This window comes from Capricornis sumatraensis, chromosome 19 (assembly GCF_032405125.1).
Source record: "Capricornis sumatraensis isolate serow.1 chromosome 19, serow.2, whole genome shotgun sequence".
Classification (NCBI taxonomy): Eukaryota; Metazoa; Chordata; class Mammalia; order Artiodactyla; family Bovidae; genus Capricornis; species Capricornis sumatraensis.
This window is the reverse complement of record NC_091087.1, coordinates 29278233-29349134: the sequence shown is the minus strand read 5'-3', so window position 1 is coordinate 29349134 and position 70902 is coordinate 29278233. Positions and strand designations below refer to the sequence as shown.

The 70902-nt window shown below is 49.4% G+C and overlaps 1 protein-coding gene across 1 annotated transcript; it reads left to right on the top strand.

Annotated features, from left to right (window-relative positions):
* The first annotated feature begins 32596 nt into the window (after window positions 1-32596).
* LOC138094939 (liprin-alpha-1-like) lies at window positions 32597-67353 on the top strand. Its single transcript, XM_068990948.1, has 17 exons — window positions 32597-32713; window positions 33794-33895; window positions 34367-34531; window positions 35096-35111; window positions 35434-35488; window positions 36195-36297; window positions 36519-36722; window positions 38657-38803; window positions 40199-40315; window positions 41524-41631; window positions 44507-44638; window positions 47769-47992; window positions 49789-50020; window positions 54720-54862; window positions 55715-55887; window positions 64531-64637; window positions 67156-67353. Exons 1-17 carry the CDS (start codon window positions 32597-32599, stop codon window positions 67351-67353), a joined length of 2343 nt encoding a protein of 780 aa, XP_068847049.1.
* The last annotated feature ends 3549 nt before the right edge of the window (window positions 67354-70902 follow it).

Here is a 70902-nt window from a genome sequence, read left to right as displayed (position 1 = left end):
AAACCCAGCTTGTACATCTGGAAGTTCTAGGTTCATGTACTGTTGAAGCCTAGTTTGACAGATTTTGAGCATTACCTTGCTAGTATGTGAAGTGAGTGCAATTGTACAATAGTTTGAACATTCTTTGGCAGTGCCCTTCTTTGGGATTGAAATGAAAACTGACCTTTTCCACTCCAGTGGCCACTGCTGAGTTTCCAGTTTGTGGTATATTGAGTGCAGCACTTTAACAGTGTCATCTTTTAGGGTTTGAAATAGCTCAGCTGGAATTCCAACACCTCCACTAGCTTTGTTCATAGTGATGCTTCCTAAGACCCACTTGACTTCACATTCCAGGATGTCTGCCCCTAGATGAATGACCACATCTTTGTGGTTATTGAAGTCATTAAGACCTTTTTTGTACAGTTCTGTGTATTCTTGCACCTCTTCTTAATATTTTCTGCTTTTGTTAGGTCCTTGACATTTCTCTCCTTTATCGAGCCCATCTTTGCATAAAATGTTCCCTTGTTATCTCCAATTTTCTTAAAGAAATCTCTAGTCTTTCCCATTCTATTGTTTTCCTCTATTTCTTTGCGTTGTTCACTAATGAAGACTTTCTTATCTCTCCTTGCTATTCTCTGGAACTCTGCATTAGGTATCTTTCCCTTTCTCCTTTGCCTTTTTGCTTCGCTTCTTTTCTCAGCTATTTGTAAGGCCTTCTCAGACAACCATGCTGATCTGTTGCGTTTCTTTTTCTTGGGGGTGGTTTTGATCACTGCCCCCTGTACAATGTTAAGAACATCCATGCATAGTTCTTCAGGCACTCTGTCTGTCAGGTTTAATCCCTTGAATCTATTTGTCGCTTCTACTATATAATCATAAGGGCTTTGATTTAGGTCATATCTGAATAACATAGTGGTTTTCCTTACTTTCTTCAATTTAAGTCTGAATTTTGCAATAAGGAGCTCATGGTCTTATTTTTGCTGGCTGTATAGAGCATCTCCATCTTTGGCTCCAAAGAATATAATCAATTTGATTTGGGTATTGACTATCTAGTGATGTCCATGTGTAGAGTCATCTCTTGTGTTATTGGAAGAGGATGTTTGCTATGACCAGTGTGTTCTCTTAAAAAACTCTGTTAGTCTTTGCCCTGCTTCATTTTGTACTCCAAGGTCAAACTTGCCTGTTACTCCAGGTATTTCTTGACTTCCTACTTTTTCATTCCTACTCCCTGTGATGAAAAAGATATCTTTTTTTGTGGTGTTAATTCTAGGAAGTCTTGTAGGTCTTTACACAACTGTTCAACTTCAGCTTCCTTGGCATCAGTGGTTGTGGCATAGACTTGGATTACTGTGATCTTGAATGGTTTGCCTTGAAGATGAAGCGAAATCATCCTGTCACTCCTAGGGGACTGGAATTCAGCCCCTTCTCCATTCACCTCCTCTCTGCTCTTCCCCTGGGAGAGGGGCTCCAGCCTGGCTGGGCTCCTGCACAGCCTCCCCGCTGTGGTGTCTCTGAGTCCTGTCTGGGCCTGCTGGGCTCCCTGGAAGTACAGACTGGCTCTGACAGAGCTGTTGGGAAGGGCTGGTGGGGCCCTGGTTGCTGGGGTTCTTCTGAGGCCCCTCACTTGTGAGCCTCCTGCCCCTCTGGGGCCACCTTCCCCTTCTGTCCCTGCTGTCCTTTCTGCATCCTCATCACAGTGGGTCTGGTGGCTCAGCCCTGCAACCTCATGGGAGACCCAACTCCCTTCCCCTGGACCTTAGGGCCTTAGGGTAGGATCCCCCACCCACCTAGATTTCCTGGGGGAGCCCGGTGGTCCCTGCCCGTCCCCTTCCCCAGAGCAAAGGTGCTAGTGCAGAGCTGCACACCCCCATGACTGCCCCCACTCCTGCCTGCGAACAATTACATATTACATCAGGAGTGGGAAGAAAAATATTTTAGATCACAGATCAAGAGGAAGAGGTGAATTTATAATTACTTTAAATTCTTGAAAAGCAGTGTTGCCTGTGTGAGACCCCTATTTCAAATCATCCAAGTTGTCCTTGAATGGAGAAGATTGACTGGGCCTCCATTTGTTTTTGCGTCTGTTAACATTTTATGAGAAGCTGAGGGGTTGGGGGTGGGGGGTGGTGAGGGTGTTAGGGGCAATATTATATAATCAATAGGCTTGAACTTCCCTGGTGGCTTACATGATAAAGGGTCTGCCTGCAATGCAGGAGCCACGGGTCCAATCCCGGGGTCTGGAAGATCTCCTGGAGAAGGAAATGGCAACCCACTCCAGTATTCTTGCCTGGAGAATCCTGTGGACAGAAGAACCTGGCAAGTCCCAGTCCAGGGGTCACAAGGAGTCGGACATGACTGAGCGACTAACCTTTCACATATGGGATGCATCTGGGCAGTTTTACAGGATAGGTAAGAGCACGTATTAGTGGAAATTACCCTAAAACTTAGTGTTTTAAAACTACAGCCTTATTCTTGTTGTTCAGTCACTCAGTCGTGTCTGACTCTTTGTAACCCCATGGACGGCAGCATGCCAGACCTCCCTGTCCTTCACCCTCTCTCAGAGTCTGCTCTAACTCACGTCCACTGAGTCGGTGATGTCATCCAACCATCTCATCCTGTCGACCACTTCTTTTCATGCCTTCAATCTTTCCCAGCATCAGAGTCTTTTCAAGTGAGTCGGCTCTTCCCATCAGGTGGCCAAAGTATTGGAGCTTCAGCTTCAGCATCAGTCCTTCCAATGAATACTCAGGGTTGATTTGCTTCAAGATTGACTGGTTTGATCTCCTTGCTATCCAAGGGACTCTCATGAGTCTTCTCCAGCACCACAGTTAAACAAAGCATCAGTTCCTCGGTGCTCAGCCTTCTTTATGGTCCTACTTTCACATCCGTACTTGACTACTGGAAATACTATAGCGTTGACCAGACGGATCTTTGTCAGCAACGTGATGTCTCTGTTTCTAATACGGCATCTAGGTTTGTCACAGCCTTTATTACATCACCATTTCTCATGATTCAGTGTAGTTTGGTTCTCTGATACTGAGTCTCACCAGATTGGGGCTGTGGTCCCTTCAAGGCCTGAATGGAAAGGACGTGCTTCCAAGCATACACATGAGATGGGGGCTGGATTCAGTTCTTGGGGGCAGTTGGCAGGAGGCTGTCCTTTGTCCTTGTGACGTGGGCCTCTCCGTTTATTGTTTATTGTGATGTGGGCCTCTCCATTTATTGTTTGTTAGTCACTCAGTCATGTCAGACTCTTTGCAACCCCATGGACTGTAGCCTACCAGGCCCCTATGTCCGTGGAGTTCTCCAGGCAAGAATACTGGAGTGGGTTGCTATTTCCTTCTCCAGATCTTCCCAACCCAGGGATCAAACCCAAGTCTCCTGCATTAGCAGGCGGATTCTTCACGGCTGAGCCACCAGGGAAGCCCAGTCCTCTCCATATGTGTGTATGTACATGCTAAGTCGCTTCAGCTGTGGCCGACCCTTTGCGACCCTGTACCAGGCTCCCTCTGTCCATGGGATTCTCCAGGCAAGAATACTGGAGTGGATTGCCATGCCTTCCTCCAGGGGATCTTTCCAATTCAGGGACTGAACTGGCATCTCTTGGGTCTCTAGCAATGGCAAGCAGGTTCTTTACCCCCAGTGCCACCAGGGAAGCCCGGGCCTCTCCATAGGGCTGCACAAAACGTGGCAGCTTGTTTCATCAGAGCAAGTGAGCGACTGGAGGTGGGGGAAGTCACCATCCTTTTACCCTGATCTTGAGACATCCCACTGCTTCTGTTGATCCATTTCTCGGTATTTTGTCTGAAATTCTGACAGGTCTGAGATCCTACTTGTGAGTTAACGAGTTACCTTACCGCAGTTATTTATATGAGTCTTTATGAGTGTGCATGTATACCTGGGTAGCATGTATTTATACCAGTATACAAGTGTATATGTATGCATACAAACATACATGCTAGCCAACTGTATACACACCAGCCCGTCGTGACACCTCTGGATCAAGCATCAGACTGTTTCGTTGCCGAGTAAACTTAGCCCTGGTCCCTATAGGGGAGAGGGGAGAGGCATGTGTACCTGTGTGTGCAGTGGGGTTTATGCATAAATTCCAGGTTATGAAACTCAGAGCTTAAATAGATGGCTGACACATCTGCTCCTGTTCTCCTCCTCAGTAGGAAAGATCCTGTATTTTCTTCTGGAATAGAAACAAAGCCTCTTTCGGAGGAAAGAAGCCTAGAATGTGAGTACATGGCCCTGATCGGCAGGGGACAACCTCTAGCCCCTACAAGGCAGTAGCCAACATCTCCCTTCTAAGGCGTGTCAACCATTTTTGCTTGTTGCATGCTAAGTCGCTTCAGTCATGTCTAACTCTTTGCAACCTATGGACCTTAGCCCACCAGGCTTTTTTGTTCATGGGATTCGCCAGGCAAGAATACTGGAGTGGGTTGCCATGCTCTCTTACAGAGGCTCTTCTTGGCCCAGAGATGGAACCAGCAACTCTTAGGTCTCCTGCATTGACAGGGAGGGTTCTTTACCACTAGCACCACCTGAAAAGTCCTGTTAACCCTTCAGACAGCCTTTAAGCAAAGTTGGCCACAATCTTTGCTCAAAGAACTTAAACTTTAAGCAAATCTGAAAAATGTCATGTCCATTTTATAAATTGAAAATAATAGGATTAAAGGCCAGAAATTTGTCCCCAGTAGAAAGATAAGCATGGTGCACACAGTCTCTCTGCCTGGATGATAAACATTCACTTTATAGAATTTCATTAAATACATATAAACTTTTAAAGATTTTTTGACATTCCCCAATAGTTTGAGTTGAACAAATAGAAAATACAAAACTCAGTTTTTGGAATAGATTTCCACCAAACCGTGAAGTGACTTTTCACCCATCCCTTTCCTGGGTCCTGAGTCATTCTGGCCTGTTTTTTCTTGACTCCTCAGACTCGGGTTTTACCGTTTCTCAGCACTTGACTGTCTTCCTCTGGATTCTTTTGTCTTTTCTGTCCTCTTGGGCACACCACATGCTCTCCCTGCTGAATCACAGCAAAAGGTCTCTGGCTTGACAGCTGTCTCTGTCCTCCCTTATGCTACCATCCCACAGGAGTCTGGAATCTTCCTGATGCAAACCACTTCCCAGGATTTCCACCCCTCCCTCCCTGGAGAGTGTCCAGACAATGTCTTATTAAGCACTTGGCTTTTGCTCCATTCTCTGAGTTGCTGAAACCATTTCCACACAAATGACCATTTTAGTCTACCTATTAGCCTTGTTAAATTATCGTGGATTTTAGAGACATTTGGGCTTCTTCGGTGGCTCAGATGATGAGGAATCTGCCTGCAATGCAGGAGACCTGGGTTCAACCCCTGGGTAGGGAAGATCCCGTGGAGAAGGGAATGGCAACCCATTCCAATGTTCTTGACTGGAGAATCCCCTGGACAGAGGAGCCTGGCAAGCTACAGTTCGTGGGTTGCAAAGAGTTGGACACAACTGAGTGACTAACACACATATAGACATTTATGTGACAAAATGTTTTTGTAGTATTATTCAAATGTCAAAAACTTCAAAATAATTAAAATGTTCCCAGTGGGATTCTGGTTAAGTTACTGGTGTTAGACCCATATAGTATGTTAGGGAGTTATCAAAAGTAACATTGTAGCAAAATAATTAGTGAAATGAAAAAATGTTTAAAAAAAGGTGTTTAAAAATGTTTAGAGGGAAAAACAAGATTATTAATAGTAGTTACCTGTGGTGGTTTTAAGGCAGGTGCACAAATTCTTTGATCTTTTTCTTTCAAGATACATAGCTGAACATGGGGTGCAATTAGTGACCCATCTGTAATCCTTAGGACATGGCAGAGGTGGCTATACATGACCAGCTGCTAAAACTGGGATCTCTCTTCCAGATCGAAGGGCCAGCAACAAGCCATCACAGCAAACAGTTCCTCAGGACAGTGCGGTAACCGTCTTTTAGGGCACACAGCCATGTCAAAGGGGTCCCTGTCCACATAGGGCATTTGGCCCAGAGTCAAAAGCTAGCTCCCACAGCCTCCCTCTGAAGGCCCGCAGGTCACTGGCACTGGAGAACTCATTATTAACCAGACTTTCAAGGGCCATCCACCAAACCCGCCTGTTCTCATTGTCTACCAGGCAATGACAGAGTCCATGGGGAACACGTCTCTGCAGACAGCATTGTCTGCGATCTTAACTTGAAGTGTGTCCTCAGCGACACGGTTCCTAACAGCCACATCTTGGTGGATGACTTCCCTGCTGGACAGATAGCTCATTCCTCAGGCAATCTGAACAGTCATGTGAACCAAGTCTTGTTGAGACACCGCCTGTGGATTATGGGCCTCTACTAACTGGCGCTGCCGTAAAAACAATCTAAGATTCCCCCAGTTCATGCAAGCCAATATCCCCAAGGGCTTCTCTCCTTCTATACACACCCTGGTGACAGGAAGAAGATTTCTGTGATGAAGACCGCACAGCTTACAGCTCTCAGTGAGCATCACTGTCACCCGAATTTCAGAAGCTTGATCTTTATCCGTTTTTACAAATACTTGCTTTTCTTTATTTGGATCTTTTTTCTTTTTTTCCTTTAGCCACAGACTTTATTGTTTGAATATTTGCAGCTATTTTTCTATACACTTTTAATTTCTTCCAAAACTCTATGCTCCGTATTTGCTAGGTCACTTCACTCTCCGTTTTATTCTACATTTCCATCAAGCAGTGTTTCCCCAAATCACAATCTGCCTGGTTGTGTATTGTTGTTATTCAGTTGCTAAGTTGTGTCTGTCTCTTTGTGATGCCATGGACTGTAGGCCACCAGGCTCCTCTGTCCCAGGCAAGAATTTCCCAGGCAAGAATACTGGAATGGGTGCCATCCCTTCTCCATATTTGGATCTTTTTCATCTACTAAGATCCCATGGAAAATATGCTCAAAAGTGCCTTATTGAAGTCCATCTTTTAGAATTATCCTCTCCCTGGCTATTGCAATATCCTTCACCTTAGTGCTGGCCTCCGAAAGAGTGACCCTTCTCAGGTCTTTCTTCTGTCTTTTACCCTGCTTGAGTGAAAATATAAACAAAAAACCAAACTCTGTCGCTATGTCAGATACAATATCATCAACATAGTTCAGAAGGGACAATGCAAAACAATTTTTTAAACAAAAGCATGTTTATTATGCAATCTGAGACAAAGTGCAATCAGGAGGGAACCTGATTATACTTTAAAAGAAAATGCACTCAGGAGTGAGTCTGGAATCAGAAGCAGCTTTGGTATTTGTTGACTGTGATCCTCAGCCACTTTTGCCTAAACACACAGAATGGATGGGTCTGGTGCCCTGTGTGCTGGGCTGCAGGCCCAATTTCTTAACACAGGTCAGATGAACTGGGCCCACCACCCCTGTGCTCAGTGGGCAAAGCTGAGTCGCTCTCTTGTCCTCATGGGGCTAGCGGGAGGGACTGACTGAAGACAAAGTGCCATGGGTTACACCGCAGAGGGGTGTGATGCAGGAGAAGGGTGCTGATTTTATTGATTGCAGCCCCATCCACTTCTTCTTCCATCTTCCTGGCTTCCTCCAATTCTCCTGGATTTAATACCAATTAACTTTAACTTCGGCCACTTACCTAGATTTCTCAAGAATTTCATCTGTGTGAAAATAGGAGGAGGAAAAAATAAAAATAAAAAAATAAACCTTTTTGCTGTGCTCAAAGACTCAGCACAACCATCCTGCTTTTGAAAAACAGAGTATAGCACCAGAACACTACACCTTATTCCCTTTCATCTCCTTTTATAATAGTTGAAAATAACATGAGGTGCTTTGACTAAAGTAAACCTTGTTCTAGACCCGTTCAGTTCACTTCAGTTCAGTTTAGTTGCTCAGTCGTGTCCGACTCTTTGTGACCCCATGAATCGCAGCACGCCAGGCCTCCCTGTCCATCCCCATCTCCCGAAGTTCACTCAGACTCACATCCATCGAGTCCGTGATGCCATCCAGCGATCTCATCCTCCGTCGTCCCCTTCTCCTCCTGCCCCCAATCCCTCCCAGCATCAGGGTCTTTTCCAATGAGTCAACTCTTTGCATGAGGTGGCCAAAATACTGGAGCTTCAGCTTTAGCATCATTCCTTCCAAAGAACATCCAGGGCTGATCTCCTTTAGAATGGACTGGTTGGATCTCCTTGCAGTCCAAGGGACTCTAAAGAGTCTTCTCCAACACCACAGTTCAAAAGCATCAGTTCTTCAGCGCTCAGCTTTCTTCACAGTCCAATTCTCACATCCATACATGACTACTTGAAAAACCATAGCCTTGACTAGATGGACCTTTGTTGGCAAAGTAATGTCTCTGCTTTTGAATATGATATCTAGGTTGCTCATAACTTTTCTTCCAAAGAGTAACCGTCTTTTAATTTCATGGCTGCAGTCACCACCTGCAGTGATTTTGGAATCCCAAAAAATAAAGTCTGACACTGTATCCACTGTTTCCCCATCTATGTGCCATGAAGCGATGGGACCAGATGCCATGATCTTCGTTTTCTGAATGTTACACTTTAAGCCAACTTTTTCACTCTCCTCTTTCACGTTCATCAAGAGACTTTTTTAGTTCCTCTTCACTTTCTTCCATAAGGGTGGTGTCATCTGCATATCTGAGGTTATTGATATTTCTCCCAGCAATCTTGATTCCAGCTTGTGCTTCTTCCAGCCCAGTGTTTCTCATGATGTACTCTGCATAGAAGTTAAATTGCAGGGTGACAATATACAGACTTGACGTTCTCCTTTTCCTATTTGGAACCAGTCTGTTCTCCATGTCCAGTTCTAACTGTTGCTTTCTGACCTGCATAGAGGTTTCTCAAGAGGCAGGTCAGGTGGTCTGGTATTCCCATCTCTTTCAGAATTTTCCCCATTTCTTGTGATCCACACAGTCAAAGGCTTTGGCATAGTCAATAAAGCAGAAATAGATGGTTTTCTGGAACTCTCTTGCTTTTTGGATGATCCAGAGGAAGTTGGCAATTTGATCTCTGGTTCCTCTGCCTTTTCTAAAGCCAGCTTGAACATCTGGAAGTTCATGGTTCATGTAGTGCTGAAGCCTGGCTTCGAGAATTTTGAGCACTACTTTACTAGCGTGTGAGATGAGTACAATTGTGCAGTAGTTTGACCATTCTTTTGCATTGCCTTTCTTTGGGATTGGAATGAAAACTAACCTTTTCCAGTCCTGTGGCCACTGCTGAGTTCTCCAAATTTGCAGGCAAATTGAGTGCAGCACTTTCACAGCATTGTCTTTCAGGATTTGAGATAGCTCCACTGGAATTCCATCACCTCCACTAGCTTTGTTCATAGTGATGCTTTCTAAGGCCCACTTGACTTCACATTCCAGGATGTCTGGCTCTAGGTGAGTGATCACACCATCGTTTTTATCTTGGTCGTGAAGCTCTTTTTTGTACAGCTCTTCTGTGTATTCTTGCCACCTCTTCTTAATATCTTCTGCTTCTGTTAGGTCCATACAATTTCTGTCCTTTTTCGAGCCCATCTTTGCATGAAATATTCCCTTGGTGTCTCTAATTTTCTTGATGAGACCTCTAGTCTTTCCCATTCTGTTGTTTTCCTCTATTTCTTTTCATGGATCGCTGAGGAAGGCTTTCTTATCTCTCTTTGCTATTCTTTGGAACTCTGCATTCAGATGCTTATATCTTTCTTTGAAGATGGTGATTGCAGATATGAAATTAAAAGATGCTTACTCCTTGGAAGCAAAGTTATGACCAACCTAGACAGCATATTAAAAGCAGAGACATTATTTTGTCAACAAAGGTCTGTCTAGTCAAGGCTATGATTTTTCTAGTAGTCATGTATGGATGTAAGAGTCAGACTATAAAAACAGCTGAACAGAGAATTGACGCTTTTGAACTGTGGTGTTGGAGAAGACTCTTGAAGTCCCCTAGACTGCAAGAGATCCAACCAGTCCATCCTAAAGGAAATCAGTCCTGGGTGTTCATTGGAAGGACTGATGTTGAAGCTGAAACTCCAACATTTTGGCCACATGATGTGAAGAGCAGACTGCTTTGAACAGACCCTGATGTTGGGAAAGATTGAAGGCAGGAGGAGAAGAGGATGACAGAGGATGAGAAGGGGATGACAGAGGATGAGATGGTTAAGTGGCACCACCGACTCAATGCACATGAGTTTGGGTAAACCCCGGGAGTTAGTGATGGACAGGGAGGCCTGGTGTGCTAGGGTTCATGGGGTCGTAAAGAGTCAGACACGACTGAGCCACTGAACTGAACTGAATAGATACACAGATGTAGAGGAAGGACCTGTGAACTCAGCTGGAGAAGAGGGGGGGGGACAAATTGAGAGAGTAGCATTGAAACATAGCCACTACCATATGCAAACTAGCTAGCTAGTGGGAAGTTGCTATATAACATAGGGAGCCCAGCAGGGAGCTCTGTGACGACCTAGAGGGTGGGATGGTGGGAAGTGGGAGGCAGGCTCACCAAAGAGTGGATAATATACTTATGGCTTACTTGTGTTGTTGTATGAGGAAAACCAACCAAGCACTGTAAAGCAGTTATTCTTCAATTAAAAATAAATAAATACAATCTGAAAACTATCATTCAACACAAATGCAATGTCATTAAACCTGTATGGGATCATCTTCTCTTCCTAGTTGTTTTTCCATTATAAGTACTTATAAATGTCATTAAAGGTTTTGAAAATATGATTTTAATATCCACACAGTATTGCTTAATACATCTTACATAAATAATGAAATTTCAGTCTCAACATAGAAACATAATACCAAAAAAGGTTTCCATTCTAAACTAGAGCTTGCATTTTAATTCAGCTTAATGAGAATTCCTCTGAAGATCTAAAATTCTTATGAAAAATAAATTACATGGAGTTCTTTTTGCTTTCATCTGTTATGCTTTATTGTCATTTATTTCTAAGGACTCTTGGACTTTTGACATTTTGCATTTGACTGTAATTTTTGACTGAGACAAAATCTTAAATTTAGATATTACAAATATCAAGAAGTAGTCTTGTAAGTGTGAATCATTCAGTCATGTCCAATTATTTGTGACCCATGGACTGTAGCCCACCAGGTCCTCTGTCCAGAGAATTTTCCAGGCAAGAATATTGGCATGGGTAGCCATTCCTTTCTCGAGGGGATCTTCCTGACCTAGGGGTCAAACCTAGGTCTCCTGGATTGCAGGCAGATTCTTTACCATATGAACCACCAGAGAAACCTGACTCTGCTGTACATGGATATAAAAATCCTTAAAAGAATATTAGCAATCCAAATTGATGAATACATTAAAAGAATCATACACTATGATCAAATGTAAGTTATTCTGTGCCTGCAAGCATGATTTATGATCTGCACATCAATCACTGTGATACACAATATCAGCAAAATTAAGAATAAAATCACATGATCTTCTCAATAATTGCAGAAAAAGCTTTTGACAAAGGGTAACATCAATTTGGATACAATCTCTCAGTCCAGTGGCTATACATGGAACATACTAAAGGGTATATAAGACAAGCCCACGGCTAACATCCAACTCAGTGGTAAAGAGGTGAAAAGTGACAGTGAAGTCTGTCGGTTGTGCCCGACTCTTGGTGACCCCAGGGACTGTAGCCTACCAGGCTCCTCCGTCTATGGGATTTTGCAGGCAAGCGTACTGGAGTAGTTTCCCATTTCCTTCTCCAGGGGATCTTCTCAGCCCAGGGATCCAACCTGGGTCTCCCACATTGTAGGCAGATGATTTACCATCTGAGCCACCAGAGGTTTTCCTAAAAGATCAGGAAAGAGCAAGGATGTCCACTCTCACCTGTCTTGCTCATCATAGTAGTGGAAGTGTCCTTCCCAGAGTAACTAGGCAAGAAAAGGAAATTAAAGGCATCCCCATCAGAACAGATGAAGTTACACTGTCACTATTTGATTACAACAGGATTTATATGTAACCTTAAAAACTCCACCAAGTAACAACTATTAAAACTAATAAACTCAGCAATATACCAAGATATGAACCATCAGAGAGAGAACAGAACAGTCCCATATACAAATGCATCTCCCCCCCAAAAAAAAAACCTAAAATGTATTTCACCGAGGGGCAGAAATACCTGTACAGTCACAAGCTCCAAGACCTAGAGTCTGGGTTCAAATCCCAGCTCACCCACTGACATGCAGAGTGACCCAGGGCAAATCACACAATGATCTGAGGCTCAACATATTCAACTGTAAAATGAACACAAAACCAGTATCTCCTCCCAGGGCTGTGAAACTCCAAGGAAATGCTTATTTAGGCCGAGGGGTTGGAGTGTCTCCAGGAGCCTCTCCTTGTATGAAACTCCTCTAGAACTGGGCTCTCCTGATCCTGTGGGCGAGGGTCAAGTGTAGAGCCTGGGAGCGGAATGGGACTGGACAAGGACAAGGACAAACAAATACTAGTTCTGTGTCAATGAGGGAAGCCACCTCCTTTCCAGATCTCAGAGTGGGGCCTACACCAGGGCCATGCACAATCAGAAGTGATAACTCCGAACCCCCTACAGCAGGGATGGAGCCTTCCCGGAAAGAACCTTCTCTCTGGTCCAGGCTCCAGTGTGATGTAGTGTTGCTCCCTGAGTTCTCCACGTCTCCACCAGGCAAAGAGCTCTTGGGAGCTGGAGGTCTATTAAACCACAGGGGCCTGAGGGTCAGAATGACACAAGGGCGAACAACATTGCATTGAAAATTAGCTATGTTTTTAAAAAATGACAGAAGTACAGACAAGGCAGGGGATGAGAAGCAGAAGGACTGACAACCTCTCAAGCCTTTAGCAGAAATATCTCCACACCAGCTCAGCAGAGCCTACAGGAGGAAAATATAATGGAAAAGCAGGCTATGGATATATCTCTACACTGCTGGACCCAGAGATCCAAGTCCCAATCCACCGACATCGTTCTGCATATCCAGACACCAAGAGGAAGGAACACAGACCTTGCCTTAGGAGGTCTCAGCCAGACTTAATATTGGGGTTGCTGAGCATGGTCACATGGTCACTATGGACTCAGACCCTCCTCCATGCTCACATCCTCTGTTCTCACAGAAACATACACAGTTCACTACAGAGAACCCTCTGAGGGTACTTGTGTATACTAGAAACTGGCAATGGTGAAATGCAAAGAAAAGACACAGAAATGGAAACATGCCTCTGGGGAGCTCGATAAATTAAAAAGATCTGAAGTGCTTGATACTTGGCATTTTAAAAAAAGCTTTTTAATAGGTAAATCCAGAAAGGACATTTCCAGGAGAAAGGACAAAAGAATCATCCCACTGGGGCAATTTGGTATCCATATGGGAAAGTAAGTTGGAACCCTACCTCACAAAACACCACCAAACCAATTAGACACATACTGAGAACCAAATAGATTTAAGGGACTAGATCTGATAGATAGAGTGCCTGATGAACTCTGGACTGAGGTTCATGACATTGTACAGGAGACAGGGATCAAGACCATCCCCATGAAAACAAATGCAAAAAAGCAAAATGGCTGTCTGCGGAGGACTTAGAAATAGCTGTGAAAAGAAGAGAAGCGAAAAGCAAAGGAGAAAAGGAAAGATATAAGCATCTGAATGCAGAGTTCCAAAGAATAGCAAAAAGAGATAAGAAAGTCTTCCTCAGTGATCAATGCAAAGAAATAGAGGAAAACAACAGAATGGGAAAGACTAGAGATCTCTTCAAGAAAATTAGAGACACCAAGGGAATATTTCATGCAAAGATGGGCTCGAAAAAGGACAGAAATTGTATGGACCTAACAGAAGCAGAAGATATTAAGAAGAGGTGGCAAGAATACACAGAAGAGCTGTCAAAAAAGAGCTTCACGACCAAGATAAAAACGATGGTGTGATCACTCACCTAGAGCCAGACATCCTGGAATGTGAAGTCAAGTGGGCCTTAGAAAGCATCACTATGAACAAAGCTAGCGGAGGTGATGGAATTCCAGTGGAGCTATCTCAAATCCTGAAAGACAATGCTGTGAAAGTGCTGCACTCAATTTGCCTGCAAATTTGGAGAACTCAGCAGTGGCCACAGGACTGGAAAAGGTTAGTTTTCATTCCAATCCCAAAGAAAGGCAATGCAAAAGAATGGTCAAACTACTGCACAATTGTACTCATCTCACATGCTAGTAAAGCAATGCTCAAAATTCTCCAAGCGAGGCTTCAGCACTACGTGAACCGTGAACTTCCAGATGTTCAAGGTGGCTTTAGAAAAGGCAGAGGAACCAGAGATCAAATTGCCAACATCCTCTGAATCATCCAAAAAGCAAGAGAGTTCCAAAAACACACATCTCTTTCTGCTTTATTGACTATGCCAAAGCCTTTGACTGTGTGGACCACAATAAACTGTGGAAAATTCTTCAAGAGATGAGAATACCAGACCACCTGACCTGCCTCTTGAGAAACCTCTATGCAGGTCAGGAAGCAACAGAACTGGACATGGAGAACAGACTGGTTCCAAATAGGAAAAGGAGAACGTCAAGGCTGTATATTGTCACCCTGCTTATTTAACTTCTATGCAGAATACATCATGAGAAACGCTGGGCTGGAAGAAGCACAAGCTGGAATCAAGATTGCTGGGAGAAATATCATAACCTCAGATATGCAGATGACACCATCCTTACGGCAGAAAGTGAAGAGGAACTAAAAAGCCTCTTGATGAACATGAAAGAAGAGAGTGAAAAAGTTGGCTTAAATCGCAACATTCAGAAAACAAAGATCATGGCATCTGATCCCATCACTTCATGGCACATAGATGGGGAAATAGTGTCAGACTTTATGTTTTTGGGTTCCAAATCACTGCAGATGGTGAGTGAAGCCATCAATTAAAAGACGCTTACTCCTTGGAAGAAAAGTTATGAGCAACCTAGATATCATATTCAAAAGCAGAGACATTACTTAGCCAACAAAAGGTCCGTCTAGTCAAGGCTATGGTTCTCCCAGTAGTCATGTACGGGTGAGAGAGTTGGACTGTGAAGAAAGCTGAGAGCTGAAAAATTGATGCTTTTGAACTGTGGTGTTGGAGAAGACTCTTTAGAGTCCCTTGGACTGCAAGGAGATCCAACCAGTCCATTCTAAAGAGATCAGCCCTGGATGTTCTTTGGAGGGAATGATGCTAAAGCTGAAGCTCCAGTATTTTGGCCACCTCATGCAAAGAGTTGACTCATTGGAAAAGACCCTGATGCTGGGAGGGATTGGGGGCAGGAGGAGAAGGGGACGAAGGAGGATGAGATCGCTGGATGGCATCACTGACTCGATGGATGTGAGTTTGAGTAAACTCCGGGAGATGGGGATGGACAGGGAGGCCTGGCGTGCTGCAGTTCATGGGGTCGCAGAGTTGGACACAGCTAAGCGACTGAACTGAACTGAACTGAAGAACCAACGATTGAAAGAAAAATTTTACAAAATTTTGAACAATTTTGGATGAAGTAATATCTTTTCTTTATGTTGAGGTATTGTTACAATAATTTGTTTGTTTAACGTGTACAGCAAAGTGATTCAGTGATTCAGCCTCTCAGGTGCGTCCTTGGACAAAATTCATTCCCTCTGGGAGGCCCGTGGGCCATGCCCTCAACTCAGAACACCTCCGAATCCTGAATACGCAAAGCAGCATGTGGTGGTGCTTGTAGGGGTTTTTAGACTGAATAAATTATTCTAACATGATACAAGAAATAAGCCCAGAGGTCAAGAGAGGATCTCCTCACCTATCTTCAACAGGAGGCCCTGCTCCCTGGAATGTGGGTGTCAAACAGCGCTTGGGAAGGAAAGAGGTGTGTCATGAATATTTTGCCTGCAGAGGACAAGTGGTGTGTAGAGAGGATGCGCAGGCACGTCCCAGGACACTGAGCACACGGACACAGTGACTGGACCCTCAGCCCTGCTCTTGGGCATCGCACTGTCTCCACCGCTGACACAGCGGGAGCAGCTCACCCGTGTCCTGGAGAGTATGGTCACATGACCTGAACCTGGCCAATCGGTGTGTTCTATCCCTCCTGGCCACCGTGATTGGCTCAGGACTGGTGCAGTGACCAATCTGGGCCCAGGGCCGGGCCTCACGCTGGAAGCAAGGGAAGAGGAGTTCGCCTTCTGCCAGAAGGGGTAGAGCTGGGTGAGGTCAGGCTCCAGCAATGGGAGGGGCGTGAGGTCAGCCTGGGGCAGTTGGTGACCTTCCTGAGCCCATCAGGGCAGAGCTGCTGGCCTGAGAATGAGGGCGTTCCTGAGCCCAGGGGTTGAGAGCGCCAGTTCCCGCTGTGGTCCCGGAGCTCCACCTGAAACCGGAGGGAAGCGGTCTGCCTGTGAGTCCTCTCCTGCTTGTCTGTCAGCTTGTTTGAACCACGCTGGATTTTCTGTCCAGCTGGCTAAGTGGAGACCCTGGAAATGCAGCTGTGTGGATTTTGGCTGGCTTCAGGGAAGAAATGCCAGATGACACTGGGAGACGCCAGTTTAATCTGGATTCAGGTCATATCTCTTGAAAATGAAGTGAAAGTCCCTCATTCGTGTATGATTCTTGCGACCCCATAGGCTATACAGTTCATGGAATTCTCCAGGCCAGAATACTGGAGTGGGTAGCTTTTCCCTTCACCAAGGATCTTCCCAACGCAGGGACCGAACCCAGGTCTCCTGCATTGCAGGCAGATTCTTTACCCGCTGAGCTCCAAGGGAGGCCCAAGGGAAGCCCAGGAGCAGGGGTGGGGGGATGCAAAAGGACAGTGAAGCAAGAGCAGTGGGGGCAGATAAGCAAGTCTGCCCTCCTGAAATGTCTGCTGGCCTGGTCGTCTACAGTTATGACTGGGCAGGGTGTGGAGGGCACAGGGGCTCAGAGGTGTGTGACCCGCTTTGCTCCCCCTGGGCCAGCAGATGTGTGAGGCTGAGCTGCTCGGAGGCAACATGCACTTTGAGCCCCACACAGATGGGGCCCCTGTGTGCAGCGTGAGCCTTTCGGCCCAGTCACGAGGTTTATTGTTGAGAAGACATCCCATGATGACCAGGGGAAGACTGGCCTGGCTGAGGTAGCGGTCGATTGGTGGATCTTAGGGACACAGAACATTGAATGTCCCAGGTGAGGCTTCTGATACCGACGACCACAAACTGGGGTGGCGGGGAGGCTTAAAACAATACTAATCGATTCTCTCCCAGTTCTGGGGGCCAGAAGTCTAAAGTCAAGGGTCAGCAGGACCAGGCCCCCCAACCTGGGCTCTGGAGGAGCGTCACTCCCAGCTCTTCCAGTTTCTGGGGCTCCAGGTGTTGCTGGGTTTGTGGCCACATTCCCCCAGCCTCCGCTTCCTCCTCACATGGCCTCTTCCTCTCTGTGTGTCTCTCCTCTTCTTATAAAGACACCCATCATTCTGCATAAGGCCCACCTAATCCACTGTAACCTTATCTAACTTGATTTCCTCTGCAATGACCCCATTTACGAATAAAGGCCCCCTGGCAAATATGGGGAGTTGGGATGTGGGTGTCTCTTTTGGAGGGCACCATTCACCCCGCCACAAAGCTGAGCTTTTACACATGAGCAGTTATCCCAGGAGTCGGGGGAGCTCACGCAGGACCCCTCGAGTACAGCCATGGGTGGGGGAGGCATGGTGTGTGGTTGGAGAGCTGAGCAGGGCAGGTGGTCTGGTGGGGACCAAGCCTTGGCCTGGCTGCCTCGGTGCAGGGTCCCGGGGTGTGCACGGAAGCCCCTGAGGTCGTCAAGATGCAGGTTCTGACTTTTAGCAGGTCTAGGAGTGCCCCACAGTGCGCTTCTCAGCTGGTCCCAGGGTGTATAAACCGCTGACCCTGGTCCATGCTTAGAGGTGCGAGGAGCGTGCAGGCCTGTTTCCCAGGAACTGTCAGAAACTTCCCCAAGGAAGGCTCCCCCCTCCAGTGTCTATGCAAGTCCCCAATCCCCTGTCCAGTGCCCCAGAGGTACCCCAGACAGAGACCCATACACAGCACTGGGTGCCTGGGTCAGGAACCCAGTGGAGGGGGAAGTGGTGGGTCTGGAAGAAACATGCTCATAACTTTGCGTATAGGATGGATGGAGGCTGAGCCTGGCCAACTGGCTGTGACCACAGGTGACCCACTTGCCCCCCCCCCGACACTCCGCCAGGCACCGTGGGCCCAGAGGACCTCGGCTTAAAAGTTGCTTCCCCAGCCACCCACGAGAGGGGCCCTCATTGTCAAATCAGGATCTGACCCCTTAATCCAGAGACGACCCCCGAAGTCAGTTTCACACATGAGGGTCCAGGAGGGATGTCATGTCAGAGACCCCTGGGACAGCAGACAGGATGGAAATGGGAGGAAAAGGTCCTGGAGGCAGGTGGCCCAGGCCTGCCTTCTGCAGGAGCGCCTCTTCCGCCCATCCCCCACTGCTCTGTCCCTCCGATGGCTGTGGGGTTAGCGGCCAGGTTTCCCAGGAAATGGACAAGAGCAGCTTGTGGGCCAACATGTTTCTTGTAACTGAAACCTATCAGCATTTTTGAAGCGCAAACTCAAAGCAAGGGCATTACTTATGTCCACTGGTAATTGCCAAAAAGGCCACACAGGAAAATCCCGGCTGTGTACTGGGGGTGACCGAGGCCTACATCTCCTTGATGTTGAACTTGACTCTGGATTTGGCAGAATTGTTAAGGCCTCAGACATGTGAACCCTACAAGGTCAGTTTGCTTTCAAGCTGGCGTTCAGGGCTCGCCACCGCACCCCAGGGCTGGGGGGTGTAGTTTCTCCTCATTCCTTCCCGGAGTTGGTGTGGGCCGTGGCGGTATCTGTTTCCCGTCTTCGTGGATATTGCTTTTTGAAAAGCAAGCGAGCAACTGCCTACTGGAGGACGGGAGCCACCTCCACACCAGACTCCAGGATGGCTGGTCAGGCGGTAAGGGTACCTGAGCTCCCAGAGAGGCTCAGACCCCACACAGCCCGTGTGGCCATGTGTGCAGGTCCGGACCCAGCCCGGCCACTTCCTGAAGGCTGAGCAGCCTCAGGCAAGTGGCTTCCCCACTCGGGACCTTGGTTTTTCCACCTTAGAATGGAGGGGCTTTCACCTGCTGGGGGGGTGGGCAGGGTTGCCATGGACACGGGACAGGGGAGAGGGGCATGTTTCTTGCAGTTTCCAGCTGAGGCTTTGTGGGCATGAGCTGGTGTCTGAGACAGTTCCCAGACTTGGCTAAGTGTGGTGATGAGCATGGAGTTGGGGGGTGGGGGTCCGTCCCCATAGCCTGGACATTGGAGTGGGGGTTCTCGACTTAGGGGCACCTCAGGTCTAATTTCAACAACTCCATATGTAAGGATAATGCAGCAACAGATGTTCTCAGGGACTTGTCAGCCTGGATGCAAAGCCCCATCCCCACCCCACCTTCTGTGGGCATCCTGACCTGGCTTGTGGTAAAAGGGTCAGATCCCTTTACCCAAGGAAGGAACTGAGGCTCTGAGAGGTGGGGCAAGGAGATCAAGGCCACTGGGCCCAACAGGGGCAGTTGAACGTGGGTGCTGTGTTCTCACATCAGACTCTTTGCCCTGAACCGTGAGAACTGGACTGTCGGAGGGCTGAGTGCCAAAGAATTGATGCTTTTGAACTGTGGAGTTGGAGAAGACTCTTAAGAATCCCTTGGACTGCAAGGACATCAAACCAGTCAATCCTAAAGGAAATCAACCCTGAATATTCACTGGAAGGACTGATGCTGAAGCTGAAGCTCCAATACTTTGGCCAACCCGTGTGAAGAGCTGACTCATTGGAAAAGACCCTGATGCTGGGAAAGATTGAGGGCAGGAGGAAAAGGGGGCATCAGAGGATGAGATGGTTTGATGGCATCACGGAGCCAATGGACATGAGTTTGAGTAAGCTCTGGGGTGTGGTGAAGGACAGGGAAGCCTGGTGTGTTGCAGTCCATGGGATCTCAAAGAGTCGGACGTGACTTAGTGACTGAACAACAACAAAATGTGGTCTTCAGCCTCCATCTCACTCCTACCCCCAGGCTTAGTGCCTATGCCATGAGCATCTCCTTCAGTAAGGTGTCAGGGGCCATTGTCTAGTCCCGAAGCTATTCATGTCTCTATTCATAATTCCACCATTACACATTCATTTCTTTGGTTGTAAAGTTTTTATGTCTTTAGAGTCTTAAGTGCTGAGGCTTTTCTACACCCCACCTGGCTCCCTTTGAGCCTCTCTTGGTTTTGTGGAAGCATACTTGTTCTAAACTGGAGAAGGAAATGGCAAAGTTATTAAGTGAATTCTGGACATGTTTTAAGAGTCTTGTCTTTAAAGTTCCCCAAGGATGGCTCTTCCCTGGTCCCAGGTAGTCGGGCTGAAATCTGTGCCCCTCTGGTTGCGGTTTTGATGTCCTCCCATGTCTATAGGCCGGTTGTGTGCTCTCTCTGGCTCATCGGGAAATCTGCCAGCCGGGTGTTAACCCTTTGGTACATGAAACAGGCCACGGCAGGAGTATTTACACCACAGAAATTGGCAAATGATGCAGCTACAGATCAGGGTTTCTTCCTGGAGAGCAGGGGGTTGGGCAGGGGCCTGCATACATTATCAGCATGCCCCTGCTGAGTGGCCACGTGTCTCCTTTTCCTGAAGAGGCCAAGTGTCTTCAAACGCGTCTATTGTATTTTCACTTCTCGTTATGACACTGTTTTATTTCTGCTCGTTCTGTTTGGTTCTTTTCCAAGTTGGCTATGTCATTTTCTTTAATTGTTTCCTGTCCTTTGCAGGACCTTTCTATCTTGAGGTTCATTTCTCTAAATGAGATGAGCTTAGCTGATTTATTAGATTTATTACCCATCAAATCCTTTCAGAATCCCAAAGCTGAGGGGGTCACTTCTGCTGGTTCTCCTCCAGCTGTCTTTCATCCTGGTGTGCCTGGCGCTCTTCCATAATGGCCACCACTCTTCCATAACCCGTGGGAGTTCCCAAGCAGGAATAAGGTGTCCTTATCCAGAAAGACTTGGCACTTGCATTCTCCACTCATCTGAGGGTGTGATGGATAGGGTTACCTTGAACCAAGGTCATGGGCTACATGCCTGGACCCACTGGGGTCCTCACCTGCTCCTTCTCCTGCTCGGCACCAGAACCACCTTCCTTGTCATTCCCGAGGCCTGAGGAGGGAGGTCCTTTCTGGGTCACCTGAAAGTGTCGTCTCCTGGGAGTCCAGCTCCACGGGGGGGGGGGGGGGGCGGGCGGGGAGGAGTCTTCTGTTGGACTCCTCCTCTTGGGCAGTTGCTCCTCTGGGTCTTCTCAGGTCTTCACTAACTTTAAGGCGTGACACTTTTTGATTGTTTTTGTTTTCCATGAGAGGGTGGATCTGAGTAACCTACCCACCAATCATCAAAGCAGAACTGTGAATGAATACATGTCTTTTATTCCTTCAAGAAGCCAGGCCTTAGGAACCAGACCCTATGCCGAACCTGAGGGGTAAATCTGCCCCAGCCGGTCCTGCAGCCCCAGCTCCCTGAGAGACTGCATTCTGGGTCCTGGCTCACTGGAGACAGTCAAGGGTACCATGTCCAGGATGTGGAGAAAGCATGCTTATGCCAGCACCCCATGTGACCACTCCTCCTGGGCGGTGCAGACGTGGTCAGCAGGAACCACAGAGCAGAAATGCCTCCCTGCAGGCCCTTTCCCAGGGACTGAGCACTTTGCTGTCCGCTTCGGGAGCCGCCCAGGTGGAGGGCAGGCGTGAGCAAGTCAGGGTCAGCCCCCAGGGCAGTCCCAGCCTGCCTCCTCGTCCACGAGTATTAAAATGAACCCAAGGATGCTGCCAGAGGTTGGGGAAGGACCTCAGGAGCATTCTCGGCCTGCACACAGTAGGAACTCAGCAGGACTGTGCCCCCGGCCCCATGGATCACTCAGCAAATATCCTCAACCAAGGCTCCTGTGAGGTGACACGTTCAGGTGACCCAGAAAGGGCCCCTGTCTTCCAAGTCCGGTAACTGGAAGGAGGGTGGTCCTGGCGCTGATCAGAAGGAGGGGATGAGGCCCACCCCATGCCAGACGCTCTCCCTCCCGGGGGGCACGTCTGTCACCTAAGCAGAGAGACTCAGCCTGGAACCAGCCTTTCAGCTCACACCCACGTGGGACCCCGGTGCCAACAGGAAGAGCAGGCAGGACCCAGGGCTGCCAAGAATGCACCCGGTCATTAGGGACAGACCAGCCATCACGTGCCTTGAATACATTCGAGGAGAACACGGCCTCTCCCACAGAGCGGCCCTGGCATCAGAGGCCCTCCGAGTGGTGGTATTATCCTTAGAGCTGAGGAAGCCGAGGGCACAGCGGGGAGGTTGACCAGTCCCCTGTGGTGGTCAGAAGTCCGACCCAGGCTTCCCACCGGGGCTCTGCGGCTTCCTGGCCCGGCGGTGCTCGGAAGCCGTCCTGTGTGTCCCTGCCATGTACACATGCTCCCCACAGCTCCTGCTGGACCATGAGCCAGTTGGGGTTCACACACAAGATGGCGTGGAAGCGCGCCCACCACCCTCAGGCCTGAGATGTGGCACCCCTAATTCCTTGATGGCAGTGACGGGGCCCTCTGGGGTGGGTGGCAGCTGTGGGGTCAGGGTGGGTTGGGGAGGTGTGCTGCCCGGGAGCCCTCTGGGGGGAGCTAAGGACCCCAGGCTTGGCCTCATTGAGGCCAACCTTCCGACAACCTAGGAGGCTGCCCTTCAGCGAAGATGGGTGACTGTGACATATAACACGGCGGCTCAGGCAGCCGTGGGGACGAATAGGGGCCCTTGGCATCCTCGACCGCAAGGAATCCCCACGGGGACGTTTTTGCTTGTTCTGTGATTCCCTTCTTCCTTCTAAAAGGAAAGTGCCGGGAACACCTATGGTGAGGTCGCTGTTCCTGTGAGTTGAGCCGGGAGTGGAGGTTTAAACCAGTCCAGTCTGTTCTGGGCGAGCCTCCCCTTCCCCTCCCACACCTCGGACGGCACAGACCTGGTCACTCTTCTGGGCCTTCTTGGCTCTTTAGGAACTTTAAAGTATGACATTTGTTATTTCTTGTCTTTGTCCAGCATTTGGCGGCAGTCCACTGCAAGGGCCCTGACCCTGTCCTCTCCCCGAGCCCCTTGGCCCTTCCCATGCCCACGCCAAGGCTCAAGGCCCCTGCAGTTCTGTGGCCTCCAGACTCCCCACCCGAGGGGCCAGTCCGGCCAGAAGCCACCGCTCTGGGGTGTCCTGCTGGCGGAGGGGACCAGCATCTTATGGTTTCTTCCTGCTGGGAGCAGACTGCTGTCAGGCCAGGCACCAGGGTTTAAAACATCCTATATGTGTAAGAACGAGGACATCCCATACGTCCACCGAGTCCCACGACCCTTTCCCAATCCTGCCAGATGTTTTACTTGGAGGGACCCTGTCGCTTACATAAACAGCTGAGCGTGTTTTCCCAGGGATGTGGCCCGGGCACTGCTTCTTGACCAGCATCGAGAGAAATCTCCATGGACTCGGAGGAATATAGTTTGGGTCTTTGCATGTGGCTGAACAGAACGCATAGAAATAAACGGGAGCTGTAACAGGAAAGACAGGGTTGGCCGCATGGGGCCATCCATGGTCATTCCCACTGCCCCATGTGGTCACCATGCTCCCGGGAGCCCCCAGGCTAGAGGCGTTGCTGCCTCTTGGGTCTCGGTGCCTCACGGCTTCCTATGGTAGGGGAAGCGGCTTCCAGCTTCTTTGCAAAGAGAGTCTGTGCAGGGGTGGACTTAGCGGCTTCAAGGTCGTGGAGATATGGCATAGCCCCAGCCACGGGGTTGGGCGGGGATGCTGAGAGCACCAAGATCTCCCCTCAACTGTGAAGCAAGTCACATATGGCAAAGATTTGCAGAGGAGCAATAGATGGTCTCAGAGAGGCTGAGTCACTCGCCAGAGACAACACAGCAGCAGACCGGGACCGCGACCCCTGTCGTTTAAACCGCGGCTCCCTCCAGTGCCCATCTGACCTGCCCCTTGAGGGCAGCAGGAAGATCTGGGCTTCCCTGGCCTGAGCGCCCATGCCTGCCTCCCCTCGTCTGTGCTGGGATGTGTCCATTCCCAAACCCATGCACTATGTCCCCTGGCCCTGGGCTGTCATGTCAGGCTCCAGGTTCCCTGCAGGAGAGCCCCACGCCCACCAGCACACCTTGGAGCCCTGCTCATCTGTTCTCTGTGCCCAAATGTCCTGATGCTAACTGTCTTCTTGAGGCAGCCTTAGGACTGAAGTCCTGGAGCCCTGCTTCTTCAAAGCTCCCTGCACCAAGCCCAGTGAGGCTCTGCCCGGTGGCCTCATGACCAGTATGGTGGTTTGAGTGGTGGCCCCGAAAGCCATCCATCCTTCCACAGCCTGCAAATGTGACCTTATTCCTATGAATGGTCTCGGCAGATGGAAATAATTTACTGACCTCTGCAACAAATCACCCGGGATGCATGTGCACCCTAAATCCAATGGCAGGTGTGCTTGGAAGAGAAGAGGGAGTGATCTGAAGCGCAGAGCCACCCAGGGGAGAAGGTTTGGCACATGGACGCAGAGGTCGGGGTGATGTGGCCACAAGCCCGGGGAGGCCTGGGGTCCCCCAAGAGCTGGACCAGGCCAGAGGGACCCTCCCCTGGAGCCTCTGGAGGGAGCTGAGCCCTGCCCGCACCTTGATCACAGGTTTCTGACTCCAGAACTGGGGGCGAATGAGTTTGTGTTAAAGCTGTCCAGTCTGTGGCCAGTGGCTTCAGCCACCCCTGGACACTGAGAGTGAACTTGCCGGCTCCAAGGTGAGAACAGTGGCAGGACCGGCCCCTGCCCCCCACACACAGACACACAACCTTGTCATGAGGTTAAATGAGTTAATACGCACAGATGCCTGAATCAGGGGCTGACACTTGGACCTCCGCCCCCTTCACCTCTTCCTCCTCGTCGTCATCACTGTCATTGTTAGGGGCCCTCATCCACTCATTCAGTGGACCCACAGTGCTCCTGCACAGCCCTGATGTGAGCAGCAAGGCCAACGAGCTGGGAGGCTCCGCACAGGACTCACCCTGCCTGCTGGGGCCACGTGGACAAGGCCTGTGCCGTGACACGGAGGCCCCAGGAGAGGCTGGATCCTCTGGTCGTGGGAGTCACGGGGGCCTCAGCATCAGAAGTGTAGGGGTGAGCCGGGTTAATCCAGGGGGGTGCAGCCCTTCATTCAAAGTGGGGGAAGAATGCCATGTGTCACCCTGTGTCCGGGAGGCTGCCCTTGCCCTGGTGGGCTGCGGGCACAGCCTTGGATGACCAGGAGTCTGCATCTCAGTAGGGGCCGAGGCTGGCGCTGAGTGAATCTTCAGTGAGGTTTTTTCCTTAAAAACCATGCCAAGTGACTTTGGCTCCATTGCTTTTTGCCAGATACCCAGAATGACCCCAAGAACTTTGTACACTCCAAGAGTGGTGACTGGGTGTGGAGCCCAGCACAGACCCGAGTCAGTCCTGCCCTGAGTCCCACACCATCCCCCTTCCATGGCCTGGCTTTCTTCTGCCATGACCTTCAGAATGGTGGAAAGGCAAGTGTGGCCTCAAGCTGGGGGCCCCAGCGTGGGCTCCTAGCCCCTGGGGGTCCCCTTGGGACACCTGGGGGACCATAGTCCCCACTGCCGTCGGGCAGCTCTGTCTCGGGAATGTCGAGTTTCTTTGCTTTTCTGTGTGATGCAGCACCCAGGAGTGATGGGGAAGTCTGCTGGTGTTACATGCTCCTGCCTTAAATGGGGAAACATTCTTGCTGCATTGACGCTGCTCACTCAATGCTGGGAATCTGTTAAATACAAATGGCAAGGGGAACAGAGGAAAACAGAAAAAGAAAAATGGAGAGTGGCTTGGTTGCTTCAGGTCTCACATGTGATTAAGAGAGTGTACAGCCTGCACATGAACCCAAGTTCCCACACCTGCCAGCTATAAGGTGCCAGGCCCTGATTTTAGAACCCTAGCTTCACTAAGCAGTCAGTGACAGAGACAGTTTTTGTGTATTTCAGGTCTACACTGTGATGACTTGATGCCCATAGACATCATGGAATGATTGCTCAACATACGCATCACCTCACACAGTGAACTCTGTGTGTATGTGTGTGTGTGTGTGTGTGTGTGTGTGTGTGTGTGTGTGTGTATCTTTAATGTTCCTATAATCCATGGAGAAGGCAATGGCAACCCACTCCAGTACTCTTGCCGGGAAACTCCCATGGACGGAGGAGCCTGGTGGGCTGCACTGCATGGGATGGCTAAGAGTGTGACAGGACTGATCGACTTCCCTTTCACTTTTCACTTTCATGCATTGGAGATGGAAATGGCATCCCACTCCAGTGTTCTTGCCTGGAGAATCCCAGGGACAGGGGAGCCTGGTGGGCTGCCGTCTGTGGGGTCACACAGAGTCGGACACGACTGAAGTGACTTAGCAACAGTAGCAGTATGCTAGTCTTCGAAAACAAGGTGGAGAGTGTTCCTTGTTTACCCTGAGAGTTCCTGTGAGATTGCTGTTTTCTTCCCTAGATTTTTGGAAGCATTGATTGACAAAACCAGTTGGTTTCATTGCGGGGAGGCTTTTAATTTCAGATTTAGTTTTTTTCATGCAAATAACATTTTCTGATTTTGTATGTCTTCCTGGTTATGTTTAGGTAAGGCATTTCCCCTTTGCTAGGCCCGTAGACTCTCCTATGAGTAAGTGAACTGTGGTTCACACTATCTTTCTTTTCTGTAAGATGTGTTGTGCCCCGTTTTAAAGATCCTTGATACTGGTGATTTGTGCTCTGTCTCTTTCTCTAACCAGTCTCCCTAGGGGTTTATCAGGTTTATCGGTCCTTTCCAAGAGCCGACGTCTGGCTTGTTTAAACAATTCCCTGTTTGCCCTGTGTTCCCTCATTTCCTGCTCCTTTTCTCCCATCCACCTTGTGCTCCACTCGCTGTGCTTTCTGTCTGGATTTTTGGGAGGAGGCTCAGCTGATTTCGGCCTTCCTTCTTTTCCAGTATATGTGTTTAAGGCTTTAGGTTACCATCTAAACACAGTTGGCTGGGTCCCGCAAGTTTGAATAAGCCAAATTTTCCTTATCTTGTATGTAAAAGTATTTTCTAATTTACATTGTGCTTTTTAAAATTATTATTCATGAAAGTCTACAAGAAGTATGTGATTTATCTTCCCAATGTTTGGGGAGGTTTTTCTGGTGACCCTTTTTTGATCTCTGTTAATTCCATGAAGAGCCCCGTCTCGGTCTTTAGGGGCTACTGTTATGAATACCGTAGACCAGCTGATAAACAACAGAAAGTTGCTTCTTATAGTACCGGAGCCTGGGAAGTCCCAAGATTACCAGCAGGTGCCGCGTCTGGTGAGACCTGTTTCCTGGTTCCTAGACTGCCTGCTTCTTCTCCCTGTCCTGGCAGCATGGCAGCCCATTCCCTCCTGACCTGAGCTCTCCCAGAGTCCCTGCCTTCTGGTATCATCACCACGTGCAGGGTGAAGTTTGAGGGCACATAAGCCATCAGCCCATTGCAATCCATAAGTATACCCTGCATTATTTCAGTCCTCTGAAATAATTTGAGCTTTCCTAAGGGCTCAATATATATTCATTTTGTTATATGTTCCTTGGGCTCTTGAAAATAATATCTATCAGTGGGAATGCAGTGTTACGTGCGTATCAGTTAGATCAGATTTGTCAATCATAATTCAGATTTCGGTAGCCACGTTGAGTAAAGCAGAAGTAGCTGAAGTTACCTGTAATATATTTTATTTTTAACATTCCCAAAATATTGTCATTTCAGTGTGTAATCAACCTGATAAAACCTAATGAAATATTTTACGTTCGTTTTCTCATGCTAAGTCTTTAAAATCCAGCGTGTGTTTCAGGCTTGAAGCACATCTCATTGTAGAGCCAGCCGCATTTCAGGTGCTTCGTGGCTGCAGGTGACGACGTCCCAGGGAGCCCAGTTCCCCGAGAGATGTGTCTTTAACGTCTCCCACTGCAATTATGAACTTGGCTGTGACTGCTCTTCTATTTCTGTCAGTTTGTATGTATTGATGTTTTGAGGTTATGTTATTAGGGACATTCAGATTTAGAATCCTCATCGTCTTGGCAGACTGGACTTGCGTGAGCATGAGATGCTCCTCTTTATCGCTAGTGATGCTTCTTACCTTAGACTCTCTCTGACAGTGATGTTGCCGCGTCAGGTTTCTGCCCTTGTTCGCCTGGGCATCTTTTACTCTCACCTGTCTGTGGTCTTCCATCTTAACATGTGCCTCTGGGAAGAGTGTGTGGCTCTAATCTTAATCAGGGTGACGCTTTTATCTTTTAATGAGGACATTTGCTCTGTTTATAACTTTGATGTTTCCGTCTGTAGATACCGTGTTGCTGTGTGTTTTCTGTTTGTCCCACCTGTTCCGTGTTCTTTTCTCTTGCCTTCTTTTAGAAGGATGAGGTGTTTCTCTAGTTCTGTGCTCCTCTGCCAGGTTGGTGGGTGCACATTCGCAGACACAGCCTGTGTTTTACATTGAAGTCTAACTTAGTACTTTTACTGCCTCCCTGACATGACTGTTTCCTCCTTGTCACTGTTATCCTTTAAAATTTTAGATATATTGTCGGCGTTATCATCACTGTAGCATTAATATTTACCCTGACAGTTACCTCATTGTTGGTCTTTACTTGTTGTTTATATTTCAGTCAGAGACGACTTTTCTTTCTCCCAAAGCACTGCCTTAATATTTTTTAGTTCATGTCTGTGGTTGATGAATTGTCTCATTTCCATTTGCCCTACAAGTCTTTATTTTGCTTGCACTTTCGAAGAGTGTTTTTGTTGGGTATCGAATTCCAGGTTGGTTCCAGGTGGTTATTTGTTTTTCAGCATTTTACAGATGCCAGTCCATTATCTTCTGACTTCCTTTTTCTTGAAAAGTCAGCTCTCAGTGTTGCTGTGCCATAAAAAGCCACAGATTTTTTCCTCTGAGAGCTTGAACATTTTCTTCTTGCCTTAGGCACCTGCAGAGCTGCTGAAACCAGTGTGTGGTTTTCATTTTTGAGTCAATGCTCTGATTCTTGAACCAACTCTTGCCACTGTCCCTGTCAGTCAGTTCAGTTGCTGAATGTCTGACCCACTGCGACCCCATGGACTGCAGCCCGCCAGGCTTCTCTGTCCATCACCGATTCCCGGAGCTTGCTCAAACTCATGTCCATCGAGTCAGTGATGCCATCCAAGCATCTCATCCTCTGTCTTCCCCTTCTCCTCCTGCCTTCAGTCTTCCCCAGCATCAGGTTCTTTTCCAAAGAGGCAGTTCTTCGCATCAGGCGGCCAAAGTATTGGAGCTTCAGCATCAGTCTTTCCAATGAATATTCAGGACTGATTTGCTTTAGGATTGACTGGTTGGATCTCCTTGCAGTCCACGGGGCTCTCAAGAGTCTTTTCCAACACCACAGTTCAGAAGCATCGATTCTTTGGCGTTCAGCCTTCTTCATGCGCCAGCTCTCACATCCATACATGACTACTGGAAAAACCATAGCTTTGACTGAATGAACCTTTGTCAGCAAAGGAATGTCTCTGCTTTTTAATGTGCTGTCTAGGTTTGTCATAGCTTTCCTTCCAAGGAGCAAGCGTCTTTTCATTTCACCGTCTGCAGTAATTTTGGAGCCCAAGAAAATAAAGACTGTCACTGTTTCCGTTGTTTCCCCATTCATTTGCCATGAAGTGATGGGGCCGGCTGCCATGATCTTCATTGTTTGAATGTTGAGTTTTATGCCAGCCTTTTCACTCTCCTCTTTCACTTTCATTAAGAGGCTCTTTAGTTTCAGGCCCTGGAGGCATTTCTTATTCCCCTGACTGTCTTTTCTCCACCATGAGGGGCCCCATTTATAGTTTTTAACAATGTAGTTTAACAACGGGTTCCTTCGCTATATTCTGTACTTTTTTCCCTCATATATATTTTTTTAACCGATCCATTCCTCAGTTCACTGATCCTCTCTTCAGCTACACCCAACTTGATGTGAAGCCCAGAGCCTGAGTTCTTAAATTCAGTCACTGTTATTTGAAAGTTCTAGAATCGGTTTTGAGTCTCAGAAAGTTTTCCTTTGGTCAAGTATATTTTTGAACTGGTGAAGTTTGCATCTGATTCCTCTAGCATACCTCTGATATGCTGATATACATCAGATACCTCTGGACCTGTTTCCGTTCTTTTTCTCTTGGTCTTATTTGTTGTTACACCCTTATTTGCTTTTTTGGTTGCATGGTGGACATTATCTATGGAAACCCCTAGAGTGTCTGGTGATGCTGTCTTCTCCAGAGGTTCCTCTGATGTAGACCTCTAGTGAGGACAGAGCTGTCTGTTCACTCAGGGTCTGAGTGACTTGAGGCTGGGGTGTCTTTGTAAGCTGAGTCTCAGCAGCCTTCACCCACCTTCTCCCCCTGATCCCAGGGAGGAGCCCTCCAGCATCTCCATCTGGAAGCCTGGGGTGCCTCCCATGGCCCCTCCCTTCTCGGCCGGTCCTGAAGCCCACCATCTGTCTCCCGAGCACCACAAGGTGATTGATACTCAGCGCTCAGCCGGTTTGGGCAGAGTGCTGGGTATGTTTTCTGTGCCTCCCGTTTCTTGGGGACCTTAGTCTCTACCATCCGGACTGACTTGTCAGGCCTGTGGTTGGATTTTTGTCTTCCCAGCCCAAGGAAGTGTCCAGAGCTGTTAGCCAGTCCCCTCTGCTTGACTTTTTCCCTGCCTTTTCTTCCCAGAGTCAGCTTTGTTCTGATGCCCCGAGGGAAGGAGCGGCCCTCTCAGTCTCCAGCTCCCTCACTGGGCTTTTGTTTGAAATCTTGGATTGTGGCTGCCTAAGGACCTCTTTTGAAATGTATTTAGCTTCTCTAGCTCTTGGTAGGCTGACCCACAAGCTGCTTGCATCTATAACTGGTAGTGGGGAAGCCCCGGGTGTCGTCTCTCATCTGAAGCCACATGTAAAATTCACAGTAATTATATTGATCATCTTTGGTGCTGGGGTAAACAAGAACCAGGGGCCCTTGCTCATTACCCACGGTTGTGTTTCTGATCAGAATCCCCTGCTTGCCTGGGCTGTTTCAGTGCCACTTGAACTTGGGAAGAAGGTGGGGCAAGCGGCCCATGCGGCCTGGGGACAGAGGAGCCAGTCTGCCCTCTTCCCTTGTCCCTGCCGGCCCAGGGCAGGCCTTGTGATGACAGGCGGCTGGTAGTGGAGGAGAAGGCTGAGGAGGAAGGGGTTGCGTGAACTGTATTCTGTGATGTAGTCACGTGCGGGTTTTCTTTTTCAGTGTGAAAAAATGACTGCCTTGACTCTTCTCTCCAGTTTCACTTGAAGGTTGAAAATGAAGATTTTATTCTTAAAGTTGAGCACAGTGATTTTACAGTCTTTTTGAAAGCAACAGTTGAGGTTTTCAAAAGACATCTCAGAGAACTCCAGCAGATAAAGCGAAAATAAGAGAATGTGTTCAGCGTGAACAGCAGGCGGGACCCCAAACTGTACTCTGTGTCTCCCAGAGTCTGTAACTGCTGAGATGGGTGGATATAGGGCCTCAAGCACCCTGGGGACCGAGGTCCTCAAGTGACAGCAGAGGCCCTGGCTGAGCCAGGAGCAGTATGGCCTGTGCCCTGGCGAGTGGAGAGCCGCGAGGCTGGGAGTGGGGCCAGGAGAGGGGGTGGGAGACTCGGGCGTGGAGGGAGGGGCAGCACCTGGCGGGGTCTGGGAGGCGCTGGCTGTCACGGTTCAAGGCAGGGACACCCCTGAACCTCCACCGTGCAGCCCCCACGGGGCAGAGTTGTCTGGCAGCCCAGGGTCAAAGTGAAGAGGGCGAGTTCGCAGCAGATTGACCGAAGCCCTGTACCCACTGAGAATTCATTTTAAGTGCCTGGAGCGAGGTTGGTCAAGCCCTTGCTGAAGTCAAGTGAGGGAGTCAGTCAGGGAGGACAGAGCTCAGGGTGAGTGAGGGGCAGCTAGTGCGGTGAGTCCTTGTCACCCGGGTGGGTTCTAGGGACACCCTTGAGTTCAGTGGTGCCCTTTCAGTAGCCTCCCTGGAGGCTTGTTTGGGGGGTAGAGGAGGCAGAAGCCCACTTAGAAGACGTGCTCATTCCTAGTGGTGGTGGTTTCTGAAGCAGTTTCTACTATTTGGTTCAACTGTGAACCAGTATCCTTGCAGGGTCAAGTCTGATGGTGGGCCTGAGCTGTGGGCACAGCCTTCCTTCTCCTGCACCCCACACTCATCTGTCATCTTTTGGGCAGCCCCTCCCCCCTCTCTGCACCCTTGATGGTGGGCCTGAGCCCAGCCCCCCTGTTACCATGGAGCCCCTTATGACTGAGTGGGTTCCAGGTGCCAGGCTCCTGGGAGACGTGCGGGAGGCAGAGCCTTCGTGCCATTTCTTCTAGAGACAGCAGCGCTGATGGTCGTGGTGTGAGAGCGGTGGTCCTAGTGTGAGAGCAGTGTGTCTGAGAGTGGTGTGTGAGAGTGTCGTGTGTGAGAGTGGTGTGTGAGAGTGGTGTGTGAGAGCGGTGTGTGTGAGAGCGGTGGTCGTAGTGTGAATAGTGGTGGTCGTAGTGTGAGATCGGTGGTGATAGCTCGGGTGCTGAGGTATCTAACCGTGAAACAGCAGTTGCCCCTGAGTGGGGGGCTGCCCCCATCCGCGAGGATGGGTCGCAGAAGGGCCCGCCTATGGGCACTTTTCCAGTGCTGCATCCCCAAGGCAAAGGCCAAGACAAGGAAGAACTTGGCCTCAGCCCAAGTCCTGGAAGCAGAGCGGCCTGAGGTGAGAGCAGCCGGGGGCTGGGCCCGTCGGATTGGCCTTCACCCAGCGAAGCGTTGGAGCTGTGTTTCATTTTGTTAGCGTGGTTGTAGGCCCTGCCGGCCAGGGCGTTTTGGCCTTCTGGGCAAGATCGACCCCAGCAGGTTGACCTTGTAAGTGGTTGTGCAGGTGCTGTGTGGAGGACGGGCGGGGGCCCCACAAGAAGGGAAACACTGTCTGGAGGAGTCCTGGGGCACGTGGATTGAGCTATAGAGTCAGTCCTTGAAGCAGAAAGGCTAAGCCCCTTAACCTCTCCCATCTTACAGAGCACAGAACAGTGTGTCCAGTATCTTAATGACGGGTACCTACTGCTCATGTGTATAACATACACCCTCGTAGCTTCACATGTCTACTACATGCCTCGGAACAAGTGTTGGGCAGTGTTCTAGGTGCTGTAGTAGGGGATATGTAGCCCAGGATTTTTTTATTTGTGTAAAGAAAACTAGAAGAATGAAAGACTCCATGTGGTTCAGTGTGAGCAAGTTCACCATGTGGACGGCACCGCGTGCGTGAAAATTGTGATAAAATACATAAAACATGAATTTAACATTTTCTCCAGTTTATTGAATGACTGGGTGACTTCAGTGGAGTCAGGCTAACAGATGGCCTTGGGGTGCCATCAGCCTTTTTCCCAGAGGAACACTCCAAAGCCTGATGGCCTTGTAGATCTTACCTTTCTTCCTCACTCTCCCCAGCAGTTCTAGGTCACTTGTCTGTGTGTCGTTTAAGAATCTCTTTATCCACTTTGTTGTTAGGTTTATGTTTAGGGAAGTTTCTCAGACGTCCCTGGGTCTTGAGAAGGCAGGCTTGGATTCCGGGTTCTCCCCTGCCGCGTGCCTGCCAGGTCGAGGTGGAGGCTGAAGGCCGGTCTGAGTTGTGGTGGTCTGTGTGGTCTTGGGGTCAGTGGACCCCCTCTTCTCTGGAGGGGCAGGGAGACCCTTTGTGTGGAGCCTGGAGAGACTTGACAGGGTCAGTCTTCAGAGTCTCGCTCTCTTTTTAATTTGTGTTTGCATTTAGTTACTTACTCATTTCACTGTTTTCTAGGAGTTGGCAACATCTACGGAAGAACTCAATATATGCCGGGAACAGCTTCTTGCAAGAGAAGAAGAAATAGCTCTGCTGATAGCAGAGAGGAATAACATCATGGTCAGTAGGGGAATTCTCACATGTTGACATTTGCCCCGCGGGGGCCACCGCTGGGCTCCGTGTTGCTGTCTTTAAACTCTGTCTGGTTTTCAAGTCATTTTTCACATCTTCCCACTGAGCAGACCAGGGTGGATCAGTTTGGGGTTCTCATACTTGGCTTCAAATTTATGATGAGAGCTACTATAATTTTAGTACATTGGAGGGGGGAGTTCTCTTAACCTACAATTTTGTCCATGCTACAGTTTGTGTGGGGTCTTAGTTCCCTGACCAGGGATTAAAACCCATGACCCCTGCAGAAGTGTGGAGTCTTAACTACCGGGCCACTGGGGAAGTCCACTCTAACTTTAGACTGAAGTGGCGGGATTCTGACTTGCCTCAGCATGTTTCCGGCTGTAGCATGAGGCTGAGAGGGGTTGTCGGCCCTGAATTCAAGCATGAGGTTGACGGTGCTCCTTTGGCCCTGCCCTGCAGCTGCTGCTGGAGCACCTGGAGCGCCTGGTTTCCCAGTATATACCGTCCCTCCAGACGACGGCGGGCAAGTGGCAGGCGCAGACCCCAGAGGGCATGACCATCGAGCTGGAGGTGCTCCAGGCGCTGAAGTCACTCTTTGAGCACCACAAGGCCCTGGACACGAAGGTACCAGCCACCCGGCCATCCTGGATTTGTACACTTGCAGCCTTGTTAGGTGGATGATGCACGTATTTATGTAACTAGTTGACTTTTGAGCTTCTTGAATTCTTGTAAATACCTTTTTTCCGTAAGAAGTCAGAGTTTTATGTGGTTAAAAAGTGTTGCCTGCATACATGCTCAGTCATGTCCGAGTCTTTGCGACCCTGTGGACTGTAGCCCACCATGCTCCTCTTTTCCTGGGACTTCCCAGGCAAGAATACTGGAGTGGGTGGCCATCTTCTACTCCAGGGGATCTTCCCGACCCAAGGATTGAACCTGCCCTCTTGCATTGGCAGGTGGATTCTTTACCATTGGTCCACCTGGGAAGCCGCCAGTTAAAATGTATTAGTTGGTATAAATGTCTCAAGATTTATTATGTTCTGTATATCAATTTGCAATTAAAAACTAAGTAATAGAGTTATTTTAGGAAGCATTTTTTTTCCTCTCAAACTTAGAATTTAAAGCTGTTAATAAGCAGATTTTTTGATGTTAAGATCAATGAGATACATTAAATGTATTCTGTTATAGTAGCCGCGTATTAGGGTGAGTATACAATGGCAACCCACTCCAGTACTCCTGCCTGGAAAATCTCATGGGTGGAGGAGCCTGGTAGGCTTCCGTCCGTGGGGTCGCGAAGAGTCGGACACTGCTGAGCAACTTCACTTTCACTTTTCCCTTTCATGCACTGGAGAAGGAAATGGCAACCCACTCCAGTGTTCTTGCCTGGAGAATCCCAGGGACAGGGAAGCCTGGTGGGCTGCCATCTATGGGGTCGCACAGAGTCAGACACGACTGGAGCGAGTTAGCAGCAGCAGCAGCAGCAGCATACGCTAAGAAGTGCACTCACGTATATACACACATCAACACAGGAGGAGCACTTGAAAGGTGTAGTTTGTTAGAAGAATTAGGTGCCACACATAACAAGGTAAGTTGGATCATTCATCGTGTAATTTCAGTTAGTTCAGTTCAGTTCAGTTCAGTCACTCAGTCGTGTCCGACTCTTTGCGACCCCATGAATCGCAGCACGCCAGGCCTCCCTGTGCATCACCATCTCCCGGAGTTCACTCAAACTCACGTCCATCGAGTCGGTGATGCCATCCAGCCATCTCATCCTCGGTCGTCCCCTTCTCCTCCTGCCCCCAATCCCTCCCAGCATCAGTCTTTTCCAATGAGTCAAGTCTTCGCATGAGGTGGCCAAAGTACTGGAGTTTCAGCTTTCGCATCATTCCTTCCAAAGAAATCCCAGGGCTGATCTCCTTCAGAATGGACTGGTTGGATCTCCTTGCAGTCCAAGGGTTTGTCATTTGTATCCTTTCATTTTAAAAAAGTGTGAAGGCTGTAGTGGTGGACATCAGATGTTCTTTATCTTTCTGATTGAGGACCAGCCCACCTGGGTTATTTTAATGACTAGTAAACTAGACTTGTGGCTCAGAGCTGCAGGATCTCTTAAGCACCCCTTTGTCTAGTCGGAGACAAATTCTGACTCGAATCACCTGTTTCTATTTGGGATAGATAACATCACCATGTATTTTCTTTTTATGCTGTATTTTCAGTTTTGAGTTGAGTTTTTCCAAATGGAGTTTTGCTGTCTTTACTTATTTCTTTATTCTGATTCAATTTTTTGGTTTTCACTGATGATTCTTAAAGAGAAGAATAACCCGAAAAAGATACTAATGGACGGGGTGCTTGATGTAAATCACAAGCAAGAAAACATGCCAAGCGCCAATGGAAAGGCATGTCCTCGGTCTCACTCTCTGTCTGGTTCTCGTCTTACTATCCAGTCTGTGCGGGGCTGCTGAGACCTTTCACCAATGCATCATGTAGGTCTGAGTGGCCGTGAGGGTCGTGTGAGCTCCAGAGCGCAGAAGGCAGTTTTGACTTCACCGATTTTCCGGAAGTGCTGTGTTCCCTCCCTCCCAAAACAAGGCTGTCTAAGGTTTCCTTTCCCCCTTAGAGAACCCGCGACGAAGACCTGGCTCAGGGGCCCGAGCTCCAGGAAATCATCGAGAAGAAGTCACGGGAGCAGAGAGAGATAAAGGACCGCCTGGCAGCCCTCTCTGCCCACGTAACAGAGCTGGAGAACGACCTGGACACGGCCAGGAAGGACCTCCTCAAGTCCAAGGAAATGAATGTGAAATTACAGCAGGACGTCCGTGAAGTGAGTGACAGTGGACGTGTCTGTTGTCCTGAGGCGGAATGTGGGTCCCTTGTTCTCCCCGTGATCTCAGCCTTGGCACGGCTGCGTGAGCAAGAGCAGAGCACTGGCGAGACCGCCACTGGCTGCCTTCCCGCCTCTGCGTCAAGGTCTCTGGGGTAGAAGAGGCCTGGTCCAGGCGGCCCGTTGGCAGTGGACCAACATGGCTGTGCTGCACCCTGGGTGTGGACTCCTCATTTCCACAAGTTCTAGGGGGCCCAGTGTGTTCGTTTTTAAAAAATTCATTCATCCACTCATTCATTTATTGGAGTTGATTTACCCTGCTGTGTCAATTTCTGCTGTACAGCAATGTGAACCAATCATATATATATATATATATATATATATATATATATATATATATATATATATACACACACACACACACACACACACACAAATCTCCCTGTGTTTTAGGTTTCCTACCCATTAACTTCACCACAGAGCACTGATAGAGTGCCCGGTGCTGTTCAGTAGGTCCTCACTCGTTGCTGACTTGATGCATAGTATCAGTAGTGTGTATATGTCAACCCCAGTCTCCCAGTTCATCCCCCTACCTGCCTGCTGAACATATTCCCGATGATGCTGAAATTTCCTTCTGATTCACTCAGGTGAGTCTGAACATCTGTGGAGCCCGCTCTCCCAGAGAGATGGGAACATGCTGTGTGGGCTCTGCTGAGGCAGCTTGCCTGGCCATCTTCTCTAGTTTTCTGAGGTTCCGCTCCTTGAAAGGATGTGTGACAGTGATACCAGCGGTCAGACAAGTCGAGTGGCTTTTGCTCACCCTCAGATCCTCAGGCCCGTGCTGTGTAACCAAGGCAGAATCAGGATGTTTCTGGCGGTCGTGTCTGCGGGTGTCGTGATTTATGAGAAGCTCCCTAACGGTCACTGTGAAAACAGAAGAGAGCTGGGGGCTCAGGCCTCCTCCTGTGAGCCTCGCCTCTCCTCTCTGCACAGAGAGACAGCGCCCACTCTGCCCCACCCCTCCCCCGTGAGACTGTCTCAGAGGGCACCCCTCCAACATGTGGTACAGCAGGTGTACTTGTTTAGTAGCTCGGTGTGAGAACTCAAAACAGAAATATTTGCACACGTTTGTATAACGTGTTCACACTACTCTTTGGCAACAGGAGGAGATTAGGTGGCAGAGATTAATACACAGAGAATTCTGGAAAAAGCGTTTTTAAGACCTTTCACTTTTAATGTTAGGACAACATCGGTTACTTAGTGAGCACGGAGGGACCTGAAATGGATTTTGAGCCGGCGGACAGGAGTCGCATCGGCAGCAAGCCCTGCTCCTGGTTTGGGCGTTTCCTCCATGTGGTGTAACTGCTTGAGGAGGACTCGGCTGGAGAAGGCTGCTCCCAGTTGTGTAACACTGTGACTTCTGTTTCTACTCATTAATATTCTTATGTAATTTTGAGGAAATTGCATGAGATTTTTCCAACTTTTACCTGAGGAAATGAGCCTCAGAGCTCCCGGTAGGATCTGTTGAAGGTCCCTCCCTGTTCTGGGTCAAGCCCGCCTGTATGGTGTAGGAGATAGAGATCCTCATTTCATGCCAGATACCTTCCCTCCTGGAATTCTTGCAATGACAGAGTAGTTTAGTGTACTTTTTGTTTGCTGGTCGGGTTTACGATGTAGAAAAGAAGCTTGGTAAATCGAGTGGCCAGACAGACGTTAAGACAGATGGGTTCCATTGTGGCAAATGTGACATTTGAGGTAGGCGCGTTTTTGCTCACATCTCAGAAAACTGCCATGTCTAGGACTTTATTTTTGAGGACACTAATTTTATGTTTGATTTGAAACTTAGGATTTAGTCCAGCTTTTTTACTCTTAATTGTATCGCAGTATTCTATGATAATGACTTACCTTTTCTCCTCTGCAATGCCTGGTTGTAGGCTATGGCCCAGAAGGAGGACATGGAGAAGAGAATCACTACACTTGAGAAACGCTGCCTCGCTGCACAGCACAAAGCCATCTCTGTGCACAACCTCGATGATAAACTTGAAAATGAAATCGCAAATAAGGATTCTATGCATCGACAGGTAATGGCTTTTCCTGAACTGTGTCTGACTTCTGTAGTAGTGAATACTGAGGAAGGAAGGTAAAGACCTTTTCATGTGACTCCCATGTTGGAAATCAAGTCCCAGTGTAAAGTTCTTATGACCCTAAAATACTGCGTTCAAAAGTGTGGATGTACATCATGGTCAATCAGCTGTACTGAAAGGAAATACATTTTTTAAAAATTGAGGGTGACTGCAACTTAGAGGTTTGAATTATTTGGGATTTGGGTTAACCATTTTGTGGAATTCCACTCCTGACTCTTGTTTCACTTGACTTGAATCTATTGGCTTGTTAGCATTTTTCCTGAAAGAGCAGAGAGCAGCAGGGAACTTCACAGCAGCTGGCTGCCTGTTAGGAACTTGGGTCACTGTGACAAAAGGCAGGGTTAGAGCTCCAGTCTGATTAGGATTTGTACTTCCTGTGGTTTGGTGAGCTTTACTTGCTCCTGTTCCTGTGTGGTCTCACATAATCAGGACTTAATCAGGAAAACCAAATCTGGCTTCTCCAAAACAAAGTGAGTCAGTCTGGTGTGTGACAAAGTATATCATTGGCCCCACTACAAAAATAAAATACTAGAAAGCCATTGAAATGTATGATGTGGAATGCTAATTAAGAGCATTCTGATATACAAAATAATGGCTGTAAAAGGCAGATCAGAAAATACTACGTACCATATGCTGTTGTTTTCTGAGGGTTTTAAAGCACATCTTATTGTTTATGTACGTACATAGAGTAATACACACACAGAAAAAATAAGAAAGCTGCTTAGAAATAAATGCTAACCTCTCAGGAACCCGAGCGTATAGATCATTTCATTTTTTTTCTTTTTCAAAAAAGAATCTGTCTAAATGTTCTACACTGAAAGTTTTCAGAGTAAGAAGATCTATTAAAAGAATAATCATGCATTTACAAATGTTAGTTGACTGACATTTCCCCAAGCACACTCTGGTCAGGTTTGTATTTCAGAGGAGATGAAAGCCATATTTGGCTTACAAGCCCATGGCCGTCTGCGGTCGGTAGGGTTCCCTTCAAATAATGATTCTGGTGATGTTTTAAGAAGGGTCAGTACTGACCCTTAACTTGTCAATAAGAATGAATAAGCTTCTATAGAAACCTGATCTTCTTTAATATATAAGAACTTTTTTTTTTTTTTAAAGACTTCTTTGGAGACGTTTAGGAAAAGCAAATACTCTGGCAGAAGGTGTTCTGCCTACTGAGACCAAGCCCAGGAACACTGAGAGAAAAATTACCGTGACGCGGCTTCCGAAACAGAACTAATCCTGTAGACACATGCCTTTAGGTTTTGTCTCAGCTTACTAACAATGGCAGAGGCTGCACCACTTGGCCCGTTTTGATGTTCTGCTTTCCCTTTGTAGAAGGAGGATAAAGACCGACAGCTGCAGCTGTGCCTGGAGCCGGCAGAGCAGAAGCTGCAGCAGATGCTGACAGAAGTGGAGGCTGAGCTGGCTCAGGGGGTGGCTGCGCTCTCCAAGGTGCTTCTCTTGGTCCCCGGGGGGCGGGCGCGGGGAGGGCCTGTTCCCTTGCTGTCCCACCGTGTCACTCCCGGTGCTGCTCAGTCCACAAAGGAGCGCAGACGCGGGGGTCCTGCTTCCCGTCTGCGATGGGAGCACTCCCTGAGTGTCAGACAGTCCCCGCTCCCATGTCATCCCTACATTAACTTCCCTGCAGTTTTGTCCTGTGCTCTGTGTGTCCGCAGGATGCTTCAGCTCCGAGTCACTGCTGCTCAGAGTTCAGTCAGCAACTCAAAGCCTAGCAGGATACAGAACGAGAAAAATCCCATTCTCGTTAAGAGATGGCCAAAATAGCTCTGTCATGAGCACAGTTTTAAGTCTTTATTCATACATTGTTGAATAAGTCACAGCGGGGCACGGTGCAGACCCAGGGCCCCACTCCCAGCTTGCAGTCCCCGGGAGCCCACGGGTGAGAGGCCGCGTCCAGGAGACGTGGCGCTGCTAGGGATATGGTGCCCACAGCCAGCTAGCCACCCCATCCTTCTGGTGGGAAAGGTGTTGCCCCGCACTGCTGGTGGGCACTGGCTGGGCATGGAGAGGCAGGCCGGGCCTGTGCTGGCCTGGCTGTTGGAGCATTGCCTGGAGCTCAGGGAGCACCTGAGGGGCCGGCTGGTTTCCCGGAGGCGGGTGGTGTCCTGTGCTCGCAAACCCTCCCCGAGCAGGGTCACTAACAGCCGCCAGGGGGCGCCCTTCTGCCTGTGATCTTCCCCTCAAGGGCTGGTTTCTTCTCTCCCCTGGCATCTTTGCTGTCTGTCCCCGGTCGGCCTTGTAGTCTGAACTTTTGTCTTCCGGAAGCTCTGCCACTAAGGAGGCGAAACTGTTCGAACTTACCTCCCAGCTTAGGAAGGAGGAACGTGTGCCCTCGTGTGTCCCGTGCTTGCCACTGCCTGCTGCCCGCGCTGGCTCGCCCCAGGCAGTCTGAGGAGGGGGTCTGGGGCCAGGGGGAGCACCTCTCCTCTCACGAGCCGGTCACCAGCACCCTCCGTCACCCACGTGTCACACACGAAGCCGCGCCGGCTGCGTGAGCAGGCGTGCGGGTGTGCCCCCCGCGAACCCGGAGCCAGTGGTCCGCACAGAGCATGGCCCGCTTGCCGCCCCTGCGGTCACAGCCCGCGTGCCGTCAGGACAGGGTCGTTGCGAGCGGAGCTGACGCTGTTCTTGGCCGACAGGCGGGAGAGAGACACAGCAGCATGGAGGAGAGGGGCGTGTGGGCCGGAGACGCGGCTGGGCGGGGCCGGCGCTGCCTTTCTCCGCCGCTCCTGTCTCTGGCGTCCAGTGTGCGTGTGTGGCCCTGTCTGCTGATCCAGGCACCCAACCTCGGCAGCAGGGCCAGATGTGGTCGCCCGTAGGTGGTGGGCAGGGGCCAGGGGGTCCCCACGTTCAAGGAGGACGCGTGTTGCTCTGACCAGCCAGGCCGGGGAGCTGCTCAGCATACAGTTGGACCTTACGAGTGGCCCTCAAACCTGAGGGAGCCAGCCCGAGGCCCGTGAAACGGAAGGCATGGTGCCCAGGTGTGGAGGTGCTTGCCTCGGACGTGGCGCTGGAGTCCCACATGCCAAACTGCCGGTCCAGACGTGGGGTGTGTGTGTAGGATGGCTGCTCCTAGACAGGAGGAGAACCGTAGTTGCGCTGCGACAGAAGGCGCTCCAGGAAAGGGCGATGGTGGAGGCTCGCATCAGAGAGCCCTGAGAGAGGTTTCCCGGAAGGGTTGGCCACACAGCGGTACCGAACATCCAGGAAATGGAGTGGGGATCCCAGGTCCAGCCTCAGGGGTCAGTACTATCCCCACCATAGCTGTGTTCTTGGGCCTGGACTGCAGAGCCTCACATGTGGGCTCCCAGGGGGCTGTGGTTCTGAACTCCCATCATGAGACCTCGGTGGGGCTCCCTCTCTGCTTAAGCAGAGAGCTCAATGTCTCCCGATCAGGGGTGCACTTCCTTACTTTCAGAACTGCTGCTCAGAGGCTGTTGAGATTGGGGTGCTGTTTATGACTGAGCCAATTCAAAGTAAACTTTTGGTTTGCTTTAAAAATATTTGAATGCCGATGCCTTATTGGGAAAGCTGTGACAGGTTTTATTTCCTTGGGCTCAAAAATCACTGCAGACGGTGGCTGCAGCCATGAGATTAAAAAATGCTTGCTCCTTGGAAAGCTACGACAAACCTAGACAGCATATTGTAGAGACATTGCTTTGCCGACAAAGGTCCATATAGTCAAAGCTATCGTTTTTCCAGTAGTCACGTATGGATGTGAGAGTTGGACCGTAAAGAAGGCTGAACACTGAAGAACTGATGCTTTTGAATTGTGTTGCTGGAGAAGACACTGTTTTAACAGAAAATATTTAGCAGAAAATAACCTGTCAACCCACTCCAGTACTCTTGCCCGGAAAATCCCATGGACGGAGGAGCCTGGTGGGCTGCAGTCCATGGGGTCGTGAAGAGTGGGACACTGCTGAGTGACTTCACTTTCACTTTTCACTTTCATGCATTGGAGAAGGAAATGGCAACCCACTCCAGTGTTCTTGCCTGGAGAATCCCAGGGACGGCGGAGCCTGGTGGGCTGCCATCTGTGGGGTCGCACAGAGTCGGACACGACTGAAGCGACTTAGCAGCAGCAGCAGCAGCAACCTGTTTTTTGATTTTTTATGATGGGATATTTCAAACATGCACAAAAGTGGACGGAGTAGTATAATAAATGCCCATGACCAATCAATTGGCCTCAGCAATTTCTAACACGGGGCCAATCTCAAATCTAGCATTCTTTTGTTTTCTCTCCATTCTTTTTTATACAGTAGTTCCTAAAACAGCTTTTTAAACCATGAAATTGATGCTCATTTTATAAATCACAGACTTTCCAACTTTGTTATTACAATTAAAAATTGCTTGAGGTAATTATTTCCAGTTTTTTAATATGAATTTTCATCTTGGAAAAGACCCTGATGTTGGGAAAGATTGAAGGCAAGAAGAGAATGGATGACAGAGGATGAGATGGTTGGGTGGCAGTTCTGGGAGTTGGTGATGGGCTGGGAAGCCTGGCATGCTGCAGTCCATGGGGGTCCTAGAGTCAAACATGACTGAGCAACTGAACTGAACTGAATATGAATTATCATTGGAAGAAAAGCTATGACCAACCTAGACAGCATATTAAAAAGCAGAGATATTACTTTGCCATCAAAGGAACACTTAGTTAAAGCTATGGTTTTTCCAGTAGTCATGTCTGGATGTGAGAGTTGGACCGTAAAGAAGGCTGAGCACCAAAGAATGGATGCTTTTGAACTGAGGTGTTGGAGAAGACTCTTGAGAGTCCACTGGACTGCAAGGAGATCAAACCAATGAGTCCTAAGGGAAATCAGTCCTGACTATTCATTGGAGGGACTGATGCTGAGGCTGAAGCTTCAATACTTTGGCCACCTGATGTGAAGAACTGACTCACTGGAAAAGACCCTGATGCTGGGAAAGACTGAAGACAGGAGGAGAAGGTGCAACAGAGGACGAGATGGTTGGATGTCATCACTGACTCGAAGGACGTGAGTTTGAGCAACTTCTGGGAGACAGTGAAGGACAGGGAAGCCTGGCGTGCTATAGTCCATGGGGTCACAAAGAGTCAGACACGACTGAGGGACTGAACAAGAGCAATCATTACCAAGAATTCAAGTGATGTTTCATGTAAAGGAAAATATGTGAAAGTCTATCTCCACTGGCTTTTTTTCCAAAATGAATTTTCTCACTTTTTGCTTTATAAATTGAATTCATTTTACACCCTTAACCCAGAATCAAGCTTCTATTTATATACTGGGAAATTCCTCCACCGACGTGTGTGTAAGCCGATCCCCTTTCAAGTGTACTTGTTTCTGAGTGTAACTCTGCTTGCTCCTCGAGCCGCTTCCACAGGAAATGGCTGGTGACACTAAGGTCCCCCAGGTGCTCTGCCAAAGAGAAGTGTTGGGAGTGACCTTTGACCAATGAAGTCCCTGCCTCCCTCTGCACCCGCCCGTCTGCTCTGGGGATGCTCAAGAGCCCACCAGAGGTGGCCGTGGGAGGGGACCGCCTCGGGAACCAGGGCACAGGCCGCTCACGTCGCGGCTCCCTGGTGCTTTTAAAAGAACGACTGTGCTTGCTTTTGAAGTTTATGAGTTTTTGTTTTTCCTGTTTTAGGCAAGGCAAAGAGAAAAAATGAATGAAGAACACAACGAACACTCATCGGATACCGTGGATAAGCTTCTGTCTGTTTCAGAGGAGAGGCTTCAGCTTCATCTGAAGGAGAGAATGGCTGCTCTGGAGGATAAGGTGAGCCAGCTTCATGGCCCCTTTACAAGAGGCGCATGTGGCCTGGCCTGGCTCGGCACCGTCTGTGTGTGGCGGCGGGGGGGGGGGGCGGGGGAATCTCCAGGACAGGAGTTGGGAAACTCCCATAGAGGGCCCCAGAGTGAATGTCTTTGCTGGTTGGAGTAGCAGCATTTCACGCTAGTCAATAAGCGTGACAGCATCCACAGGCAGTGTGTAAAGGAACAGACGTAGATGTGTGCCCGCAACCCTTCCAGAAAGCCTCAGTGAGGCGGAATCACCAGTGGCCCCGATGTTACCAGCCGCTGTGCTAGAACATTCTTCTAGGTCCACCCTCACCCCTTCGTTTCTTTCTTAGAAGTTTATTTCTGGGGCTTTGCTGGCAGTCCAGTGGCTGGGAGCCTGCCTTGCAAGGTCAGGGACGCAGGTTCGATCCCTGGTTGGTGAGCTAAGATTCCACGTGCCACGCGGCAATCACATCAAAGGAATCGCGCATGATGCAGCTAAGGCCCGATGCAGCCAAATCAATAAGTTTAGTTCAGGATCTTTTATATAATGTGATAGAAAAGATTGAAGCAAGTAAAAGCAAGCATTCTCATATTCCAACTCCAGCCATCTCTCTTTTTATTTGCTTTGGAAAATGTCTGAGAACCTCTATCAGAGCAGCTCAGTGGGCAACAGTCTGGTTGAGGTTCGGTGAAAACCTGTCCCAGCTGCACCAGTGCCCTAAAGACGAGGCCCAGAACCTTCACCGAGGTCGGCGCTTGGGCAAGGCTTGTCTGAGAGAGACCCATGGTCACTACAAGTTCTGCGGCACATTTTTCCCCCACAAAACCCAAGATGATACCCACACCTCACTAGAGAGCTCACTTCACCCTGACCTGTGGGCTGGCCCTGAGGTGGGGAGAGTTTTGTCTCAGGTTTGAATTTTACATGTGAAACCTGCTCCAGTTTCCTGAGTGACCACTGAACTGCAAAAGCTGAAAGCAAGTATAAAGCAGTTTCACTTACCCCAGGGACCTGGCCTCCTTGGATCTAGAAGATCAGTCGGGGAAGGAGGAGTTTTTCTGTGTACAAGTTAGTGTTAACAGTTGTCATCCGGCTTCGTGCCGACACTTCGCTCTGGGCGCGAGGTCCGCCCCTCATCCCGAGGTGCTTTATGCTTTCAGACAGGAGAGTAGCCATCCCGCAGTCCACGCAACGTCTGTTAAGAATTGACTCGAAAGCACTGTATGTATCTTTTTCAGAATTCTCTCCTATGGGAAGTTGAAAATGCAAAAAAGCATTTAGAAGAAATGCAAAACGACAAGGTCCTTAAATCTCTAAATCCTTTAGAAATGTGTTAAGAGCTGAACTGACCTGGGTTCACTGTTACAGTTACTGCAGACGCTTCGCGGAAGTGGAGTTACATTTTCCTTATGGCTAGTCCACTGCTGTAACGTGTATAGCGTTTTCTGGTTTTGAACATTGAATGTGATTTGCATTATAGGTGGATTGAGAGTGTGTGGCCGTTGTGTGTGGTTCAGAATTCTAAGTAGTCCTTTCTGGGTTCACCCGAAAGCTGAGACAAAGCATGAGCCTTTCACGTGGACAGTGCTGTCCGTCAGAAAGATAATATGAGCCACATACACAATCTAAAATTTCCTAAAAATGAGCGGGCTGCTTTTCATGCTTTTTTCACTGCGAGTCTTGAAATCTGTGTGATTTCCACATCGAGCTTTGCACCGGCCTGCGTCACATCCTCAGTGTGCTGCACAAGGCGAGTGACTGCCGTGGCCGACAGCACAGAGCTGCCAGGTTGAGTCGAGTGACTCGGAAACTTGGCCGTTTGACTTGTTTTGCCCCGTGAGGGAGTGAAGTGGGGTGTAGAGGAATGAATGTGAGCGATGCCCAGGAATGAATGTGAGGTCCATGGAGACAGTCTAAAGCAATGGGAGGAGCGAGGGCAATAGAGTGAGTCCTGTCCCCCACCACCCGACCCCCGACCCCAAGTCCAGCTTCTCTCCATAGACTTCGTTGTCGTCAATGGCTGGCCATGTTTCCTCCAGAAGCTTTTCTACACCTGAGATGTGACTTCTTATTCATTATGGTTTATAAGGGTTAGTATTGTTCTGAGTGTTTCTCTTTGCGATGGAACACTTAGAGTACAATTTCTCAGAATTAAGTGTTCAAAAATGTGCGATTTTAAGGCGAGAGAATGGAGAGGATGTGCTCATCAGGCTGATGGGGGTGAACCCATAGGCAGCTAGTTCGCCGGAGCGGAGCAGGAATGATGGCAGGTGGTCCTGGAGCCAGGAAAAGGGGTGGCCCAGCCCTGGGGAGGGGTCGTGATGAAGACAGAAAGCGAAGGTACTGGCCACGGGGGACAGGGAGCCGGCAAGCCAGCAGCTCGAGGCTGCCCCTCCGTTGCTTTGAGGTCATGTCTGGGAAAACAAGGCAGGACCTGGGTGAGAGTAGGGCAGGGGGAGATTTGCGGAGAGAAGGGAGTGAGGTGTGAGGAGAGCGGGAGGGCGGCACGGGGCCCAGCAGGCACTCTTGCATGCGTCTCAGATGACAGAGGCGCCCTTGAGGTGTGCGGGGCCATCCCCAGAACAGCCCGAGGGCCTGTGCCCTGAGAGGAGAGCCACGGGAGGCTGGCCCTCCCGTCCCCTGGCTGCCCCTGCTCACTCCTGTCTGTGCGTGTTCAGACCAGCCTGGAAAACGGAGGGCTGGGAACCCGCGAGGACGGCACTCCTCGGCGAACTAGTACCAGTGATGACCGGTGGGGTGGACCCAGCGGCTGCGGAGCTGAAGGGTTTTTTTTTCTAATTTTCCTTCAGCCTGGCTGATGGAAGCAAGGATATATATTTGCAATTTTCGGTTTTTGTCTCTGACTCCATCAGCCCACCCTTGTGAATAACCTCATAGGATTGCCTTCCGTCCACGCTGAGACCTGAATGTCACCAGGCCATCTAGGAACTGGATTCTCCTCCTGCCCGTTTCTTCAGTACTGCTCGCTTAAGAGATGGCAGTGTCTCATAAGCATGGCCCATTTGTCCAAAGTCAGGGCTTCCATGTAAAATTGTGTTCAGTTCCTGATAGACTTGAGGTGCCCAGAATGTTGCTGACGAGATGTGGTCCTCTCGTGCCCCAGGTGCAGCCCCTGAAAGATCAGGACCAAGAGCGCGGGAAGCAAGCCAGCATGCTGGCCAACGTGGGCCAGGTGTTGGAGAGGGACGAGGGCGTGTCAGACGGCGAGGGCAACCGGGTCACCGTCTTCAGCTCGCCTGCTCTGCTGTCGCCCAGCGGCCAGGCCGATGCCGAGACTCTGGCCATGAGGATTCAGGAGCAGCTGGACAAGATCAATGAAGAGATCTGGTGGGTGCGCCTGAGCCCAGCTCCCCGGAGACTCGGCTTCTCTGAGGAGCTGTCTTCTGCTTAGAGAAGTCTGAGTGTTCCATAGTGAGAAAACTGACTTCAGGTCTGCTTCAGGAATTTTCAGTTCTGAGATTGCCCTTGATTATAGAGCTCAGTCAGCCAGGGCATTCTGTCCACAGTGTGGTGTCAGCACTCTGTGGGGGGGCATTGTGGGGTGTCCCCCCCTCAGCTCTGGGCCCCAAGGTGGGTGAGGTCCCGAGGCAGTGTCCCCTGTGGCCCGTGCACCCTCCAGCACTGAGGGTTCGCCCTCGTGTGTCCCTCGGAGCCTTCTACGTTCTGGTGAAAAGCCACCTGGAACAGAAAAGCTGGGGTTCTGGGCTTGGCAAATTCCCACTCAGATCTGCATTTTCCTTTTTAGCTTAATACATTGTGAAGATTGGCTTGTTGTAAGACAGTGATCCATGGACCTGTGTTTGAGTTTTTCTCATCTCATCAGTATATTTAAAATGTTTTCTTTAGACCCAGTCTTGGCAGTTAGAACAGTTTACAAAACAGGATAGAACCCAAAGGCCCGCCTCGTGGTGAGCAGGGGGCCCTGGGTCTGGGGGCAGCCGGGTGGCTGGGGCCCCGAGGCCTGCCTGGTGCCACACCCGCACAGCTGTGCCTCCTGTCCCGAGTCCACGTTCAGAGTGGCCGCAGGCCGGTGACCCTGCACAGGACCTGGCAGAGCTGCTGCTCAGATTGTTCTCATCCTGTCACCCCTGGCCGAGGTGCCCATTCCCGCTGGTCGAGTGCGGGGGGCTCGGGGAAAAGGCAGGGGTGAATGGCACAACCAGAAAACACAGATGGTGCCACCTGTACTTTTGACGCTGAGACAGACTGCTTTGTGGGCCGTGTTTGAGCACAGACAAGCTCAGAAAGATTGTCTTTCCTCATCCCCGTAGGAAATTGGGAACACTTCTGTATTAATATTTTTATTTTTAGAGCAAGTTGTCAGGTAAAAATGATTTTTCCTTATGCAACAAGTTGACTTGATGTAAATGGTAAATTCTGTCCATCAACTTGTCAACAGTGAAAAACTTTCAAGATGTATAAGTAGAAGTGAAACTGGAGAGTTTACTACCTGTAAGGATCTTGTATTTTAATGGGAAAATCATTTTACTTGCATAATCATGCATGTAATCTGTATATAAAATCATCCATGACACATTAGGGGAGAAGAGCAGTAACTGTGAATTCTAGGTTAATGCAGCACATTGACCTGAATCCAGAAACTCACACAAAGCTGGTGGAGAATTTCATCAAGTGATGCGTTTGCACATACACAAGCTTAAAACAAAATGAAAAGTTCAACTCAGCACTTCATCTGGTCTGGAGACGTGTTTAGAAACTCCAGCTTGCTCGTGAATCGCTGTTTTGGTTATACGGAGTTCCGGATTCCCAGTGGAAAAGATCTGAGGCACTGACGTGCATCTCTGCCCTGAGAGCAGGGAAGGTAAAGGTGGTCAGCTTCAGGTATCTCCTCACAGGGAGAGTCACCACACAGGCCCCATCAGAATGTTAGAGTAAATAAAATCAAACGTGAATGATGAGGGGACACTTTGTAAGACTCAATGATAAGTTATTGTAAGTTTGAGAATATTCCAAAGAGGGAAAGCTGAACCTTTTTGCTGAGATGTTAATTGAGCACCTCTTCCTGGAATTTGCTAATGGTGACACAGAATGCAAGCCCAAATTTGCTGTCCAGACATGTTCCTCTGCTGACAAAGGCAGGTGATGATTTTATTCTGTTTTAGGTTCATCCCAAAAGACAAAGAGAACACGAATCAGCGGGCGGAGGGGATTGAGAGCAGGGTGGGCAGTGGGAGCTTCAGCAACCTTCGGCGCTTTAAATGCTCCAACTCCCTCAACCTGGATCTCGCCTCCTGGTATGCCGACTCCTTCCCGCCCAGCGGAGGGCGCTCCATGCCCAAAAGGAGGCAGCCCAGCCCTGAGCCAGAAGAAGACAAGCTGGGCTTCACGACGCTGGTATGTGTCTGCCTCCTCCCTGCCGCGTCCCTCCCCGAGCACACTGGTTTTCTTTTGTTTGTTTGTTTTTTCTCTTTTTACCCAGAAGAAAATCAGGTACGTTTGCTACGCTCAGAGGTCTAAGATTTTTAAAACTGCCTAGTCTTGAATCGGGCTTCCCTGGTGCCTCAGACGGTAAAGCGTCTGTGTGCAATGCAGGAGACCCGGGTTCGATCCCTGGGTTGGGAAGATCCTCTGGAGAAAGAAATGGCAGCCCACTCCAGTATTCTTGCCTGGAAAATCCCATGGACCGCGAAGCCTGGTAGGCCACTGTCCATGGGGCCACAAAGAGTCGGACGCGACTGAGCGAAATCATTCCACAATCACACAGCGACAAATTAGTCTTGATATTTGGACCCCTGGCTTAGGAATCTCAACTGGTCTGCTCACTGATGCGCCTGGCCGTGCCCTCAGGCCAGCTCTGCGTGTGAAACCAGGTTCAAAGCCCGGTGCCCCAGGGCCCTAGTGAAGAAGTCTGGCTTCCTCACTCTTCCGAGTCTGAAAACGGGATGACGACCTAGGGCTTTTGGTGACAGAGTGTGCGGCTCTAAAGCACATGTTCCAGCTTTCTTCCATGTTTAGCTTAGGTTTTGCGAGTGCATTGCTGTTTACCCCATGAACTCGTGTTTACAACTGCACTTGTATTTTCACTTTTTTTTTGGTTACCACCCGTTTCATGTTAGCTGCATTGTTAGTCGGCATATCATTAAGTTAACTGTGAATCATTTAGCGGCATGTGAAGTGGTAACTAGTCCATTTTGTGGTCTTTGGAGACACTGTTTTTATAATTTGCATCGTTGGCTAATTAGTTGATATTTAAAATTCTTTGACGATTTCTCTGTAGTTTCACGATTGATTTCTTTCCGAGTGTTTGTAAAAGAACAGTTCTGTATATTCTGTCCTGCTGTTGGAGTTCTCTGATGGTGTGTCTGCTTTCATCATTGGTTGTGATTTCCTGGCTCATCCTGTTGTCTGCTCAGTGGTTGTCAGTCCAGACCCCAGCTTCCCACCACTGCCCCGCCTCGCCCCCGAGGCTGCAGTTGACCCATCCATCTCCCCTTCCCCGTCCTCCCACCTGCTCTGGTCATAGCAGTGCTGTGGTCCACAGCAGGCGTCCCCTTAGTCGGGTTTGTGCTTTGTCTTCATGTCTCATCAAATGGTGTTTTTCCCCATAGCAGTAAGTTTGAATTAGCATGTCACTATGCAGTTACAAGCATAATGTAGATGGATCCTCAACCGCATATCATGTGTCATTCATAAATGAGATTATCCTTACCTAAAGAAATGATCTTAAGTGTAGAATTAATGGACTTTTGACACAATATCCTTTCTGTGTCGGTGCTTGTTTTTAAGACTATAAATCTCATCAGCTTTTGCACAGTGAATGTCTCTACTAGACTCTTTAAAAAGCATCTTCTATGGTTAATAAAATGGAAAGACTGCACCTGCTATTATGCTAGCTTGCTTTCTTACATATTTTCACAGGGAACGTGCTTTAATACATTTATTTTGAGAACTTTTAAATCAAATTCTAGGTAAGCATTTTATGTTAATGTCCAATAGGTGGTTCGATTTGTTCAGTGTTCAAATAGGTATTAATGGTAACTTCCTCATCAGTTAAATTACTATTTTAAAGTATAACATGTTTTTTATGAAGAGAAACTAACTTATAGAGAAGTTTGGCTGAGAATAGACAACTGTTAAGGGCCTTTATTGTACAGAATGCTGTGCTTTAATAAATCATGATGTTGTAATAGAATTGTATCTTCCTGAGTAATAATTTATAGTGTTTCTCTAGTAAAACTTGAATAGCTTATTTAATTTCTGTGGTCAAAAGAAATGTTCTGTTTCCAGTTACATGTTCTCTAAGTCTTCATCTCACTTGTAAGTTTGCCATCATTTTTGCTATACTGTGTTTGTCTGTACTGATTCTTGAATTTTTAGCTTCAAAGTCGCAAGAAATCTGGTTTCTCTTCATTTCTTTGCATGCATCTATCAGCCTAGTGATTTAAGGAAGCATTGTCAAAAGGTAAACTATTTAGTAATTTAGCATGCCTCTGTTTCTCTGTGCAGTATTAGAGAGTCCTTATCATTTTACACGAATGAACCCTGTGTGGTTGTGTACTGGTGAATAATTGACATTTTAATGGAAGTAATGAAACTCACCCACCACTTAAAGTATGCTGATGGTTCTGTTGGAAATAGGTCATTTGATGGGACAATTGTAACAGTTTGCCCATCTCCCACGTGTTTGCCTTCTAATCATCTCATGCTTATTTATAATAGACATAGTAGTATTTATTATTTTAAAATTTGTCTTTACTTATATTTTTGGCCATGCTGCACAGCTTATAGGATCTTAGTTCCGCAACCAGGGATCATACCAGTGTCCTGGCAGTGAAAGTGGCAAGTCCTAACATCTGGACCACCGTGGAATTTCCGCTTAGAGTATTTTTTTAAACAAATGACTGAATCAGAGCCATAGAAGTTAGATTTGGGGGAAGGCGATTTAATGACGGTGGGTAGCAGTGTGCAGGAGACTCTGTGCGCCAGGCACCTTGTCGAGTGCTTTCCGAGTCTGTCATCTAATCCCGCAGACGCCAGGTGAGGTCCAGGCTGCTGTTATCCCCATTCAGCAGACAGGGACACTGAGGCTTAGAGAGGCCGAGCACCGTGCCCAGGCTCCCACACCCAGCAGTGTGGTTCGGACTGGTCTGATCAGAGCCTGGACACTTCCTGTGGTGCCGTCCAGCCCGCTTTGCTCCAGAGGCTCTCGTGTCCATCACGGCATCCCTGATGGAGGGAGCATCAGGAGGGAGCTCGCTGCCTCTCCCGTTTGGTCACTTGGTTGAGCCCCTGTTGTTGGAGTCCAGTGCCCCGAGGGCTGGCCTTCCTTGTCCCTCTCCCACTCCCAGCCCGCTGATGGAGCACTCCTGGGGCCTTCCTGCAGGACTCGGGCAGCCGTGCTCCAGTTCAGGCAGCTCAGTGCCCGGGAGCCCTTCTGCTGGGCACAGCAGAGCAGCGTCATCACCCCGGGGTTGGTGCCCTGGGTGTGCCGCTCGCCCGCTCTGTGGCCTGCTTTGCCCTCCTGGTAAGTGAGGACACGGCACTGCCCATCCTAGTCACGTGGGCAGCAGTGGGGCGGCTCCCACCCTGGGGGAGGGCGGCCAGGCTGCGGACCCAGAGCCTTCCTTAGGAGGAGGCCCGGGGGAAGGGGCTGGCCGTGGTCCCTGACTCTAAGGCAGGTGTTTGTCTCCACTGAGTCCATAGTCAACCCAGGTGTGTCACTTCCCTGCTCTGTTCTTTGTTGTTTTCTGATTTTTAGAAGTGCTTATTTTAACTTGAATTTGAGATTGATCCCTGTTCAGTTCCATGTGGATAATTTCTAGCCTTTGTAGCCTTCTGTTGTCTGAGGTTTCTTGGTAGAGGTCAGGGGAGGGTGCCCAGTTTATCCAGCTGCTGTTAAATGAGTCCAGCTGTATTTTGCACTAAGTCACTTTGTTGTCACCAAGCTCCTGTGGGGCTGCACGGGACCAGTATTCTTTACAGAATCCCATTAAAAAAGGACTGGTTAGTTGGTTAAAACAACGCACTCATTGTTTATAAAAATACTTGCCATGCATGTTTCCTCAAACCTCCCCTGCTTAACCACACACCCAAATGTATACGTGAGACCTGTCTGGACCCCGAGGGGTTCATCTGTTCCCCACGCTGTTGCCACCAGTGTCTTTCCTAGCTTCAGACCCAGGACTAGCGGAAGAGCTGGGAGTCCAGGCGAGATCATCTTTTTCTTTTTTTTAATTAGTTTACTTTTTAATGGAAGGATAATTGCTTTACAGAATTTTGTTCTTTTCTGTCAAACCTCAACATGAACCATCCATAGGTACACATACATCCCTTCCCTTTCGAACCTCCCTCCCATCTCCCTCCCTATCCCACCCCTCTAGGTTGATACAAGATTATTTCTTAGTGAAGACCTAGGAGAGCTTTATGTAAACCCCAGGGAGCAAATGACACTCAAACTGGGTGTAAGCACTTCAGTGTGTAGCCCCCGGTCTGTATGTGACTGAGAAATACAAGCCAGACACATGGTGTTCGCATGGAGGGCTTAGGTACCTTTTCTGTGTTTCACTTGTTGTCCTGGGCTCAGTAACCTGCATCATCACTACAGATGATCTCGGGTGGTGGTACAAGCTGTTTCCTTTCCTCCTTCAAATCGAAAGGTCTGGACGGCTTTGCTGAGAGGTTTCTTACTCTTGCTAGTGGTGCTTCTGAGCAGCATCTGGCGATGAGCACAGTCCTTTCATCAGGGCAGTTCATGCCATGCAGGGTTCTCGGTGCTGGCGTGGCTCTGCTGTCCTGCCTGGCAGGGCCATCTGTTCGCTGGATTTCAGGGAGTGCAGAGCCCGGCTGCAGGGAGGCTCCCGTCCGGGGTCTCTGCAGTCAGTGGGGTGCTCTCACTGCTCCACGGCCCCGCTTCTCTTGAACAAACAGTCCTTTAAGATGGCATTAAGCTAGAACAAGGCATTTTTTGTACTTGGCGGATAGCATAGCTGATATATTTTCAAGTAAGTTTCTGGTTATAATGTAAAGCCTGTGTGATTGCCTTTTTCGACACAGTCTATTGTTAGCCAATTTTACACTTACCTCACTCCCTCAGCTGCCAGCCATACAGGAAGAGGTAGAAGATGACACCATCAAATGTGAAACCTCGACCTCCGCCTCGCTGCGGTCCTTTCGGCTGGACCGGCTCACGGGCTCACTGCGCACAGCCAGCGATGAGGACATCAGGGACGCCCGCAAGTAAGGGGCCTGCTCGCCTCGTCGTCAGTTTCAGGAGCCCTGTGGCTCTTGTCTTGAAAGAGTTGCAAGGATGGTTGTAAAGGAATCCCACTGGATTCGGTGCCTGTGTTTAGTGGTGAACTTCAGGTGCCGGGGTAGAAGAGCTCAGTGACCTCAGTGATTTTAGAAAACATCTGTCTCTACGTGTTGACTCCTGTGGGAGGTCTCTTCCTGCTCTAGCTAGAGGTCTGCCAGGCCTGGGGCGCGTTCCTGATGGTTACGGCTCCATGCCTCTCGGCTTTGCTCTTGAGGGTCCCTCCCTTTTCCTCAGGGGTCTCCTCTCAGGAGACTGTCTGTCCCCTCCTGTGACTGACACTGTCCTCATTCAGAGCCCAACCTGCTGAGCTCCCGTCGTGAGCCAGGCAGCACTTGATGGAGGGCACATGTGGTCACCTGCCCAGCAGCCCTGCACAGTGACCGTCGCTCTCCTGCCACGGCCGAGGACGGTCACCCTGCAGGAGGCGGGGGGAACTGCCCAGAACTGGGGAGCTCGCCTTCTCTGGGAGCGTTGTCACCTGCCGAGCAGCGACCCTGAGGGAGGGTCGGGGCGCCCTCTGCACCAGCTCGTCTGGAGTGAAGACCTCCCTCCTTGGGGGAGGGCTCCAGTCAGAGAATCTCAGCTTCCTGGGGCCATTGGTTGTGGCCGGAAGCCTGCATCGCTCGTGTGGAGTGTGGTTGGTGAAGGAGACTCCACTATCTGCTGCGAGGTTGAGGCGTGGGTGTTGCTAGGTGTCCGGTTCTATCAGTAGGTCTTATGGAGGGGTGTGTGTTTGCACAAGGGTGCCAGTTAAAGGTCATTTTCTCTCCCCGAAGCACGACAGGCTCTCAGGACGGTCTCGGGGGCAACCCCAGCAACAGCAACAGCAGCCAGGACTCGCTGCAGAAAGCCCCAAAGGAGAAGGTCATCAAGTCCTCCATCGGTCATTGGTTTGGCAAGAAGGAAAAGGGCCGGCCTGGACACACCAGCAAGGAGGCGTTAGGACCAGGTGGGTGCTTCACCGTTCAGAGGGAGGAGGGTCTGCGTGTATGTCCCTTCTGTGTCTCCCCCACTGTCCCCACGAGGCTCCTGTCACTCACGCTGGGTGTCCTCCTGGGAGGAGCGGAGGAGGCGTCTGTCTTCTCTAGGGTCCGAGATGATCAGATCAGTTGATGAGTGGATGGGTGGATGGGTGGATGAACAGATGGTTGGCTGGCTGGGTGGGTGAACGGAGCATGGAATGAGTAAAGCAGATGCTTACTCCGATGAGAAACGTATTCTACGAAACGGGTTGAGTAGGAGCCGGGCGATGACTGTTTCCTCCAGAACAGTGACAAGTGTTTGGAAATGGCCTAAGTGCTCATCAGAGAGGAGTGAGGTACAATCTGTGGGCACCCCACAAGGAACAGCATCCCCTCCTTCCTGCCACTTTCCCCATCCCCAGGAGCTCATGAGGGGTTCTGCCCATGCCCCCCGCCCAGCCCACAGCCACGCAGGTCCTCCTGGGGTCTCCTCATCACACAGTGTTATCATCAGGCCCCCGTCTCGCTCGGCTTCATCTCCTTAAGGACAGGGTATGTTCCTGCCTCTTCAGCCAGATATTTGTTGAGTGTCTTCCTTTTGCTGGGTGTGGGATTTACAGGGTGAGTAAAACAGATGTGGTCTGGAGCACAGTGAAGGGAGAAGAGAGAAAAAGGAGCAGATTGTTCAGTGCTATCCCTCTTGTTAGTGAATACAACACTGAGCTGGATGGTGCATTGATTGTATACCAGACGCTGTGTGTGCCCCTTACCAAGCAGGTGCTGCCACCTCCCGATTTACAGGGGAGGAGACAGTGATGGTCACGCGGTGAGGCAGTGGTGAGGGCAGGTTCACATCCACGCAGTGGGACCATGCACTTTGCCGAGCCCCAGCCACCTCTCTGGTGGATGCAGCAGGAATGAGATGGTTCTATGGCATCACTGATTCGATGGACATGAGTTTGAGCAAACTCCAGGAGAGTGAATTACAGCAAAGCCTGGAGTGCTGCAGTCCACGGAGTGGCAAAGAGTTGGACACAACTGAGTGACTGAACTAAAACCTGAGTTTGTGCTAAACTGCTTCAGTCATGTCTGACTCTTTGTGACCCCAGGGACTGTAGCCCAGTAGCTCCTCTGTCCGTGGGATTCTCCAGGCAAGAATACTGGAGTGGGTTGCCATGCCCTTCTCCAGGGCATCTTCTCAACCCAGGGATCGACCCCACATCTCTCGTTATCTCTTGCAGTGGAAGGCAGGATGTTTACCGCTAGCGGCACCTGGAAAGCCCCAGGGAACGCTGACAACTAGGAAATGCAGAAAATCAGGGGGCTGCTCCTAAGTTAAACTGGAAGAGCAGCAAGCACAGGATGAGAAGAGGAAAACACACGAAGAGCAGCAACAGTGCCGACAGAAACAAGCCGGGATGTGTTCACCCACAAAGAAAATATCTGTGCCATTCGGAGGAGGAGCCCGCCAGCCCTTGGAGGGACAGTCGGAATGGGAATGAAAACCGAGGCCATGGTCAACAGTGCCCACCCACACGGCCCGAGTGGCGTGGTGTCACTCACCGGCTTCCTGTGTCCCCAGAGCTGCTGGGGTGACATCTGAGTTCTGAGGCCAGGCAATGTCCCCAGTGAGCTAAGGCATCCCTGCTCTCCTTCCAGTGCTGCTGTGGGGCTCTCTGTTGGCGGCCACACTCATCGCCTGCTCTGCCACCTGCTGGGGCCCGGCTGTCCCCCTGGGATCCTTTCAGCTCTTGAGCTTGGATGTTCCCAGCCCTCTGCCACGCCGGACTGGGACGCAACTCAGGACTTGGGCTTGAGATATCAAGGAGACCGTGAATCTGGAAGGACACAGCCCTGGGGCCCTGGAGTGAGCATGTGAGAAGAGCAGGAGAGCAAAGCCCCCTCGGGGAGGAAGCAGAGCTGGGGAACGTGCCCACACCCACCGCTGCCTCTGGCACAAGTGCCTCTTCTTTGCCTCTCCTTGGCCTGAAACAGACCCCAGCTGCTGCTGCTCCGCAGGTGATTCCTAAAGATGCACATCCTGCAAGAGCTATTGTCCTGCTGCTCTGGGGCTGCCTAAGTGTGCTCAGGAGCGTCAGACAAGTGGGGCTGCCACGCCTGATGCTGGGGGAGGGCCTGATGCTGGGGGAGGGCCTGATGCTGGGGCAGGAACATCTGATGCTGGACCAGGGTCTGATGCTGGGGGAGGGCCTGATGCTGGGGGAGGGCCTGATGCTGGGGGAGGGCCTGTTGCTGGGGGAGGGCCTGTTGCTGGGGGAGGGCCTGTTGCTGGGGGAGGGCCTGATGCTGGACTAAGGCCTGATGCTGGGGGTTAAACGTCTGATGCTGGTGGGAAGGTCTGATGGTGGTGGGCAGCCTCCTCCCAGATGTACACAGAGTTGTGATTATAAATCTCTATGAGAAATCTTTTTTTCATACTTTCCTGACCACCTTGCTATGTTCTTTTTTTCTGAAGCATAATTGCTGTGCAATATCGGTTTGATTTCTGCCGTACAGCAACATGAATTGGCCATAGGTGTACGTGTGTCCCCTCCCTCTTGAATCTCCCTCGCACCTCCCCCTGCTACATTCTTGTTTCTATGGATATATGAATAACAAAGACTGGTGACCAAAATAACATGAAAAGCTCCCACACACAAGTGTGCACACGTACACTCCCTAGTGCATCATTCGGGTCCACGTCAGGGTTGCCCTCGGCCACCCCACCCTGGGATCCACGGTGAGCCTCGACACCTGCACTTTGTTCCCACCCTCGGCCCGCTGCCCACGCCTCAGCAGCAGAGGGGCCCTGTCCCCGCAGGTGCTGAAGTGATGGAGTCCCTTGTCTCCGGATCCAAGGACATGAATACCAGGTTGGTTGTCCTCTGGGGACACCTATACTTCCGCCTTCTAGCCTTTCCATTGTATCCACCTGTTTCTCTTCACAGAATGTCTGTGTGATGACACGGGCTCCCATTACCAGCTCTGGTCTGTTCTCATTGAGAATACAGCTTACCCTCGGCACTCTTTATTGGCAGTGGGAAATTTTGCTTCAGTACTTTATTGAAAGAAAGCAATAAATAATACTGTGATAACAAATAGTTCAAAAGTAGACTGTACATACTTTGTCACATATTCAGGAAGTTCACAAAAGATAGAAAATTAGAATGTTAACAATGAATTGTACAAGGAAAGGCAGAACACACATGTAAAGAGACATGCCGTCTGTGTCTGCTGAGATATCAGCTGCATAAAGGCACCATGAACTGAATGCATCTCTTGCTGGCTGCTTTAATGTGCTGCTGAAAAAGTAAAAGTTACATTTGCTACTTACACTATCCAAAATGGCTATGTCATCAAAATCTAAGAATGTATGCCTAGGTCCATTCTTTAACCATGTTTACAAACAGATGTAAAAAGATGATTTACATCAGAAAAATAAGGCCTTTGTCAGAGCTGCACTATGCTGTCTGTCTGTCGGGGATGTGGTGCCCTCACTGTCCAGCTCGATGGCTCCGCAGCGGGTGCAGGGCATCGCGACTGGTCCTCGAAGAGTCTCACCGGAGAGGAGGGATCTGGGTCCACAGAGACTGGGTTACAGGAGAGATTTTCATAGTCGTCTTCTAGTTATCCTTTCAGCCCAAATTCCATTAGAAGCTCACATTTAACACCCAGTACTTTTAAATGGCTTCACGCTGCAGACAAAAAGCATTTCTTCCCAGAAACAAAGTACAGTTTAGGTCAGTCGTTAAAATACAACAATTGGTTGAAATTAAGTTCGCTCATTTCAGAGTGATTGTTGGAGAGCTTGGTTATATTCTGGAAGGATAATGCACACTGTGTCATGATGATTTTACAATCGCAGTAAAACCCCTTCTCTCATGGCTTAACATTTAAAAATTAAACAAGAATGATGACAATAAATGCATCATTTGCAAAAGCCCTATATTTGTTCATAGGATTTATACAGACAAGTATTAGGGTATAATCATTTGAAAGACTAAAATCAGGTATCAGAACATGAACTGATCTGAAAGGATATTCATAGCCTGGATAGACAAGAAAAAGGAAGTATATCAATGAAGTCATAAGTTTACACAAATATAAGAAACATTAAATTTTAAAATATTTTCTCTATGGTATTCATGAATTTTTCACTAATTAAAAACTCTGTAATAAAATAACTTCTGGTCCATATAACAAGTATTGACAGATTAAAGATTGCATCAAGTTCAAAATGTAGCCTTTGTCGTATTCTGGACGCTGTATAATCAGCTACAGAAGTAGTGCGGGTAAACTGGAAACAAACACATAGACGAGTCAGTCCTGGGACGGCAGCTGGTGCCCGAGCCCCTCCTCTCCAGACACCCCGCCCCACCCCATTCTGGGCTTCAGCTGCTTTGAGAATTCAGAGAAATGTGAAGGACCAAGCAGATCAAGGAGAGAACTCTGTGGCTGACTTTATTCTGACATATAGCTAAAAGCTGCTGGTAAAAACCTTAAAGCCCAATCCAGCTTTCTAGCTGAGACGTGAACAGGACAGAGCAGACAGCCTCCTGCTCTCAGAGTGGCTCGAGCAGGGCTGGGCTCCCGGGCTGGACCCACCAGAGGACCGCCCAGAGCAGCACCTGCAAGGAAGGGTGGCTCCTCAGCGGTGGCTGACCCCCAGATGCCAGGGCGCTTCTGTGTTAAACACTGGCCTCTGGATGAAGAGGCCCAGGGCAGGGCAGCCCTGTGAACCCTGATGCTCTGGGCCCTGTTCCCTCCGAGAACGTGCACGCAGGGCATGGCCAGCAGCACTGCTGCTGTGGGAGGGACACCCGTGTGCACGGACGCCAGGGAGACTCAGGCCATGTTCTGACCACTCAGGTGGCCGGCGAGCGCCAAGGTCACGTTCTCTGCTGCTGAGGGCTCCTCTCCCGGCGCGACCTCTGGAGACCTGCTGACCCTCCACTCCTAGGGAGTGGCCTCCGTGCCCCCGCGGGACCAGGCCGGCGTGTACTCACCGCAAAGCTCAGCAGGAGTAAGTCAGGAGTAAGCTCAGCCTCTGTGTTCCCTCCACGCTGCTTGGTCCCAAGAGCACAGGAGGAAGCGTGCAAACACAAACTGGTTAGTCATGCAATATCACACGGGGCACGAGGACACACACACACCTGCAGCGCCCACGCCTACTGAGGGTGGGGAAACTTCTAGAGGGTGGATGAGCTGGAGAGAGCAAGCCTGGGGGCTCCCACGTGGGGGTCCCTGCCACCCGGAGGGGGGGCGGGACGGTCACACTGGAGCATCAACGGCACATTCAATGACAGAAACGCCGACATGGGGACAGCTACTCCACAGCTACTCAGCTATTCACAGAGCTCCAGATCACATATTCAACACAGTCTATTGTCACCCAGTTTTACACTTACCTCATTCCCTCAGCTGCCAGCTTTACGGGAAGAGGTACGAGATGACAAGACCACCATCAAAAGTGAAACCTCGAGCCCCACCTCTCTGCGGTCCCTTCGGCTGGACCGGCTGCAGATGGGGCGCTGCGCACGGCCAGCCACGAGGACATGAGGGACACCCACAAGTGAGGAGCCTGCGCGCCTTGTCGCCAGTTTCAGGAGCCCTGTGCCTCTTGTCTTGAAAGTGATGGAAGGATAATTTTAAAGGAATCCCAGTGGATTCGGTGCCTGTGTTTAGGGATGTGTGTGTGTGTGTGTGTGTGTGTGTTTTCTGGTAGGCAGGTTTCTCTAGATCTGGCGTTAAGGTAGACGTCTTACTCTGTGTGTGTGTGTTCGTGTGTGGGCATGCACAAGTGGGTTTTTCTTTGCTCTGTTGCTACACCATGGCAAATTCTAGGATGCTCTGGTGGCTTCCCAGAGAACAATTCAAAGTACAAGGATTTTCTGACCACAGTGGGTAATCTCAGCTCTGTCAGTCAACCAGAGACAACATTGACTACAGGGAAAATGCCTTATCTATAAAACGTGAAAAAATATTTTAGTATTCCAGAAAAAATATCGCTTGAATATAGTTTAACATTTATGGCATTATAGATGTGAGAATCAGTTTGTTTCTCAAAACTATTTTCTTTCTATTAAGCCCCAATTTGTCTCAAAGGTATTCTTTTAATTGCTAAATTCACGCAGCCAATGCATCCACTTTCAGAGAATTTTTGAGGGTTGGTGAATCTCAGATTTTCACGTTCTGTGGAAACTCCCAGGGAGAGCAGTGCGGGCTCACCAGGTGCTGGACGTGCTCCATGAGGAGTGGAGGCCAAGGCCGCCGTGTCCCTGTTGGTCACCGCAGTGTCCTGGGCGTGCGGGGACTACCCTCGGGCATCGTGTACCTCCTGCTCTAAATGCTGTCTTTCCTCTTCCCCTTGGTGGACACTGTCATGCACCAGCTCGCAGGGGAAGCCGAGTCAGCAGGTCTGCTGAGCTGTGTGCATCCTGAAGCCTCCCCGTGGGGCTCGTCCCCAGCTCCAGGCTCTGAGCTGAGCAGCACTGCAGGAGTAGGGCACGGTGTTGGTGAAGGGAAGCCCAGCGACCCCTCGTAGGAGGTGCTGGGCGGTGCGGACGGTCAGTCTCAGAAAACAAGGCCACACCTGTTGTCTGGGTGGTGCCACGTGTGTAGCATTTGATGGGAAGAAACTCACACAGCCATCTTGTTAGGAAAGACAGCTTGACCGTGGTGCTCATATCCTGCTTTAAAGTGCCCGTTGTCAGCCACAGATGGTGTGGCTTTCTCTTGGGCATATCTGTTCCCCATAGAGTTCACTGTATTTCCGAATGTCTTTCTCCTGTGACTCTAATTTTAAGGCGAGGAAGCATGCCACGTCAGTTTACTGCTAAGCAAGTGTTTCAATGAATTGCACTTGGGGACTCCAATTTCATCCTCGAGGGGGCAGAGGCGGTCCTAGCTAAGCAGCCCCGCAGGGCGGGCTGAGCAGGGTCATTGCAGCAGAACAGGCAGCCCCCCAGGCTCGTCTCTGAAGCTGTCTCTGTAAAGAGAGGTTTCAGCTGAGAGTGAGCCGTTGACAGCAGAGTGATGCGATATCTTGTAGCCGAGGAAGGAAATAAACCCCAGCAGAAGCCAGGCGAGTCTTCCATTTGCTTCTGGATGGTGGTTGTGGTTGGGACGCAAACTCCAGGCATGTGGTACATGCTCGTTCCCCTGGGATACGGGAATTTTAAAAGTTTGCCTTTTTTCAAAACTCTCTTTGAGCTATTAAGGGGCTTCCCTGGTAGCTCAGATGGTAAAGCATATGCCTGCAATGTGGGAAATCTGGGTTTGATCCCTGGGAGATCCAAGATCCCCTGGAGAAGGAAATGGTAACCCACTCTAGTACTCTTGCCTGGAAAATTCCACGGAGGGAGGAGCCTGCTAGGCTACAGTCCATGGGGTTGCCAAAAGTTGGACATGACTGAGCGAAAACACTTCCACTTTCACTTTTTGAGCTATTAAGATACATGTTGTGTTTTCTGGTATAATTATTCCCAGAAAATAGAGTATTTACTTTTCTAGGAAACCTAAGGTTGAAGTAAAGGAACAGTTACTTGACATTTGATGTGAAGCATTTCGAGCTTTAACCATACATAGACTTCACAGTCTGAAGTAAAGTCTGATGCTATTTGAGTGTATTGAAAAGCCACTGTGTATCTTCAGGGAATTCCCTAGCAGTCGAGTAGCTAGAACTCTGCACTTCCACTGCAGGAGGCCTGGGGTTTGATTCCTGGTTGGAGAACTAGGGTCCTGCAAGCCACACAGTGGCCTAGTCAAAAAAGAATAACCAGTATCTTAATTTAGCACAGAGCTAGTTAGCTGAACAGCAGTGCAGGAGAAAAACAGCCCCCATCCAGCCCTCTCCTTGCTTGCTGTGTTATAGCGTTCTGTGTTGAAAGTCTGTGTTGCTCTTTGTGCGTCTGTGGTGAAATGGTGTGCATTCCTGAAGCTCTCTCAGGGACAGATGCCTCTGCTCAGATCTCGGTGTGGTTTCCTCTTCTACGTATCTGTCCTCACTGTTTAGAAAGGGAAGAGTGGATGTTTTTCCTTGACTACCCTCCTCCCTTGGATGTGCAGACTTCTGAATCCTTTAAGGCTGGCAATAATTCTTTCATCGGGAAGGAGGTGATTCTGTAAGGAATTGCGGGGACTCAGTCAGCATTTCATGACTCAGGGGTTCTTTGTCATATGTCTGAACTCTCATGAAGTAGATGGTTTAGAAGATTAAAGGAAAATGGTGAGATACATACTCTTTCACTTTTCAAATTTATAAAGAAAATAAATACTTAGGTTAACTTGTTTTATACCCGTGTGTAGTAGTGATTCTTGAATTTTGAATGTTTCGTTACTTGCAGGCATGAGTTGCTGGAGGAACCCGGGAGACAAGGCGTGCCTTGGCACAGTGGGACGGGCCAACTGTTGTGGTCTGGCTGGAGGTGTGTAGGCGCCCCACCCCCACCCGCACCCGCACCCCCGTCCTGGCCTGGGTGTGTCAGTCCCTCCACAGCCACGCATAACCTCCTGCCTCCTGTCTCCTGTCCCCAGCGCTGGGTCGGGATCCCGGCCTGGTAGGTGGCTGCTTGCCAGCCAACGTGAGGAGCGGTGCCATCATGTCCACCCTGTCGCCCTGTTGGACACAGAGATCCAGGGTGAGATCGGCATCAGCAACCCGCTGCACCAGCTGAAGCTGCGGCTGGCGATCCAGGAGAGCATGTCCCTGACCGGCCGCTCCGCCCCGTCCAGAACGGTATGCCTCCCTCCTTCCCTAGGGAGAGTTCGCGCCCGGTTTGTGTCGCTTCCAGGGATCTCTATACACACAGCCACTGTTCCAGCTTAAAGTTCTAGCATTCAAAACCATGACAGCTTTTCATTTGCAGCAGTAGTGTTGTTAAAAGATAGATGATTGAATACTTCAGACTGATTATTTTTGTAACAGAAGGGCTGCAGTGGCATTGTGAATAGAGAAATGGGAGTTTTTGAAAACATAAAAAAGGGACTTTTGAAAATGTGAAAATTGTAAAAAAAAAAAAAAAAGGAAGTTTTTGAAAATGTATTAAAAGAAATGTAAATATAAATGTCAAGAAAGTGAAAGAGAAAAGGCTTAGCCCCCAGGCTGCATTGTTTTTCCCTCATTTGCCTTGTCCGGCCTGTCCTCTTGGGCAGTTCCCTTTTCGGGAGCTGTAGACCCTGAGCTCTCAGGGTTTTAAGAGTCCGAACATCCGCCAGGTCCCACCAAGTCGTATAGTGCTCATCCAAGTTTCCTCCACGTGGGAAGGCCTTGAAAGTCCTGTAAGAGGGTCCTCCAAGTTGGAAAAATTAAAACGAATCTGGTGGAAATGTGGTTTTTGCCAGGAGATCAGGGCCGGCCAGCTCCTCATTTCTCGAGTGCAGACTCAGGACACAGCTCAGTCCCCACACTCGGTGTGTCCACTCTGGAGAGGAACCCTGGTGAGGAGACGTGACCTCCCAGATGTACCTGCCCTGAGGAGCAGGTGGAGCCTGACTCAGGCTCATGGTTATTTTACACAAAAAGCGTGAAGGCTTTCTCGTCCGTTTGTCTTCCTTGTTTCTAAGGGTGAGCGTGAGGGTGGATAACTCACCCCGCACTGATGCACTTGTTCTCAGCGTATCTGCTCTGCTCTCTGTGCCCCAGAGGGTTCACTAGAGCCAACTTTTTAGAAATGAAGGTGCTGAGGGTTCCCCGGAGGTTTTATTAAAGTATCTCAGTAAAGGGAGCGTCTTATGAATTGAGTTTAACGGGTGGTGAACTCAAGCAGCATCCCCCCTCCGACCATGAGGATGGGCTTGGGGGCGGGACATCGGCAGAACCCCTGATGAACTCCTGGGGATGGGGAAGGTGGCAGGAAGGAGGGGAGGTCTCTTCCTTGTGGGGTGTCCACAGATTGTACCTCACCCCTCACTGATGAGCACTTAGGCTGTTTCCAAACACTTGCCACTGTTCTGGAGAAAACAATCATTGCCCAGCTCCTACTCAGTTTCGTAGAATATGTTTCTAGGATTGGAGTGTAAACATCTGCTTTATTCATTCCATCCTCTCTTCATCCACCCACCCATCCAGCCAGCCAGCCATCTGTTCATCCATCCGTCCACTCACTAATAAATCCATCCATCCATCCATCCACCCATCCATCCATCCACCTGTCCACCCAGTCAGCCAGTCATCTGTCCATCCATCTATCTACTCACTAATCCATTTATCCACCCATCCATCCATCCTCCATCTATCAATCCATCCATCTATCCAACCGCCCATCTGTCCACGCATCTATCCAAGCACCCATCCATCCATCCACCCATCCACCCATCCACCCATCCACTCATTAATCCATCCATCCATCCACCCATCTATACAAACTTCCTTCCTCCCTCCCCCAACCCCTTCCTTCCATCCTTGGCTCCTCAGTAGATCTTTACATTTTTGTGCAGATTGGTATTTTATTCCTCTTAAGTTTAATCACAGGGTATTTCTATTCCCCCACCACCTTGCTCTTTTGGATTGCATCCTTTCTCCACTGCAGTTTCCAGCAGTTACATGATTCTTTTGCCAACAGTAACTCTGGAGAGTTGTTAGCATCTGACTCCCTGACAGAGCTCTTCTATTATCACCAGGTTTCAGCTGATACTTTTTGGTTTTCCAGGTAGGCCATCATATCATCTTTAATCAGTGGCTATTTTATTTCCCTTTTTCAGTAACCACAATTATTATTGACTTTTCTTGCCTGATAGCACATTCTAGAACTTGCAGAGCATTGATAATTCACAGAGGTGATCACAGCATCCTTGACTTGTCCCTGACTTTGATGAGACCACTTGTGACACATCACTATTCAGTGTGACTTTGGCCCTTGGCTTGAAATAGATGTTTTAAAGAGTTTTTAGCAGGAAGATGTTCAGTTCTATCCAATGAAGTGGGCGACAGAGGATGAGATGGTCAGGTGGCATCACAGACTCAATGGACGTGAGTTTGAGCAAACTCCAGGAGACAGTGGAGGACAGGGAGGCCTGGGGTGCTGTAGTTCATGGTGGAGTAGATTGTAGGAGGCCATGATTCTCCTGCCCTGGCCTGTAACTGCCCCGTTTGCCACACTACATTGCGACATTTCCCGTTAAGAGGCACAGCGTATTTCTGCAGCTTCTGGGCTGGCCTTGTGACTTGGCTTGGCCGACAGAAAGAGGCAAAGTGACAAGCTTCACAGGGCCTTGAGAGCTTTACTCTCTGGCCACTCCCCTGTGAACAAGCCCAGGCCAGCCTGCTGGAGGACAAGACTCCCATCATCACCCCTGCCAACAGCCAGCTTGTCCATCGTGAACCATGGCTACCCTTGAGCGGCCAAGCTCAGCTGACCCACCAGCTGACTGTAGATGCAGGACTGTCCCCACTGGAGATCGACCACACATCTGGCCCCAGTCAGTTCCCCGACCCACAGCCTGATGAGAGATAATGGGTGGCTGTTTGCAGCCACTAAGTTCTGGGTGGTTCACTGTGAAACAGTAGATAATCATACAATGGCTGTTCTCTTCTGGCCTGCTGAACATGAACTGATGTTTACTGTTGTGTCCTGGAAATCATAGAATGAGCCTGTATGTGCGATTGGGCCCAATTTTTTGACATGCTGCCGAGTTGCCAAAAACTCAGCAAATGTGACCAGGCACTCTTTATCAGAATTGGCTGAGACTTTATAAAATCGAAGGCTCATTTTGTCTTATTGCTTCAAAAAATGCTGCTACTGGGATTTCCCTGATGCTCTGGTGGCTAAGACCCCATGCGCCCAATGCAGAGGGCCTGGGTTTGACCCCTGCTCAGGGAATTAGATCCCACGGGCCACGACTAAAGATCCCATGTGCTGTGACTGAAAGATCCAGCACGATGCAGCTAAGACCCAGCAGGGCCCAGTAAACAAGTGTTTAAACACTGGTGCTGGAGTCAACTCGTGGGAGAGGATGGGGTGTGGTCCCTGGGTTGCCCAGGATGCTGGGTTCCGGGTGTGCGATGCTTAGAGGAGAATGAGTGTGATCTCCAGAGTGAGGATACGGTGGCCGACACCCAGAGGTCTTAGGCCCCGTAGACACAGCCAGCTGAGGCCACTTTCTGACTGGGGGGGTGGGAGGGGGGCTAGCGACAGTTGATACCATCCCGTAGTTGGTCACAAAGTCTAAGCTGAAAGAAGCTCCCAGAATACTGCTGTCCCTGGGGTTTTGCTGTGGTGGTTTTAAATGGTGTCCTCAAGTTTGGGGGTATTCCTCTGCTCAGAAAGGAACCCAATCTCCCTCCCCTTAAGTATGGACCGAGCCTAGTGACTCACTTCTAATGAATAGCATAAGGTAGAAATGACAGCATGGAACTACTGAAAAGAGGGCCGTCAGAGGCATTTCAGACTCTTCCTCACTCTCTCTTGGACTTCCTGCCCTGGGTGAAGCCAGCCTCCATGTTGTGAGGACGCTCAAGCAGCCTGAGGAGAGGTCCATGTGGTGAGGAGCTGAGGCTCCACCAACAGCCCTGTGAGTGTGCCATCTTGCAGGCTGACCTTCCAGCCCCAGAACCACCTTCAGATACCTGCAGCCCTACATGACATCTTGACGATAACCTCATGAAGGACTCCCAAGCCAGAATCGCACAGCTAAGCCATTTCTGAATTTCTGACCCCATCGAAAGAACCTGAAATAATAAATACACAGTATTTTAAGCCACTAGGTTCTGAGGTTGTTTGTTACACAGTGCAAGCTAACTAATATACTTCTTGTGGTGGCTCTGGGTGGTGAGTTCATCCATGTCAACTTGTTCTCTTTCATGGACTTAAGGTTCTGGCACAGTTGTCTCCGCTCTAAGATCCCACTAGCATAGACCTCTTAGTTTACTGGATACCCTCCTTAAAATGTATGCCAACTCTCTGCTTGATCAAGAGTGAGTTTGGGTTTCTGAGACTGGTATTGTTCCTGAGAAGCAGGTCTCTGACCAAGGCTTTTCTACGGACCTCTGCAGGAGAAGACCCCAGAAGCTGCCTGACATCTATCCTATAGGATTTGGTGGCAAGCTCAACACAGGATACCCCGTGTAGACAGAAGCCATGTCACAGATAATTCCATGGTGGGATTATGTGGTTGGCGAGAATGCCGAGGTAGCTTGAAGCAGGGGTGGGTTCCAGTACTGCCCTCTCCTGAGGTCTTAAAACCATCTTGTGGGAGCTTCACTTGCACGTGGCCAGCACCCAGGTAGCCCCTTTCCTGACCCCCAGGGGGAAACCACTAGCCCAATTCTTGTCTGCTCGCAACGCTTCACTCACCTGGTCCACTCTGTCCCGCTGGACACCAAACTTGCCTCCAAACCCCCAGACAGAATCAACCTGCAAGCGGTGCTTGGAGAGCTTTGACTGATACTCGTGGCCGACAGCTGACTGGAACAGGGGCAAAAGTGAAACATCAGACACCCACCAGCATTGCCACACTGGACGCGCCCCCACGACCCCGCCCGACCCTGAGGCAGCCTGCACTTCTGCTCAGTGTGGGTGTTGCAAACAAAGTCACTCAACGTGGAAGCCAGCCCAGAGGGAGGTATCTCCAGGGGGCATCGCAACTCCAGGGCCCCCCAGTCAGGTGTTCCTGAACCCTTTCCACACCAGGCTCCCCGGAAGTCTCCCAAGAACCCCAGCCATAGGGGGCCTTCTGAGGTGCCTGGGCTTGAAGAAACAGGAGGCCAGCCCCCAACCAGAACCACAGAGCCAGCAGCCTGCCAACGACTCGTGAGCCCACTTCCAGGAAGACTGCTGTCAGTGATCACCCTCTTCAGGTGGGACACTGTCAAAGCACGTGACCCAGGAATCAGGGCACACACTGGAACACAGATGGCAGGCTTCAGGCACATGGCACGGTCAGTGTCAACACCTGCCACACGTCCAGCCCGCCCAGGTGTGCAGTGGGGCCTGCCAGAGCCTCATCACCCCCCAGTCAGGGAAGTGGGTCTGGTGACCTCTCCAGGCCACACGCTGACCGAGCAGTCCACCCTGAGCTTTCCGCTGTGTGGTCAGGATGCCATGGCCCGTGGCCCACATCCAGCACCGAGGTTCTTTGTAAATAAAGCTATCTGGAACATGCAGATGTTTCAGAACATCTGTTCATTTACAGAAAATCTATGCGTAACTCTGTGTCAAGACAATATAGCTAGTTCAGGAGTCGCTCGAGACCCTGTGGCGTCCAGGAAGCTAAAAATACTTACACCCCGAACTCTGAGTATATCACATGCTAATTCATGGGGTCACCACTCTCTGGTTTCCCCAAGACCAAGCTCAGGTCATTTAATTTGTAATTTAATCTTTATTTTATAGTGAAGTAGAAATTGATTTCCATTGTTTCATTGGTTTTAGGCGTACAGAAATTTGATTTGATTTTTACATAGAAGTATATCTATTCTTTTCCTGTTTTTTTTCCTCATATAGGTTACTACGGTTTTTTCAGTTGAGTTCCCTGTTCTATTATTCAGTAGGTTCTATTTGATTATCAATTTGATAAATATTAGTGTTTATATATTAATGAAAATTCTTAATTTATCCCTCCCTTCTAATTTTGTTTTGATAATCAGAATTTGTTTTTCTCAATCTGTGAGTCCGTTTCTGTTTTGTACATTAGTTCATTGGTATGAATTTATAGATCTCACCTGAGTGTGATATCTTAGGATGTTTGTCTGTTTCTCTCTGACTTTCCTCACTTGGTTTGAAAATTTCTCAGTCCATCCATGCTGCTGCCAATATCTTCATTTCATTCTCTTTGATGGCTGAGTAGTAGTCCGACGTATAGACATACCGTGCAGTCTTCATTTCTCTGTCAGTGGACCTTTTGGTGGATTCTATGTCTTGGCTGTTGTAAATAGTGCTGGCCTGAAAATTGGGGAGCACGTGTCATTCTGAATGAGAATTTCTCCAGATCTAAACCTGGGGGTGGGGGTTCAGGATCATATGCTACCTGCATGTTTAGTGTGCAAGGAAACTCTTGCTGTTCTC

Bases quoted from the DNA above. Each gene is read 5' to 3' on its own strand.
- LOC138094939 (XM_068990948.1), top strand. From the start codon at position 32,597: ATGGGTCGCAGAAGGGCCCGCCTATGGGCACTTTTCCAGTGCTGCATC. The intron at 33,896-34,366 runs GTCAGTAGGGGA...CCTGCCCTGCAG, and splicing joins CAGAGAGGAATAACATCATG to CTGCTGCTGGAGCACCTGGA. The intron at 36,298-36,518 runs GCATGTCCTCGG...TTTCCCCCTTAG, and splicing joins TGCCAAGCGCCAATGGAAAG to AGAACCCGCGACGAAGACCT.